Source organism: Nicotiana sylvestris, chromosome 1 (genome assembly GCF_000393655.2).
Source record: "Nicotiana sylvestris chromosome 1, ASM39365v2, whole genome shotgun sequence".
In the NCBI taxonomy this organism is placed as follows: Eukaryota; Viridiplantae; Streptophyta; class Magnoliopsida; order Solanales; family Solanaceae; genus Nicotiana; species Nicotiana sylvestris.
In genome coordinates this window covers 91,720,164-91,792,252 of record NC_091057.1, presented here as the reverse complement: position 1 = coordinate 91,792,252, position 72,089 = coordinate 91,720,164, and the positions used below count along the sequence as shown (strand labels likewise).

The 72,089-nt window shown below is 36.9% G+C and overlaps 2 protein-coding genes across 2 annotated transcripts; both read left to right on the top strand.

The window, feature by feature from the left end:
- Positions 1-50,835: 50,835 nt before the first annotated feature.
- Positions 50,836-52,211, top strand: LOC138872192 (uncharacterized). The gene is made up of 6 exons (XM_070150349.1): positions 50,836-51,088; positions 51,178-51,428; positions 51,532-51,726; positions 51,809-51,901; positions 51,984-52,085; positions 52,200-52,211. Exons 1-6 carry the CDS (start codon positions 50,836-50,838, stop codon positions 52,209-52,211), a joined length of 906 nt encoding a protein of 301 aa, XP_070006450.1.
- A 5,815-nt stretch (positions 52,212-58,026) lies between these two features.
- Positions 58,027-61,641, top strand: LOC104230850 (uncharacterized). The gene is made up of 8 exons (XM_070150345.1): positions 58,027-58,732; positions 58,882-59,500; positions 60,072-60,266; positions 60,354-60,559; positions 60,647-60,665; positions 60,760-60,862; positions 60,943-61,184; positions 61,320-61,641. The coding sequence occupies exons 1-8, from the start codon at positions 58,027-58,029 to the stop codon at positions 61,639-61,641; spliced, it is 2,412 nt and encodes an 803-aa protein (XP_070006446.1).
- Positions 61,642-72,089: the final 10,448 nt, after the last annotated feature.

Here is a 72,089-nt window from a genome sequence, read left to right as displayed (position 1 = left end):
CAGAATCTTGGTTCTTTTTCATTATTTGCTCGAACATGCTTTCAATTCTCCCCATATCACTTCCGGACGAACTCGGACCTTGAGAAGGAAAGGGGGTGGATTGTTCGATTGTTGGTGCATGGGGGGGGCCTTTGAAAGCCTTGCCCCCGGTTGTCTTGGTTCCCGCTATTGTTCCACCCTCCTTGATTGTTTTTGTTGCCCCAATTATTGTTATTACCATTCCAATTCCCTTGGTTGCTTTGATTACCCCAATTGTTGTTTTGGTTGTTGTTATTCCAATTACCTCCGCCTTGTTGTTGATTGCCCCAATTTCCTTGAGGACGCCATTGTTGATTCGAAGATTTGCCTCTATTCCCTTGGTAGTTATTGACATATTGGACCTCTTCGCTTTGATCATCATAGCACTCATTTGAATAACCACCACCATCATTGTTGTTTTCATATTGTTCACAATTACCTTGAAGTTGTTGTCCTCTTTGCCTCCTTTACAACATAGAAACACCTTCCATTGCATTGACTTGACACGGGTTTTGGACTTGTTGCAATTGAGCCTTTGCTAATTAATTCATAGTTGTTGTAAGCTCGGAGATGGCTTAGCCATGATCGTGCAATTCCTTGTGGAAATGGATGACCGTGGGGTCACCTTGGGGCACATTTGCTCGGCTTTGCCATACCGAAGAGGTGTCGTCCATTTCATCAAGTACATCGCATGCCTCTAGGTAAGAAAGTTTCATAAAGTTCCCTCCGGCCAATTGGTTCACAATGCATTGATTCATGGTGTTGATGCCCTGATAAAAGGTTTGTTGAATCATAGCCTTGGTCATATCTTTATTAGGGCACTCTTTCACCATTGTTCTATATCTTTCCCATATCTCGTGCAAATGTTCCGCCGGCTCTTGCTTGAAAGCTAGAATTTCATCTCGAAGAGCTGCCATATGACTTGGAGAAAAGAACTTGGCAATAAATTTGTCCGCCAATTCATCCCATGTTGTAATAGAATGATTGGGGAGACTTTCTAACCAATCCAATGCTTTACCCCGAAGAGAGAACGGGAAAAGCCTCAATCTCAACGCATCCTCGGACACGTTTGTCTGCTTGATACCCCAGCATGTATCCAGGAACCCCTTCAAGTGCTTGTAGGCATTTTGATCGGAGGCACCCGTGAAATACCCTCTTTGCTCTAGCAAGGTCAACATAACATTTGTGATTTGAAAGTTCCCCGCCCAGATTCGGGGAGGAACAATAGCACTGGCGTATCCTTGATTTGGTAAAACTCTAGGAGCCACTCTCGGCGGTGCCGGAGGAGGGTCTAGAATATTGTTGTTCTCATTTGCATTTACATTGGCATTTCGGCCTCTCCGTGGACTTGAGGTAAGACCTCATCTTGTTCTAGATCCTCTACCTCCTACCCCGCTATCACATTGCTGAGAGGGTCATTTGCATTAAGAGCCATTGTACCTGATTGATCAACACAAACAAAATTAGTAAACAAGAAGGAAAGGGAAACAAAACACAAAACTAACTAAACAGATAGTCAACACCGTAAGTCCCCGGCAACGGCGCCAAAAAGTGATTGCTGCCAACTCAACACTACGCTATGGTAGGAAGAGCAGGTCGCAATAGCTTTTACCCGAATAGAGGTCCGGGATCGAATTTCCACAGGGAGCTAGTAGTGGAGTTGTATTTTCTGTCTAACCTAGAGTTGCGGTTGTGCTTCTAATGTCACTTCAAACATTTTTCGAGTTTTTATATTTATAACTACTATTATAAAATTAAGGATTAAAGCTAAATTATGCTAAGAGGATATTGCTAAGTTATAATTAATGGGAAGAAGGGCACTAGGGTCGTAGCATCACCTAGGTGGCTAATTGACGGGTAGATGTTACTAAGGACAGATTGACATATTTGGGGATTATGCTATAACCGTTGCACAATTGCACCCACTCTCACACCTCTCGGTAGAGAGAGTGATTTTGCCTAATTGACTCTCTCGAGACTAATTGGGTAGGCCAATGAGACCATGCAACTAAGGTTCAAGTAGGGTGATTACTCTCTCGAGATTTAACCCATTAATTGGGACTACCATTTCTCATGGGTCCATCCCAATTCCTTGTTGGGTCAATTTTGGGATCATAGATTCTCTTTCTCAAGAAGAGTTAAACCCACTAAGCTTGAATCAGTGTTTGCAACCACCAATTCTTGAAGAAAAACATAAAATCAACCCAAATAGCAAACACCCAATATAAATCTAACCCTAGATGACAACACTCATCAATTACCCACACTAGGGTTGAGCCACAACCCTAGCTAATGGGTTTAGCTACTCATGCTAAATACAGAAATTGAAGAAATAGATGAAGAACTAAACATAATAATTGATTACTAGAAAAAACTACAATAATCTATGGTTAATGTAAAGCAAAATATGCCAAATATAGCTACAACACCGAGCGCGGCTATCATCTGAAGTTCACCGATAAAAGAGATCCCTAAAAAATAGTAAAATGTTCTATTTATACTAGGCTGGAAAAACTGGACAAAAATACCCCTACGGGGTCAGTGCGGGCCGCATAAAATGGACCGTGGCCGTACTGGCTCATGGACTTCAACTATTTGATAACTTGAACTGGGGGACGCGGATCGCGTGGAAGGGTACCGCTGTCGCGATGGCTACTGGCGCGGTCCGCGCAGGCGCGACCGTGGACAGTGTGACCAAAAGTGCATTTCTCTAAACCTCTGCTCTGCGGACCGTGTAAATGGTACCGCGGCCGCGAAGCCTGAACGCGGACCGCGTAAATGGTACCGCGGCCGCATAGCTCTTAGCCTAATTGTTCCCTTCTCTAAACTTCCTAGTGCGGTCGCGGTGCTTTTGCACGGTCCGCACTAGGCCCATTTTTCCTCCATTCACTTGGTCTTGATACTGGAGCAGGTTTCACTCCTTTTTGAGCCGATATTTGACATTTTGTCAATTTGTCGCTCAAACCTACAATCAAGCACAATTTTTTAGCATTTTGGGACTATTTTGTAGCAGTTTATAATCACAGCATAGGTAAGTAGGGGGATAAAACACGTTAAAATCCCGACTTATCATACGCCGCAATATGTTGTTACTGATTGATGACTGAGTGAGGCCAAGGGCCTGATTTGTAAGGATATTTATGGGATCCGGCTGCACGCCACAGCATGTTGTTACTAATTTATGACTGAGTGAGGCCGAGGGCCTGATCTGTGAGGATATTTATGGGATTGGGTTGTACGCCGCAACATGTTGTTTCTGATTTATGATTGAGTGAGGCCGAGGGCCTGAGTGATTTATGCTACGAGGTGGCTTGTTATAGCGCTTGGGCTGAAGGAGCCCCTCCGAAGTCTGTACATACCCCCAGTGAGCACATGTACCTACTGAGTGCGAGTGCTGAGTGCGAGTGCCGAGTGTTGAGCGACTGGGAGGAATGAGTGAACGTGAGGAATGAGTGATTGTAAGGTTGGAGTGAATGGGAGGACAGAGTGACTGTTATTCTGAGAAAATACATTTCATTATTGTTGCATCACAGATGTCATATCACTGTTTTGAAAATTATTGGAAGATATTATTTACTTCTCAGTCAAATTTGATATCTGGTTTATTGAGTACGTACTGATGTGACTTAAACTGTTAAATTGAAAGTATGACTATTCTTATTTGAAAGTTATTGAGATAACTGTATTTGCATAGCTCGTCACTACTTCTTAGTTCCTTATTTATTTCTGTTACTTACTGAGTTGGTGTACTCACGTTACCCTCTATACCTTGTGTACAGATCTAGGCACTTCTGGTCACGGCGGTTGCTAATTGAGGAGTCAGACTCAGGAGACTATTGAGGTAGCTGCATGGCATTCGCTGACCTTGACTATCCTTTCCTTTCATGTTGTACTGTTCAATATTTCCGGACAGTGTTTTATCAAATGGATGTTGTTATCATTTAGATTCTCATGACGGGAAGAGTTTGCTGAGGATGTAGCAAGAATTATTAGGTGTTTGACTTCTATCTTGAGTTGGCATATGGCCTCGAGCTGTGGGTGTGTTGAAGGACCTCTCATGTAGTTTAGTAGTGGAGCAGAGTAAATCTTCATGTTGTGTTATAAGTTCAGACTCAGAGTGGGGTTAAGTGATTGTGTAATATTTATGATTATGGAAGAGTATAGAGAGATACCAGTTAGAGGCTAAGCAAGTGGATTATCTCCTGTGGGACGTTCTGAAGTTTGTGTGATCCTTATGTTGTTGGTTGGCAGTCCTCTTTTACCAGTGAAATATACGTGTTGCAACTTGAGTTTGGATCTCTTATAAGAGTGGGCTTGACTGTTACGAGGGTGAATGCAAGATTTGCAAATGGTTTCAGGAGTTAGATGGGTTGTGTTGCATTAGCTTATGAAGGATTTAGCTTAATCTAATCCAGTTGGGGCAGTTCAACGAGTTATTGCAGCACGGGTCGATAACAGGCATGCCTTGTCTTTTGAGGCTTTGCTGAGATTGGACAAGTTTACCAAGTTATTTCCAGTCCATTTCAGTGGTACACCTTTTGAGGACCAACATGACTTTCTCGACCACTGCTACGAAGTATCGTAGAACACGGGAATAGTTGAAAGCAATGGGGGTTGACCTGAAATGGATGGAATGGTCATATGTTATATCAATCTTGACCTGAAATGTATATATATATGGTACTGAAAGGCTCCCCAATAATTTACACATATTTAAGGCCTGAGACATGCAGGGAATAAGGTTAGGACTTGTGGTATGTCTGCCTCCTTAATATTCCAATACTTCAGTTTCAAAGGAGTTAGAAAAAAAATAGCTTTACATTTACAGAAGGTTTGCTCAGTGTGGAAGTCAAGGTTGAAGATTTTGGGGTGCTTCAGAGAAAGTACAGTGGTTGGCGATCGTCTGGACTATTTAGTTCGTACCAAGATTTATCTTGATGGAGCTATACTTTTGTGATTATTGTGCATAATTAGGGGAAAGAGTTACCCCAAAGAAGAATCGAAGCGTATATGAATAAATAGGTTAGCTCAGCAGTGTTGAGTCAACATAGAAAAAGAAGAAATTAACCGCCGGTGTTTGTGGCAAGCCTATGAAGAGGGCAGACTAGCCAGTGCAACACCACCTACATGGCTTAGTTCTCAAAAATGTTTCTTTGAAGGAGGTTGTCTCCCGAATTCTCTGTAATATATGGTATATGGGGTCCGAACGGTTGTGTCACGTCACCATGACGGTGTCATAATAGGTCATCAGGTTCAATAAGTTAGCCGTCATACTCCTACCTTAGTTCCTATAGCCAGAGAGAGAGTCCACAGACTCATTAAATGACTCAATTATTATTTTGAAATTTTGTATAACTCGGGAAGCTACAAGTTGATGCTTCATCTCGGCTAGTGGTATAAAAATTTCCATAATGTTAGAATGTGTTCTGGATGAGGAAAAGAGGAAGCTAAGGAGACCAATAGGTCTCAAGGTTTTAAAGGATTCAGCAGATTCTACTCTACAACTACAAATCATTATGATAGGGGCTCGGGTAGCCGGCCAGCACAGTCAATATATTTGATTACTCAGGATGCTCCAGTAAGTTCTTTTAATGCACTACCCACACGAGCTTCGTATAATAGTTATTCCAGTTATCTAGCATAGACTCATTATGAGCAGCTGAACCCTCAAAGGGATTGTTATGAATGTGGTAGTACTACGCACATCATGGGAAAATTGTCCTAGACTTGGGAGAAACGTAATTTTTAAAAGCACTCAGGCTACGCGCCCCATTGCAGTTACTACTCCACTTAAATGACCAGACAGAGGTAGGGGTCAGGATGTTAGAGGTGAAGGTGAGACTCCTAGAGGTGGAGACCCAACCCGTTGATATATTTTCTATGGTATGGCTTAGGTCGCAACACCAGATGGTGTCATTACACGTACGGTCTTGAATTATTATAAAGCAACAATTATCTTAACTTGATTCGGTTCTAAGTATCGAGGCAAGTCCTCCTATTGTACTCCACTTATGAGTGAGCTTCGTAATTCTGAAACCTGCTTATGTGAATACTCCTGTTGGGAGATTTGATGGAGATGGCTATGTCTATCATTATGTGTTGTGATTTTGTTAAACGGAAAATTATTCAAAAGAAGAAAATGGAATGTTCCAATTTGGCACGATGTGCATATTACTTGTGGTACAGAGTTGAGGATGAGATCCTTGTATTTTATATTATGTGAAATATTTAAATCGGGCTACAAGATGCGGTAGATGTCATATAAGGACGAGGCCCTTGTGGTGAAAGAAAGAAAAAAATTATGTGTTTAAATGCTCCGTTTGTGAAATTAAAATTTGTACTACAGTACTTATATGGAGTCATGCCTATTAGACTTATTTGGAAACAAAAAATTTTTTGTATGAATATCTTTGTGCATAATTTGCCAGAATTGTATTGTAATTATTGAGTTTTAGACTACGAGGTGAGTGCCCGGGGGATGTAAATTGTTACTCGTTAATTTGGGTAAGTAATTATGAGATCTTCATGCCTCGTTGTTCGTAAGCTGGAGGTTTGAAACGAGATTTTGTTAACATGAGGTTAATTGGTGATGTTGTGATATTTTATGAACAACTATTAAGACCAGAGATATGGTATGGTCCTACATATGATGTGTTTCATGTTAAGATATTATTGTGATAATGTCGTGCTTGTAATGCGGAGATTAGTGTTATTAATATATACTTTGTGGTGCTTTGTTGGGTTGTGGACATGTTATTAGGAGTTATTTTGGTGTTACTCTAACATGTGGATAGTCTCAATTATAGAGGAGATTCTGCCGAAATTTCTGAAAAATTTGGGAGTTAGAAAAAAATTTGGGATATTGAGATGTGCAAAGAAACAGATAAGTTACATTATGTGTTTAAGGACATGCTCTACTTCTCATTTGAGGACGAATGACCCTAAGTGGGGGAGAATGTAATACCCCATATTTGATGGGTGCATAGGCACGAGTTGCTATAGCCAGGCGGGACTAATATCATGTGTTGACATGAAAATCGGACCTTTCTGGAAATGATTGGAGTGTAGGAAATTTGGTCTTCAAGTTTACAAATATGGATAAAGGAAATAATCTAAATTGAAATGGTGTTGTCGGACTTATGTTGAATGCGGTAATGTGGGATCAATTGTGAATATTTGTATAGAAGTAAAATCATCAATTTGGTAACCTGAAAATAATTCTTAGTACGTTCAAGAGGAATGTTTGTTTTAGAGGTGGAGAATGTGATGACCCAAAATGTCATCTTTAAATTAAATAATTATCTCAGTATTTTAAGACCTTGAAAAAATGGTATCAATAATTCCTCGATGTGCGTGCGCAGTCTGTATAATTGTCCGGAATATTTTTATGTGAAAAATGGATTAAATTGTGAACTAGAGCTTTAAAACTCAACTGAGTTGACTTCGGTCAACATTTTGAGCAAACAAACCCGAATAAAGTTTTGACCTTTCCGACAGTTCCGTATCGTAATTTGGGACTTGGTCATATGCCCGAAATCGAATTCGGAGGTCCCTAGATCAAATTATCGCCATTTAACAAAATCTAGAAATCTAAGGCTAAAGATTTCTTAAGTTTGACCGGAGATTTGACTTTTGAGAAAAAGACCCCGGAATGGAATTTTGATTATTCCAATAGTTTCGTATGGTTATTTTGGACTTAGGCACATGTTCGGATTTGGATTTGGAAGTCTGTAGGATAATTCAGCGCATTTTGGCGAAAGTTGAAAAATAGAATTTTTTTTGAAAGTTTGACCGAGGGTTGACTTTTTGATATCGGGGTCAGAATCCAGTTCTGAAAATTTTCATAGCTTCGTTATGTCATTTATGACTTGTGTGCAAAATTTGAAGTCAATCGAATTTGATTTGATATGTTTTTGCATCTAATATAGAAGTTGGACATTTCTAGTTTCATTAGGCTTGAATTGGGCTGTGATTCGCGGTTTTAGCGTTATTTGATGTGATATGAGGTTTCGACTAAGTTCGTATGATATTTTAGGACTGGTTGATGCATTTTGTCGAGGTCCCGAGGGCCTCGGGTGGATTTCGGAAGGTTAACATATATAAAAAAAAACTGTCGAAATTTTCTCTTTGGACAGTTGCTGATTTTTTCTACAACATGTGAACAGTACCCGTCAATAGTAAACATGAACAGTGTCTGTAAACAGTACCGCGAACAGTACCCCGCGCGTGAACAGTAACAACGGAAAATCTAGACTGAATGTTAAGTTCGATTTTCCATTTTTACCAAATTGGAGCTCGGGGAGAGGCGATTTTCGGGAGATTTTTAGAGAAAACAATGAGGTAAGTGTTCTTAACTTAATTTTGGTTAGATTACCCGAATCTATTACTAGTTTTGGCATTAAATCTGTTAATTTAGTTGGAAGAGTTTGAAAACCCTCTCAGATAGATTTGAGGATTTGAGAGTCGAAATCTTATCGAAATTTAGTAATTTTGGTATGGTTAGACTCGGTGTTAGATGAGATTTCATATTTCGCAACTTTCGTCGAATTCCGAGACGTGGGCCCCACGGGCGAATTTTTAGTGCAATTTCGGATTTTTAATGGAAAATGTAGAATTCCATGTGGAATTAATTCCTATAATTTTTATTGACTTAATCGAATTATTGTGGCTAGATTCAAGGCATTTGGAGGTCGATTTGAGAGGAAAAGGCATTGCGGAGTAGGATTTTGCGCGATTTGAGGTAAGTAACGGTTATAAATCTGGTCCTGAGGCTATGAAACCCCGAACATTGGGTCGTATGACTATTTTGGAGGTGACGCACATGCTAGGTGACGGGCGTGTGGGCGTGCACCGTAGGGATTGTGACTTGGTCCGTCCCGCGAGACTGTGGAATTAATTGGCCAACTGTTTAATACATATTCCCTCTGTTTTCATAGAAATTGACTGTACTTCATGTTAGAAATCGTGTTTAGGCCTTATGTGATCACTGTTGAGACCTACGAGGTCGTGTACTTACTGAATTACCTGTTAATTGTTGTTTTGTACTTCGTCATAGCTTTTCTTGCTTATTATGCCTCTGTCTCTTGCTGTTCATTATTGATACATGACATTACCTCTGTTTGGGCTGTTTATATGATTTTTGAGAGCCCGAGAGACTGTAGAGATTGATGACCGAGTGAGGCCGAGGGCCTGATCTGTGAGGATATTTATGGGATCGGGTTATACGCCGCAATATGTTGTTACTGATTGATGACTTAGTGAGGCCGAGGGCCTGATCTGTGAGGATATTTATGAGATCGGGCTGCACGCAACAGCATGTTGTTACTAATTTATGATTGAGTGAGGCCGAGAGCCTGATCTATAAGGATATTTATGGGATTGGGCTGCACGCCGTAGCATGTTGTTTCTGATTTATGATTGAGTGAGGCCGAGGGCCTGAGTGATTTATGTTACGAGGTAGAATGTTATAGTGCTTGGGCTGAAGGAGCCCCTCCGAAGTCTGTACACACCCCCAGTGAACGCAGGTACTTACTGAGTGCGAGTGCTGAGTGTGAGTGTCGAGTGCCGAGTGCTGAGCGACTGGGAGGAATGAGTGAACGTGAGGAATGAGTAATTGTGAGGTTGGAGTGAATGGGAGGACAGAGTGACTGTTATTCTAAGAAAATACATTTACTTCATTATTGATGCATAACAGATGTCATATCACTGTTTTGAAAATTATTGGAAGATATTATTTACTTCTCAGTCAAATTTGATATCTGGTTTATTGAGTACGTACTGATGTGACTTAAACTGTTAAATTGAAAGTATGACTACTCTTATTTGAAAGTTATTGAGATAACTGTATTTGCATAGCTCGTCACTACTTCTTAGTTCCTTATTTATTTCTGTTACTTACTGAGTTGGTGAACTCATGTTACCCACTATACCTCGAGTACAGATCTTGACACTTCTGGTTACGGAGGTTGCTGATTGAGGAGTCAGACTCAGGAGACTATTGAGGTAGCTACATGGCATTCGTTGACCTTGATTCTCCTTTCCTTTCATGTTGTACTATTCTATATTTCCAGATAGTGTTTTATCAGTCGGATGTTATTATCATTTAGATGCTCATGCACTCAGTGACACCGGGTTTTGAGGATGGATTGTTTAGTACTTTTGGAGTTATATCCTATTCTAAAAGATTTTATTTAATATTAACTGCTTCCGCCTTTATTTATAAGTTCTATTGTGTTGAGATGTTGAGTTGAGGCTTGCCTAGTACCACGATAGGTGCCATCACGACAGGTGAGATTTTGGGCCGTGACAAGTTGTTATCGGAGCATTAGGCTACATAGGTCTCACGAGTCATGAGCAAGTTTAGTAGAGTCTTGCGGATCGGAACGGAGACGTCTGTACTTATCTTCGAGAGCTGCAGAACCCTTTAATAAATTCCACATTCTTGAATTCTTATCGTGCGACATTGATTAAACTTGAAGCGTAATTCCTTGAATTCCTTCCACGCATTCGTGTGCGCGCATGAACGCTCGGTATTTGCTGTGCATCGAAAGCTTATGATTCCTTGGATGAGGTACGAGATGTGATTTCTTTGTGTGATGTTGGGCCGGTCTGGAGCGCTTGAGGCCATGTTTTGTCTATGGCTTGAGTACTAAGATTTCGATTTTGTGAGCACGTGCATTTGGGACTTATATGTCTGTTTCTGTCCTTGCTGGTTGGATCTGTGACTGGATGACTAGGGGTGAGTATGATTTGATTGCGAGATGTGTTTAAATTATTCAAATGTGGCGGGAAGAGTTTGCTGAGGACGTAGCAAGGATTATTAGGTGTTTGACTTCTGTCTTGAGTTGGCATATGGCCTCGAGCTATGGGTGTGTTGAAGGACCTCTCGTGCAGTTTAGTAGTGGAGTGGAGTAAATCTTTATGTTGTGTTATGAGTTCAGACTCAGAGTGGGGTTAAGTGATTGTGTAATACTTATGATTATGGAAGAGTATAAAGAGATACCGGTTTGAGGCTAAGCAAGTGGATTATCTCCCGCGGGACGTTCTGAAGTTTGTGTGATCCTCATGTTGTTGGTTGGCAGTCCTTTTTTACCAGTGAAATATACGTGTTGCAAGTTGAGTTTGAATCACTTATAAGAGTGGGCTTGATTGTTATGAGGGTAAATGCGAGATTTGCAAATGGTTTGAGGAATTACATGGGTTGTGTTGCATTAGCTTATGAGGATTTAGCTTAATCTCATCCAGTTGGGGCAGCTCAACCAGTTATTGCGGCACGGGCCGATGATAGGCATGCCTTGTCTTTTGATGCTTTGCTGAGATTGGACAAGTTTACCAAGTTATTTCCAGTCCATTTTAGTGGTACACCTTCTGAGGACCCACATAATTTTCTGAACCGTTGCTATGAAGTATCATAGAACATGGTAATAGTTGAAAGCAATAGGGGTTGATTTTACTATGTTTCAGATAACGGGTTTCGCCAAGAGGTGGTGGAAATATTACATATTTACTAGACCCGTTATGGTTCTGTCTGAAGATATAGATGCATCGAGAAGATTACCCAATGAATCATGTAGGGGTGCAACGGACCTTGGCGTCTAGTTGATTTATATAAGTTACAAAGGTCAACATTGTGGTTTATTGGACGTTGTGACCTATGACTTCGCGCCAAATGGGGATGTCTACTATCAATGAATGGATCCAATGGTCATATGTTATATCAGTCTTGACCTGAAATGTATATATATATGGTACTGAAAGGCTCCCCAATAATTTACACATATTTAAGGCCTGAGACATGTAGGGGATAAGGTTAGGACTTGTGGTATGTCTGCCTCCTTAATAATCCAATACTTCAGTTTCAAAGGAGTTAGAAAAAAAACAACTTTACATTTACAGAAGGTTTGCTCAGTGTGGAAGTCAAGGTTGAAGATTTTGGGGTGCTTCAGAGAAAGTACAGTGGTTGACGATCGTTTGGACTATGTAGTTTGTGCCAAGATTTATCTTGATGGCGCTATACTTTTGTGATTATTGTGCATAATTAGGAGAAAGAGTTACCCCAAAGAAGAATCGAAGAGTATATTAATAAATAGGTTAGCTTAGTAGTGTTGAGTCAACATAGCAAAAGAAGAAATTAGCCGCCGGTGTTTGTGGCAAGCCTATGAAGAGGGCAGACTAGCCAGTGCAACACCACCTACATGGCTTAGTTCTCAAAAATGTTTTTTTTGTAGGAGTTTGTCTCCCGAATTCTCTGTAATATGTGGTATATGGGGTCCAAACGGTTGTGTCACGTCACCATGACGGTATTATAATAGGTCATCAAGTTTAATAAGTTAGCCGTCATACTCCTACCTTAGTTTCTATAGCCAGAGAGCGAGTCCACAGACTCATTAAATGACTCAATTATTATCTTGAAATTTTGTACAACTCGGAAAGCTACAAGTTGATGCTTCATCTCGGCTAGTGGTAGAAATTGCCAAAATGTTAGAATGTGTTCTAGATGAGGAAAAGAGGAAGCTAAGGAGACCAATAGGTCTCGAGGTTTTAAAGGATTCAGTGGATTCTACTCTACAACTACAAATCATTATGACAGGGGCTCGGGCAGCCGGCCATCCCAGTCAATATATCTGATTACTCAGGGTGCTCCAGTAAGTTCTTTTAATGCACTACCGACACGAGCTTCGTATAATAGTTATTCTAGTTATCTAGCATAGACTCAATATGAGCAGCTGAAACCTCAAAGGGATTGTTATGAATGTGGTAGTACTACACATATCATGGAAAAATTGTCCTAGACTTAGGAGAAACATAATTTTTAAAAGCACTCAGGCTACGTGCCTCATTGCAGTTACTACTCTACTTAAATTACCAGCCAAAGGTAGGGGTCAGGATGTTAGAGGTGAAGGTGAGACTCCTAAAGGTGGAGACCCAACCCGTTGATATATTTTCTATGGTATGGTTGAGGTCGCAACACCAGATGGTGTCATTACACGTACGGTCTTGAATTATTATAAAGCAACAATTTTCTTAACTTGATTCGGTTCTGAGTATCAAGGCAAGTCCTCCTACTCCACTTATGAGTGAGCTTCGTAATTCTGAAATCTGCTTATGTGAATACTCCTGTTGGGAAATTCGATGGAGATGGCTATGTCTATCATTATGTGCTGTGATTTTGTTAAACGAAAAATTATTCAAAAGAAGAAAATGGAATGTTCCAATTTGGCACGATGTGAATATTACTTGTGGTACAGAGTTGAGGATGAGATCTTGTGTTTTATATTATGTGAAATATTTAAACCGAGCTACAAGCTGCGGTAGATGTCATATAAGGACGAGGTTCTTGTGGTGAAAGAAAGAAAAAAAATTATGTGTTTAAATGCTCCCTTTGAATAATTAAAAATTGTACTGTAGTACTTATAGGGAGTCAAGCCTATTAGACTTATTTGAAAAAAAAAATTCTTGTATGAATATCTTTGTGCATAATTTGCCAGATTTGTATTGTAATTATTGAGTTTTAGACTACGAGGTGAGTACCTTGGGGATGTAATTGTTACTCGTTAATTCGGGTAAGTAATTATGAGATCTTCATGCCTCGTTATTCGTAAACTGGAGGTTTGAGACGAGATTTTGTTAACATGAGGTTAATTGGTGATGTTGTAATATTTTATGAACAACTATTAAGACCAGAGATGTGGTTATGGTCATACATATGATGTGTTTCATGTCAAGATATCATTGTGATAATGTCGTGCTTGTAATGCGGAGATTAGTGTTATTAATATATACTTTGTGGTGCTTTGTTGGGTTGTAAACATGTTGTTAGAAGCTGTTTCGGTGTTACTCTGACAGGTGAATAGGCCCAATTAAAGGGGAGACTCTGCCGAAATTTCTGAAAAATTTGGGAGTTAGAAAAAAAATTGGGATATTGAGATGTGCAAAGAAAGAGATAAGTTACATTATATGTTTAACGACATGCGCTACTTCTCATTTGAGGATGAATGACCCTAAATGGGGGAGAATGTAATACCCCCTATTTGATGGATGCGTAGGCACGAGTTGCTATAGCCAGTCGGGACTAATACCGTGTATTATGCCTCCGTCTCTTGTTGTTCATTGTTGATACATGACATTACCTCTGTTTGGGCTGTTTATATGATTTTTGAGAGCCTGAGAGACTGGAGAGATTGATGACTGAGTGAGGCCGAGAGCCTGATCTGTGAGGATATTTATGGGATTGGGCTGCACGTCGCAGCATGTTGTTACTGATTGATGACTGAGTGAGGCCGAAGGCTTGATCTGTGAGGATATTTATGGGATCGGGCTGCACACCGCAGCATGTTGTTACTGATTTATAACTGAGTGAGGCCGAGGGCCTGATCTGTGAGGATATTTATGGGATCGGGCTGCATGTAGCAGCATGTTGTTACTGATTTATGATTGAGTGAGGCCGAGGGCCTGAGTGATTTATGCCACGAGGTGGCTTGTTATAGTGCTTGGGCTGAAGGAGCTCCTCCGGAGTCTATACACACCCCTAGTGAGCGCAGGTATCTATTGAGTGTGAGTGCTGAGTGAAAGTGTCGAGTGCTGAGTGCTGAGCGACTGGGAGGAATGAGTGAACGTGAGGAATGAGTGATTGTGAGGTTGGAGTAAATGGGAGGACAAAGTGACTGTTATTCTGAGAAAATACATTTACTTCATTATTGTTGCATCGCAGATATCATATCACTGGTTTGAAAATTATTGGAAGATATTATTTACTACTCAGTCAAATTTGATATCTGGTTTATTGAGTACGTACTGATGTGACTTAAACTGTTAAATTGAAAGTATGACTACTCTTATTTGAAAGTTATTGAGATAACTGTAATTGCATAGCTCGTCACTACTTCTCAGTTCCTTATTTATTTTTGTTACTTACTGAGTTGGTGTACTCACGTTACCCCCTATACCTTGTGTACAGATCTAGACACTTCTGGTCACGGCGGTTGCTGATTGAGGAGTCAGACTCAGGAGACTATTGAGGTAGCTGCATGGCGTTCGCTGACCTTGACTCTCCTTTCCTTTCATGTCGTAATGTTCTATATTTCCAAACAGTGTTTTATCAGTCGGATGTTGTTACCATTTAGATGCTTATGCACTCAGTGACACCGGATTTTGGGGATGGATTGTTTAGTACTTTTGGAGTTATATTCTATTCTAAAAGATTTTATTTAATATTAACTGCTTCCGCCTTTATTTAAAAGTTCTATTGTGTTGAGATGTTGAGTTGAGGCTTGCCTAGTACCATGATAGGTGCCATCACGACAGGTGAGATTTTGGGTCGTGACAGATAGGGAAAAAATATTTTTTAAACTTAACTTTCATAGAATTAATAGCATGTTGATAAATTACCCCACCCTCTGAAAATTAAGTAAATAAATCTGCAAGTATCGCAATATAAACTAAACAGTTAGAAATAGTAGGATAATATTGCCCAGATAATTTATTTGTAGCAACATGAAATTGTTCTAAAAAGTCTACAAGCATTTTAACATTAGTCTAATATTGATTTGTACGGTGCTCATCATCATCATCATCATCATCATCATCATCATCACCACCTACACGAGCATTATACGTTGCATTTATTAGGTTTCTATATTCATATGCAACAACTAAACTTTAATACATGTAATTCCATCTAGTCGGACAAGGTGTAGGAACCTTTCTTTCTCTAAGGCCAAAATCATCACATTTTTTAAAATATTCTCTAAGCCTACTTCTACGGTTTGAATAAAAAAGCCAATTAAGAGCCATTTTAACCTTTTCAATTTCTACATTTAAAACTTTTATACCATCACCGACGATTAAATGGTAAATATGACAAATACATCTAACATGAAAAATATTACTAAATGCAGGATTTAGTGTAGTTGTAAGCAAGCCTATAGCATTAGTGTTACTAGAAGCATTATCCATTGAAACCGACATTATTTTATCTTTAATACAAAAATATCTACAAATATCTGCAACTGTATTAGCACTAAACTTACCTGTGTGGCGTGAATTAATTATTCTATAAGCAATAATGCGCTTTTGCATTATCCACTCCTCATCTATCCAATGACTTGTAACAGTTAGATAATCACAGTCATTACCACTTCTACCAATATCAGTAGTAATAGCAATGCGACAATCTATATGAGTAAATAAATAGCGCAAATATTGTTCATATTCATGTTTATATTTATAAATATCGCTCTTTACGGTTGCGCGAGGCCATCCTTTATAAGTAGGATTAAAAACTCTTCTAATATAATGCACAAAATGAGGGTTAGAAGGAAAACTATAGGGTAAGCACATAACAGTAACTATTTTTGCCAATTCTTCACGATCTTTATTTGGATCATAATATAAAATATCACCGGTAACAGTGTTAATTCCCGGTTGAACTAGATTTGACCTTGTACTAGAGTTAACCTTAGTATCTACACTTGTCCCCTCTTGCGCAGCTTTCATTTGTAAATATCTAGCATTATCTCTAGGGTGTTTCTTTATGTGTCTAGTCAAAGTACTCGTACTGCTACGGTCTCCAGTATATTTATGAGCCATCAAAGACCCACAAGTTTTACACTTAGCTTTATTTTGTTCTCTTAGTTGAGTAAAAAAGTGCCAAACAAGAGATGTTTCGGTCCGTTTAGAAGGTTGTCGATTAAAAGTAGGGTTTACTACAGGAGGGTCAAGCGGGACATCAGGTGGGTTATTAACAGGACTAGTAGGTGTATCATCTAAATCCGGTTGGGTTTCATCTAAATCATCATTTTCCTCATCATTTTCAAAGATAGTTTGATTAGGATAAAGAGCATTCATAATTTCATCATTTAATTGTTGACGTGGTGCAACATCATGGCAAAATTGACTATCGAAAAATTAAAAACAAAGGTTATCACTATCAAAAGTAACATGTGGATAAGGACGGGTAGCAGGTCTGGGTCGGGAAACCGGGGGAAGAGTAGTAGTTTGACGACTAGATTCACCAATTTTAGATTTTCCCTTACCCTTACCACCAAATATTTTTTTCAAAGAAAAATCCATATTAATTATAATTATACTAACTAAAACAAACAAAACTATAATATTAAAACTTAAGAGTTGGAACGAGTTTACCGAATTGATGAATAACTTCTTGAAAATTGAATATCGTTGAAGACTTGAATACTTTAATTCACCAACTTCATAATTTTTCACGAAATTGCAATAATAAAGTAAGCAATTATAGAGAGATTGAGAGAGATTGATGAATTTGTGAGTAAAATGAAAGAATGAGGGGGTATTTATAGTTGAGAAATGAGAATAGGGAAAAAGTATAATTATAAAAAGTTTGGGGGCCAAATGGCTATTTTTGAAAGTGCCAAACGGCTAAAATTGCTGGCCAACAGCTACTTTTTAAATTTCAGACCGTTCGCCCTTTTTTTTAAAAAAAATTGAAATATAGTCGTTGGGCCCGTTTGGAGCAGTTGAACCGGCCCAGGCCCGCCTGCCGATCCCGGGCTAAACGGTCCCGGGCTCGCGGGCTATTTGGTGAGGACCGGCCCACTGTGGGCTTTTAGGACCGCTAGGGACCGGCCCGTTTGGCCCGTTTGCAAGCGGTTCCGGGCTGGGCCCGGCCCACAATGCACCCTTAAGCAGGAGTAGTAGCATCGACAATATTAGCAGCGTTATTCTCCATAATAACAACGTAAAATATCCTTAAGATTGTTGGAAAAAAATTGGATGATTATGGAGAATAAAAGGTTTAGCTTGAGGCGTGTCAAAGACACTGTCCTTAAGGATATTTCGCCCACATCGAGATAAATAATATTAGGCGTATCCCCCAGGATTCAACAAGCTCTTCTAGTATAACTAGGAGCAGAAACAACAAAGATTTATAAAAAGAAAATCTAGCACAAAAGAAAGAAGAAGAAAAGTTTTTACTATTTTCACACTACTCTTCTATGTAAAACCGAAGAAGTATATATAGTGCAAAGAAAATGCACACTCTGATATGAAACTGTCCAAGCCATAAAGGCTTTTTAAAAACTTCAGAAACGTAAGCTTCAAAAACCGTTAAAATCATGTCCAAGCCACAAAGGCTTTTTAACTTTTCAAAAATGTAAGCTTCAAAACGTTATAACTACGAAATCAGATTGTTGGCAACCGTTAGAAACTTAAGGCCATTAAGGCTCTTAAAGAATTGAAAGGAATACTCGATTGAATTTAAAGATCAGATTGAAACGTTTCACACAAATGAGTATTCATTGGTCAGATTATTTGTCCCAAACTTAATTTAATATTAAACTGATTTCTGTTACAAATATATTTAAAATAATTACTATTATAAAGACCCATTAATATAATAGCAAGAAAATAAATCCACACATAATTTTAAAATATTTCTTTTTGAGATATCAAAAGTATTTTTCTATCAAACAATACAATACCATACAATAGGTAACAACCCTTCAAACAAGCTGTAAGTAAATTTGCATAATAAGAGATTGGGGCTGCTAATCTGCTCTACTTACTTATGGATCAGGATAACTGACGTAGAAAAAAAAAAGGATCTTGATCGAGTTAGTTCTTTGTTAACTTAAGCATATCACATTCTCATTTACTGATAAATTTTGTCAGTTGCTTGAATGCAATTCCAAGGAGCAGTTCAATATATTTCTGCAATAGTCTATAAACAAATGTATCGTACAAACTTAGGAAATAATTACACACATAACACCATGCATGCTTTCTATTCAACCAATTATTTGGTAAATAGTCAATACTCTGACCATATTTTGGAGCTAACATAGTGAACCATGATTCTTAACTAGGGGTGCATATGGGTCGGGTTGGTTCGGATCTTACATTACCAAATCAAACCAATTGTGTCGGGTTATTAAATCTAAAGACCAAACCAAACCAATAAAACTCGAATTTTTCAATCTCGGGTTTTTTCGGGTTTTTTCCGGTAAAATCTTCCTAGAACAAAACATATAACTCGTGCTCAAAATATTTCTTTAACCCTAGTAAGATACAACTATATAAATTATTTTTCAAGAAAATAATACAAAATATGAGATGTGTCATGGCATTATCCTAAAATATTCAACAATAAAATTATGTAATATAAATATTGTAAATTAAATAATAATAATAATAATAAATATAATCTAAAAGTACTAAGTCATGCTAAAATAAGTAGACTAATAAGGAAGTATTAATTACATGACTAAATGCTAAAGAAAAAATAAAAATAGGTTATGCATTTTTATCTAAATTATTGCAAAACAAAAAATAGATATTCAATATATTCTCGTTTATAGTATTGAATTGAATGTCTTTTGTTAGCATTAATATTGATTTAATTTTGGTTTGGGCTTTTGTTAGCATTATCTAATTTACTAATATTAATGGCTATAAAATTTATTGGAACATTCAAAAGTTCTAAGTTCAACCATGAAATAATACCTTAAAAGATAAAATTATGAAATTTTTTAAGAAATATTTATTAAATTACATCACAATAAGTATATATATATTAAATATATCTAAAATTTATATATATGTAATGTCGGGTTAGTTTGGTTTCGGTTTGACTTTCTTTAGTTAAAACCAAACCAAACCAATGACGGACGGGTTTTTTTTTCCAAAACTAAACCAAATCAAACCCAACCATAATCGGATTTTTTTTCTCGGTTTGACTCGGATTATCGAGTTGGTACGGTTTATCGGTTTCTTTTGTAAACCCCTAATTCTAACATAAGTTTCCAATTGGAATCCATAATCTTGTCACACCATAGTCCACAGTATAAATAACGTCCATTTTATTTATTAGAAGACAACGCATGCATCAAATCAGGCAATAATCTCCTTACAATCCCAAACCCCTATAACTCCATAGTCCATACCATGTTTAGGTTAAATAGGATTCTGACACAAATCTGAATGATTCCAAAAGAAAGTTCAACCAAAATCGATGAGTTAACGTTTATCTCAATGCTTTAATGACTCACTTAATGATAATGGATCCAACTGTTTTCCCATACCGTGCAGATAGTGGTGGTAAATGGGCGGTTGGATCGGATTTGGGTGAGTTAAATAGGCGGGTTGAATATGGGTTAACCCATATTATATAAGTGTAATATTTTTTCAAATGCAATTTATAATTTTCCTTTTGCTCATATTATTTAGTGACATAAGCTTAACTGGAATAATATACGCTCTTCTTTGTTAAACTTATTCAAATTATTGTAAACTTAAATTACTCTTCCACAAAATATGATAATTTTCATTTTAGAAAGAAAATGTGATTAATGCACATCAAGCAATTGTTGAATAAATTAGAAAATTATATGGAGGAATTACTGGGATCCTCCTGTACTCCATGAATATTGGTGAATCCCTAAAATCATGTATATAACCGTTAGTGATTTCCTTCCTAAATTAGCTTGTTGCTCATGCTATAAAGAAACTCCTCTTTAACAACTTCAATAGTACAATTATAATAGCTTTACTTTTTACCATGGTATCAGCGGAAAAAAAAAAAAAAGATCCTAGAACCTTATCATATCTCTCTATAGAATAGCAGAAAGAAAAAGTATGGCGGATCAAACTCTTCAATTGAAATTTCCCAAACTGCAGACATCACATCTAGACTATCTCAATTGATCACCCAAACACCAGCAGCAACAATCACTTGTTGCATCGATCGACGTCAAGCTTAATGATACTAACTGTGGAGATGTATATCTCAGGCAAAGACCAATTGGGATACATAAATGGCGATTTACCACAACCACATGAGTCAGATCCGTCTTTCAAAAAATGAAGGACAGAAAACACAATAGTAAAGGATTGGCTAATCAACTCTATGGAACCAACACTCATAAGCAACTACATTCGATTTCCAATCGCAAAAGCAGTTTGGGATGCCATGGCTACACCCTATTTTGATGGAACTGATATATGACCTCAAGAGAAAGGTAACAAGCTAAGGCTGAGACAAGGAGGAGGATCCATCGAAGCATACTACAATCACCTTCAAGGCTTGTGGAGAGAGATTGATTTTCGTCGTCCTAACCCAATGAGGTGTGAATCTGATATAAAAAGATATAACTCTATTTTACAGGAAGATCGAGTTTATACTTTTTTAGATGGGCTTGATGATCGACTTGATAAAATTCGAGGAGATGTACTTCAACTTCAACCATTTCCTACGGTAGAACAAACATATGTTCACGTTCGCCGAGAGGATTTAAGGCAATCGGTTATGCTGACAAAAAGAGACACTGTGAATGGTGTAGCTATGATCTCAAGAGGACAAAAGTCATAACGGCAAACCTCACTTTGGCTAGTGCCTGATGGGAAACCAAATACATCAACGAAAAGATCACAGGTAGAAGAAGGGGGTTGCACACATTGTGGAAGTGCAAACCACATCAGGAATAGTAGCTTCAAGCTATATGGATATCCATATTAGTGGCCTGATCTCAAAGCAAAAAAGAAACAAGATGTTGGTCGAGCCGCTCTTATGAACAAAGCAGATCACTCCGTTGTTAGATCCACCAAGCAACAATTGTCACTAATACCACAGAAAACGTACCAGCTATCGCGAACAAAACAGAAACGTTTCATATCCCAGGTAATCAAAGTTGTATAATTTACTCCGGAGCTATTGACAATATGACATTTGATTCACAGGATTTTGTTGAAAAAAGCGAGCAAAGACGATCATATATATAGTAGATATGCCCTAGATCCAATATCATATTTGATGATTTGAACATATTTTTGTGAACGTTATTTGATATAAAATATATATGGCATTTGATATTCTATTATAATTATTATTAATTGTTTGATTAATTTGATAAGGTCCTTGATTAAATTTTGAGATTTGTCATCGTGATAGAGATCATGATAATGAGAGCAAAGTCTCTTACAATTTAATCTAAATTTGTTCTTGATCGTAGGATTATTAATTTGGACATTAGTAATCCGGTTAGATCAATATTTATGTGATCGTCTTTATGGGATAAAGATTAGTTGATCTCATTAACTAAATCACATAGATAGATGATACATATAGAGATATGATCATTGAACCGACTCATTGGATAATTCCTAATGGTTAGAATTACCATAAACTATCAATAGGATATATTCTCTTGAAGAATGTGATGTAATCATTTCCTTTGACCTGAGATCGTCATAGTAATTAACAAGTTATTTATTGTGCTTTGATACCAGACACTTATGGCCCTAGGGCGATAGTTGAAAGGATATTGGGTACGATTAAATACTTGTAGAATTAGTGACTGATCAAGATGGAATCTGCCAACTCTTGGTAATGAGTTTAAGCTTCATGTTGTCATGAATTATAAACGACCAAATTAAGACCTTGGCCAGGGCAATTGAATGAAAGAAGAAAAATGTTTCTTAGGTCATTCAATGGTCGATTATATTTGACATGAACACATAGTTGGTCGCCTATTAGGATTTGACAGTTGAACCATATCCTAGGGTGATCCAGAGCTATAAGGATAGAAGGAATTACTACATTATTCTTCTACTGGTTTTTGAGAGTAAATTGTATAGTTCATGCTATCCAGTCGTTAAGGAGTGTTGCTAGACGCCACCCTTGATTAGTATATTAATGTGATTAATTTACTACCAGTTTAGTATTGAACCTATGGAGTCGCACACTTACGAGTGTTCTGATCTTTGCTAAAGGATTAATTAATTTATTATTTGATGATTAAATTAAGGAATTTAATTAGTCAAATAAATTTAGCTATTAGTCTAAATGAAATACTATTATATTCATTGCTAGCACAGATGATATAGTTAATATTGTGAACAAATTGAAGTTTTCTATTTGGAATAGAAAATTAAATTTTATCTCTTGGTTGTAATATATATGGGATATATATAATATTAATTGATATTAATTATATAAAAGTTGTATATAATATCAATTTAATTTTGTAATTGGATTAACGTAAAAGTCCAAAAGGACTTGTCGGCTTATTCCAATCATGTACATCACATTAAGAATGAGATTTGTACTATTCAATTTGGATTGAATTAAAAGGTCCATAAAGGACGTGGCTTCTATTCCTGTATGGAGTGTGATTTAGTTTTCTAATAGAATTTTTTTTACAAAGTTCAATTTTGGAATGAACTTGTAAAAGAAGTAAATCACGTTTATATTTTTCCTTAACCTAATGAAAGGTATCGTTGGCTTAAGTGATATATAAATACATCACTAAGGGTTAAGAGGCCACGGTGAAAAATAATACTTTTAAGAAGCCACAAAATTAAGAGAAAAACGTACTTGAGAAGAAAACTCACTTTTTGAAAGTGAGAGTGCAATATAAAGCCAAGAGAAAAAATACAATTACAAGAAAAGTGTTACTTGTTCTTCTAATTTGAATTGAGATTTTTGAGAAAAATTTCAGCACAAGTTCTTTCGTTCAATTTGTTCACGGGTTTCATTGATCAAAGAGTTGATAGCAAGGATCGGTCTTGGTGTGGATACGCATAGAGTCTTCGCATTATCGAAGAATTGGAAACGAGACTTTCTTCACCGGGTACGTCTTAGATCCGATCTATTGACATGTAAATAAACTTCAAACACGAAAAGATCTGCCTAGGATTGTTATTGTCTTCCTCTGCGTGTTACGAACACTATACGCAATCCTTTAGTGGTATCAGAGCCGTGGTTTATTGTGTCTAAAATTTATTTACGAAATATTTTAATATTATATTTGAAGAGTTCGAACAATAATATTTGTGTATTGTGCATTATCCAAATTGTTTTAATGCATATTACATTGATATTATTTTATTGTGGATAAAATATGTATTTATACATGTTAAAATATTGAGATAGTTCGTAACTTGAATTTGAAGTTTTGTTTTAGATACGATGGGACTATATAATAGGTTACATGATTCTATTGTTATTTTTAATTGTTATTAGTTCATGAGATGTTAATTAATAATAGTTTTCTGGCATGAATTATTTTTATGTGATATATAAGATATACATGTTAGAAGATGTTGAATTTCATTTTTATGTCACGTGCTTGTTCATTACATAATTTTGAATTATTTATTATATGTGATGTAAATTAATTTAGGACTAAGCATGTAGATAATTTGAACTAAATTCAAATGCTATAAAAGATTTGATCTTCATGTTATTAAAAAACGTTTTAGTAACAATTCCCTCTTACTAAAATTTGAGTTCTTAAATAATAAAATATAAGGTATTTTATTATAGAGCTATCCATCAAGGTAAATAATTTTACTTATTTCTGGTTTATAAGGAGCGGCCTAACTACCAGGAGACTTATAGTTCGAAAATATGTTAAAATTATTTATTGCATTAGATGTATGGATTGAAAGAATTATTCAATTTTACACTAGACGCCTGGACTACCCGGGGGAGTATAAAATTTAATAAATTCTTTGCTATCATGATGGTTGAACTCAACTATGCCAATAGGATCGACTTGATTACCAGGGGACTATTTGACATAGAGCTATTTAAGGAAATTGTATGGGGATACAATTGGTAAGAGTGTCTACCTTTAAAATATATGTGAGAAACGACTTGACTTCCAAGGGGCTCATACATATTGTTAAAGGATTCCTTTATTCCACTAACAGAAATAAAGATTTCGTAAACTATAATGAGGGTAAATAGTTTAAAATAATTAGTGGAAATATCATTTAGATAAAAGTCCATGTCTTTATGATATATGCAAATATGTTCTTATATTATTGCCTTTTCTTTTCTATATTTTAGATTTCTCAATATGTCTGTTATATCACTGCGCGAAATACTTGAGACCAACAAGTTGGTAGGACCAAACTTTGATGACTGGTATAGAAATTTGAGAATTTTTCTCATGCATGAAAAGCTCATTGATGTGATCGATAAGCCTGCAAAGATAATCCCACCAGAGAATGATGTTCAAGGCACCAAGGTTTATCAGAAATACTTGGAAGAATGCCTTGCTATTAAACACATCATTCTCGCTTCTATGAGTTCTGAACTCCAGAGGAAACATCAGAATATGGATCCAATTGCAATAATTGAATATTTTAAGAAGATGGTTGATACACAATTGGACATTGAAAACTCTCCAGTTGGACCCCTTGTCAATTATATGATTGTTCTTACAGAAGAACATGAGAAGTTGAGGTACAAGCTTGGTAAAGAGCTTTCTGAAGATTTGATCTTGCAGTCAGTATATGATGCTGAATGTTTTCACTGTAAGAAGAAAGGGCATTGGAAGAGAAATTGCAAGGAGTATCTTGCAACTCTAAAGGACAAGAAACAAGGTGAGGCATTAATGAAAAATATTTTCAAGGTTTCTTTAGCTACTACTAATTCTTCACTGTGGGTATTAGATACTGGCAGTGGTTATAACATTTGTAATATGTAACAAGGGTTTAAGATAAGTAGGAGGCTAAAGAAAGGAGAAGTTAATCTACAAGTTGGAAATAGTGCAAAAGTTGCGGCCGTAGCTGTAGTATCAATTTCTTTAATAATGCCTACGGGCAAAGTACTTATGTTGGATAATTGTTATTACGTTCTTAAATTTGTTTCGAACATAATTTCAGCTTCTATATTAGACAAACGTGGTTTTCACATTAATATAGGCAATGGTATTTGCTCTATTTATTATAGTGATAATTTATATGTGAATGGCTATCTCCAACATGACGTTTATGTCTTACCTAATGTGAATGCTAATTCGATTATGCATGTTTCAAGTCTTAAGAGGAAAAGAGATGATCAAGTAAATCATGCATACCTTTGGCATTGTAGGCTTGGTCATATTGGAGAGAAAAGAATTAACAAGTTGTACAAGGAAGGGTACCTTGACAAATATGATTTTGAATCATATCCAACTTGTGAATCTTGTCTCAAAGGAAAAATGACCAAATCTCCATTTACTGGAAGTGGAGAAAGAGCTTCTGAATTATTGGGACTAATTCATATAGATGTTTGTGGGCCCATGAAAATTCAAGCTAGAGGTGGATATTCTTACTTCATCACCTTCACTGATGATATGTCAAGATATGGATTTGTGTATCTTATGAAACACAAATCTGAATCTTTTGAAATATTCAAAAGGTTCCGTAGTGAAGTTGAGAAGCAGACTAGTAAAAGTATCAAAGTACTAAGGTCTGATAGAGGTGGAGAATATCTTAGTGAAGATTTTACCAGATATCTCAAAGAGAATGGGATTCTCTCACAGTGGACACCTCCAGGAACACCATAACACAATGGTGTGTCTTAAAGGAGAAATCGAACCTTATTAGATATGGTGAGATCTATGATGGGATTCATTAATCTTCCAATAAATTTATGGGGATATGATTTGGAAGCAGCAACATACTTACTTAATAAAGTTCCCACTAAGTCAGTCTCTACAACACCATATGAGATATGGAAAGGATGTAAGCCTAACCTTAAACATATTAAAGTTTGGGGTTGTCCAGCTTATGTTAAGAGACTACAGTCTGATAAACTTGACTCAAGATCTGATAAGTGTAGGTTCATTGGGTATCCCAAGAAAACAATGGGATATTATTTCTATCACCCTTCTGACAATAAAGTGTTTGTGGCCAGAGAAGCAACCTTTTTGGAAAGGGAATTTCTTTTAGAAGGAAATTATAATGGAGAAATAGAACTTGATGAAGTTCAAAAAACTAATGAATCAACACAATATAAGGATCATGAGATCCAAGTTGAAGAACCTTTATTGGATGTTTTGAAGTTGCCAAGGAAGTTGTCATCTTCAACGGTTGAAGTTCAAGAACTAACTGAAGTTCAAGAACAGGTTAATGAACCAGTTCTAAACCAAATTGAACAACAACCAAATCCAGCACAAGGTGAAGAGGTTGTACAAGTACCTCTTAGAAGGTCTACACGAGAACGTCATGTACCAACTAGATTAAATTTATTGGTACAAGATGATGTATCAAATGAGGTTGATCATAATGATGATGACCCTAAGACCTATGAAGAGGCTATACAAAGTTCTGATTATGAGAAGTGGCAAAAGGCCATGGAATCCGAAATGGAATCTATGAAGGAAAATAAAGTATGGACTTTAGTTGAACCTTCAAAGGATATAAAACCTATAGGTTGTAAATGGGTTTTTAAGAAAAAGATTGGAGCAGACGGAAAGGTGGAGACCTACAAAGCTCGTCTTGTTGCCAAGGGATATTGTCAGAAAGAAGGAGTCGACTACGACGAAACTTTCTCTCACGTGGCAATGCTCAAATCTATTCGGATTTTGCTTGCTATAGCATCATACTATGATTATGAAATATGAAAAATGGATGTGAAAACAACTTTCCTTAATGGTGAGCTAGAAGATGATGTGTACATGACACAACCTGAAGGTTTCACATCTTCGTCTGATCATAATAAAATTTGTAAGCTACAAAGATCCATTTATGGACTACAGCAAGCTTCTCGAAGTTGGAATATTCACTTTAACAAGATAATTGAAAAGTTCAATTTTGTTAGATGCAAAGAAGAACCTTGCGTGTATAAAAAGGTTAGTGGGAGCACAATTATATTCTTAGTGTTGTATGTTGATGATATATTGCTCATAGGGAATGACATACCGGCATTGCAAAGTACCAAGATTTAGCTATCTGAACAGTTCTCCATGAAAGACTTGGGAGAAGCAGCTTATATATTAGGAATAAAGATCTATAGAGATAGATCTAGGAAGCTGCTTGGACTTTCCCAGTCTTTGTACATTGATACCACCTTAAAGAGGTATAATATGGATAATTCCAAAAGAGGCTATCTATCGATAGACACTGAAATTACTCTCAGTATGGAGGATTGTCCTAAAACACCCGAAGAGAGAGAACACATGAGTAGGATCCCATACGCTAGTGCAGTGAGCTATCATGTATACCATGATATGTACACGTCCTGATGTGGCTTATGCACTTGGAGTGACTAGCCGATATCAGGCAAATCCTGGTGAGGAACATTGGAGGGTGGTGAAGACCATTCTTAAGTACTTAAGAAGGACTAAAGACCAATTACTCATCTATGGAGATTCTGAGTTGAAACTTGAAGGATATAGTTATGCAAGTTTCTCTTCAGATATAGATGATAGCAAATCTATTTCTGGTTATGTATTCACCTTAAATGGTGGTGCGGTGAGTTGGAAAAGTTCCAAACAAGCTACAGTAACTGATTTAGTGACTGAAGCAGAATATATAGCAGCTAGTGAAGCTACTAAGGAAGCTGTATAGATGAAAAAGTTCTTAACTGAACTTGGTGTGGTTCCTTCAATAGAAGGTGCGGTTCCACTGTTGTGTGACAATACTGGAGCCATTGCTTAAGCAAAAGAACCAAGATCACACCAAAAATCCAAACACATTCTATGAAGGTATCACTTGATAAGAGAGATCATTGAACGTGGAGACGTTGAGATTCAAAAGGTTGATGGAAAGGAAAATGTTGCAGACCCATTCACTAAAGCTCTTGGCGCGAAGGAGTTTGACAAGCACAAGTGAAAATTGGGCATGAAGTACAAGAGCGATTGGCTCTAGTGCAAGTGGGAGATTGTTAGGGATATAGTAGATATGCCCTAGATCATATATCATATTTGATGATTTGAACATATTTTTGTGAACGTTATTTGATATAAAATACATATGGCATTTGATATTCTATTATAATTATTATTAATTGTTTGATTAATTTGATAAGGTCCTTGATTAAATTTTGAGATTTGTCATCGTGATAGAGATCATGATAATGAGAGCAAAGTCTCTTACAATTTAATCTAAATTTGTTCTTGATCGTAGGATTATTAATTTCGACATTAGTAATCCGGTTAGATTAATATTTATGTGTTCGTCTTTATGGGATAAAGATTAGTTGATCTCATTAACTAGATCACATAGATAGATGATGCATATAGAGATATGATCATTGAATCGACTCATTGGATAATTCCTAATGGTTAGAATTACCATAAACTGTCAATAGGATATTCTCTTGAAGAATGTGATGTAACCGTTTTCTTTGACCTGAGATCGTCATAGTAATTGACAAGTTATTTATTGTGCTTTGATACCAGACACTTATGGCCCTAGGGCGATAGTTGAAAGGATATTGGGTACGATTAAATACTTGTAGAATTAGTGACTGATCAAGATGGAATCTGTCAACTCTTGGTAATGAGTTTAAGCTTCATGTTGTCATGAATTATAAACGACCAAATTAAGACCTTGGCCAGGGCAATTGAATGAAAGAAGAAAAATGTTTCTTAGGTCATTCAATGGTCGATTATATTTGACATGAACACATAGTTGGTCGCCTATTAGGATTTGACAGTTGAACCATATCCTAGGGTGATCCAGAGCTATAAGGATAGAAGGAATTACTACATTATTCTTCTACTGGTTTTTGAGAGTAAATTGTATACTTCATGCTATCCGGTCGTTAAGGAGTGTTGCTAGACGCCACCCTTGATCAGTATATTAATGTGATTAATTTACTACCGGTTTAGTATTGAACCTATGGGGTCGCACACTTACGAGTGTTCTGATCTTTGCTAAAGGATTAATTAATTTATTATTTGTTAATTAAATTAAGGAATTTAATTAGTCAAATAAATTTAGCTATTAGTCTAAATGAAATATTATTATATTCATTGCTAGCACAGATGATATAGTTAATATTGTGAACAAATTGAAGTTTTCTATTTGGAATAGAAAATTAAATTGTATCTCTTGGTTGTAATATATATGGGATATATATAATATTAATTGATATTAATTATATAAAAGTTGTATATAATATCAATTTAATTTTGTAATTGGATTAACGTAAAAGTTCAAAAGGACTTGTCAGCTTATTTCAATCACGTACATCACATTAAGAATGGGATTTGTACTATTCAATTTGGATTGAATTAAAAGGTCCATAAAGGACGTGGCTTCTATTCCTGTATGGAGTGTGATTTAGTTTTCTAATAGAAAAAGTTTTACAAAGTTCAATTTTGGAATGAACTTGTAAAAGAAGTAAATCGCGTTTATATTTTTCCTTAACCTAATGAAAGGTATTGTTAGGCTTAAGTGATATATAAATACATCACTAAGGTTTAAGAGGCCACGGTGAAAAATAATACTTTTAAAAAGCCATAAAATTAAGAGAAAAACGTACTTGAGAAGAAAACCCACTTTGTGAAAGTGAGAGTGCAATACAAAGCCAAGAGAGAAAATACAATTACAAGAAAAATGTTTCTTGTTCTTCTAATTTGAATTGAGATTTTTGAGAAAAATTTCAGCACAGATTCTTTTGTTCAATTTGTTCACGGGTTTCATTGATCAAAGAGTTGTTAGCAAGGATCGGTCTCGGTGTGGATACGCATAGAGTCTTTGCATTATCGAAGAATTGGAAACGAGACTTTCTTCGCCAGGTACGTCTTAGATCCGATCTATTGACATTTAAATAAATTTCAAACACGAAAAGATCTGCTTAGGATTGTTATTGTCTTCCGTTGCGTGTTACGAACACTATACGCAATCCTTCAATAGGGGCTGGAAAAGTGGCACTTCTACCATCTTTTTCTCTTTCAAATACTTTACTAGTTCCGTCTCTTTCTAATAAGCTTTTATCTATTGGCCAAGTTACTGAAGAATTAAACTGTTGCGCACTAATATTTCCAAAGTTTTGCCTTTTCCAGGATCTTCTCACCAAGAAGATTATTGGTTGTGGTACTAAAAGTAAGGGATTATATTACATGGATGATCGTAGTGTTGCGGAAACAAACACTACACAAGGAACCAATGACAAGGAAAGACAAATTTGGTTATGGCACTATCAATTAGGACATCCATCTTTCTCATACTTGAAGCATCTTTTTTCAAGTTTGTTTTCACAATTACATGACTCTTCATTTTGTTGCGGAACTTGTATTACGGCTAAGAGTCACCGTGTTCCATATACTATTAGTTTTAAAAAATGCCAGAAAGCTTTCATGATTATCCACTCTAATGTATGGGGATTATCACCTATCACGGTCTATTCTGATATTAGATGGTTTGTGATATTTGTAGATGATTGCACACGCATGGCTTAGCTTTATTTGATTTAGAATAAAAGTGAAGTATTTGCTATTTTTCGCTCTTTTCATAACCTGATCAAAATTCAATATTCCCCTGATATTCAAATGCTTCGATCTGATAATGGCAGGGAATACAATAACAATGAAATGCGACTATTTTCAGGAATGTGGCTTACATCACGAAACTTCATGCTCGCAACACCTGCGAAACGTAAAAATAGACACATTCTTGAAACAACTCGTTTACTCTTGAAAGCAGCCCATGCACCACAAAAATATTGGACAGATGCAGTTGTGGCCTCTATATACCTACTCTACAGAATGCCATCTCGTGTCTTGAATTTTGAGACCCCATTACAAGTTCTTTCTCATCACGTGTCATTACCTTCAGTCTTGATGCTTCCTCCTCGGATATCTGGATGCGTAGCATTTGTACATATTAACAAAAGACATCGAACAAAACTTGATCCTTGTGTTGCCAGATGCATTTTTCTAGGGTATGGAGACCATAAGAAAGGCTATCGATGCTATGATCCTACGACTGAAAACCATTATGCCACCATGGATGTGACTTTTATAGAATCTGAAATGTTTTTTTCTAAATCAGATTACCATTCTTCTCTTCGGGGGGAGTTGTTATATGAACAGAAAAATAAATGGGAAAGCTGGTCAGGATTTGAAGATGTAACCCATCTACAAGACGATAAAATAATACAGAGTGGAAGATAAAATCTAATGAAACTGAACCATTATCACAAGAAACAACAAGGAATCCGCCATATGACAGTACTCAAGTGACAGAACCTAGGCTGATAACAATCAAAGCAAAAGAAAAAAATTGCAGTGACTCAATGTGTGATCAAGAACATTCAAGTGAAGATAAACAGAGTGAGGAGAAGCAACCTGCCGAAGAATAACAACTTCTCCTCCATCATGATTTAACACCAAACAACTCTGAGGTACAATCTCTAAATTCTCGTCTTGATTACACTACTAATAAATCTGTTGGTTTCCAATTACCTTTCAGGCACAATCGTGGCAAACCACCAAGTCGTTATTCTCCAGATTGTGAAAAAAAAGAAAAAAAAGGTATCCCATTGCCAACCACGTGGGTACTACGAAATTGCCACAGCCCCTAAAACCTTTTCTGCACAAGTTGTCTTCTGAACAGACTCCAACCACAATACATGAGGCATTAAATGACTCAAAGTGGATTCAAGCGATAAATGAAGAAATGATGGCACTGGAGAACATGAATACATGGAGAATAGTACCACTACCTGAAGGAAAAAGAGTGGTAGGATGCAAATGGTGTTTTTCATTAAATACAACGCAAATGGATCAATAGATCGATATAAAGCAAGACTTGTAGCAAAGGATACACTCAATCCTATGGCGTTGACTATAAGAAAACCTTCTCGCCGGTTGCAAAGCTAAATACAGTTAGGGTGCTATTGTCTCTTGCAGCAAATTTGAATTGGCCACTGCACCAGTTTGATGTGAAAAATGTTTTTCTACATGGAGACCTCAAAGAAGAAGTTTACATGGATATTCCACCAATATTTACTACTTCCCTACCTGGAACAATATGCATGCTACAAAAGGCACTATATGGTTTGAAACAATCACCAAGGGCATGGTTTGGCGCTTTAGCTGTCACGACCCGAATATTCCACCATCGGGACTGTGATGGCGCCTAACATTGTACCCGCTAGGCAAACCAATGTTTCAGAATATCCTACCTTTTTCCTTTATCTTTCAACCATTTAAGACTTAACAAAATAAACCAGTGAAATAAATGCGAAAGAAAATAATTTAAAAGCTTAACTTTACACAATAACGAAAACCAAAGTAATATTCACCCAGAACTAGTGTCACAACTCACGAACCGTCTAAGATTACTACAAATAAAGGTCTGAATGAAAAGTTTACATCTATCTTGAAAAAAGATAAAACAGAAAAGTAAAATAGGATAGAAGGGGACGTCAGGGCCTGCGGACGTCTGCATGACTACATTGGGTCTCCAGTACGCAGTGATAGCAACCAACCTCATGATCAGCCACTAGCTCCAAAATCTGCGTAGTAAGTGCAAAGTGTAGTATCAGTACAACCGAACCCATGTACTGGTAAGTGGTGAGCCTAACCTCGACGAAGAAGTGACGAGGCTACGGCAAGGCATACAACATATACAACCTGCAACAGTTTATAGTAAACAAAAAGGAAATACGAAATGTAATAAAGTAATAACTGGCATTAAGTAAAATTCGGTACTCAATTGTCCTACTAGTATTCAGCTATAACCAATCCTTAAGGGTGTTTCAACATCACAATAATGAACCTCAGCGGATATGGACACATAACAACAATTGATGCAGCGCGCATCTCGATCCCTTCATATAATCAACAACAGTATCAATATTCGCCTTTATTCCTCCTTGTTGTGGCGTGCAACCCGATCCCAACTGTCCACACTTATTACTCCTCAACACATATCACCCTTACTCCTCATGTTGCGGCGCGCAACCCGATCCCACTTATCCACCCTTATTACTCCTTGTTGCTGCGTGCAACCCGATCCCACCAGACAGTCACATTCTCCCTTATTCCTCCTGTTGCAGCGTGTAACCCGATCCCAATGTATAAATCAACATCAATCATAAAAATGAAGATAAGTGTTTCCCAGATTAATTCAAATACTCTAATGTACTTATACCTCTATTCACACAACGGACTATCACTACGATTATGAGACTTTACCAGTGTAAACTCCTCAGCCAGACCAACCAAGGTACACCATAAGGCACCAACAAACCGATATAAGCCAACAGTGTAATAAATCGAAACCATAAAACAATTAGATACTTCAATAAAGAGAGCAACAGTTAATATGAAGCAATTAGGCATGGAAACATTTATGAGCAAATAGCAATTACGGCATGGAAACAATTATAAGCATGTAGCAATTAAGACAAGGAATAGTATAATAGGAAACGGGGAAGGGAACAATCTAAAGATGGCAATTGGATGGCGCATAGGTACTCGTCACCACACCTATACGCCACACACATGAAATTTCATATAGCACACATGTCGGGGATTCCTATTCCCTCAAGCAAGGTTAGATCAAACACTTACCTCAAGTCAACGGGTAATTCAACACTCAATCACCGCTTTACATCTTGATTCCACCACCAATTCACTTGTATCTAGCCATTATTAGCTTAATAACATCAATAAATACTAAATAATTCAACTCCAATGCATAATTAAAGGTTTTCCACCATTTTCCCAAAAAGTCAAAAATCCACCCTAGGCCCGCTTGGTCAAAACTCGAAGTTCGAACCAAAACCCGATTACTCATTCACCCACGAACTCAAATATGCAATTGGTTTTGAAATCCGACTTCAAATTGAGGTCCAAATCCTGAAAATTTGAAAATCCTAATTCCTACCCAAAAACACCCAATTTCCTATGAAAACCTCTAGATTTTGAAATGAAATCATGTAAAAAGATGAATTAGATTAAAGAAGATGAGTTAGAAATTACTTACCTATGATTTGGAGAAGTTTGGGTCTTTGAAAAATCGCCTAGGGATGTTTAGGGTTTGAGAGAATTGAAAAATGATGAAAATTCCCGTCTGAAATCTCACTTAACAGGCCGCAGTTATCACAATTGCGATCAGAAAATTTCTGTTGCCTTCACATTTGCGACAAATTCGTCGCATTTGCGACAACTATGACCTTCACATTTCCGGCCAGAGTGTCGCATTTGCGAGGATGGCCTGCCCAGGTCTGGTTCATATTTGCGACATTATTGTCGCATTTCCCAGGCCTGCTCGCTTCGCAATTGCGAAGCTTGATCTCGCAATTGCGAGATCAGAGGCCTGTGCAAAACACCAGATGCATCAGCTGACTTTTCCTAAGTCCTATCACCCCGTGGCCTATCCAAAACTCACCTGAGCCGTCGGGGCTCCAAACCAAACATACATACAAGTCTAAAAACATCATACGGACTTGCTCGTCTGATCAAATCGTCAAAATAACATCAACAACTACGAATTTAGCACCAAAAATCATGAAATTCTTAAGAACATTGAAATTTCCATTTTCTCAACTATGGGTCCGATTTATACCAAATCAACTCCAATTCTAACCAAATTTCACAGATTCGACTTAATTATTATTTTAAATCTGTACCGGGCTCCGGAACCAAAATACTAGCCCGATACTATCATGATCACACACTATTTCATTTCCAAAAGTCCTTATATTTTCCAACAAATTATTTTCTTTAAAAGTTCTTTTCTCGGGCTAGGGACCTCAGAATTCGATTCCGGGCATACGCCCAAGTCCCATATTTTACTGCGGATCCTACGGGACCATCAAATCACTGGTCCGAGTCCATTTACCAAAAACATTGGCCGAAGTCAATTTTAATCAATTTTAAAGTCCAAATTTAATTTTTTTCTTAAATTTCACATAAAAGCTTTTTGGAAACATGCCCGGACTGCGCACGCAAATCGAGGTAAGATAAAAGGAGGTTTTTGAGGCCTCGAATCACAGATTTGACTTCTAAAATAAGAGATGAACATTTAGATCATCACATCCTCCACCTCTAAAACAATTGTTTGTCCTCAAACGGACATAGAAAAGTACCTGAGTCGGTAAAAAGATGGAGATATCGGCTCCGTATATCGGACTCAGATTCCCAGGTCGTTGCCTCAATAGGCTGACCTCTCCATTACACAAGAATTGAAAGAAAATTCTTCGATCTCAACTGACAAACCTGCCGGTCTAGAATAGCTATCAGCTCCTCCTCATAGGTCAAGTCCTTGTCCAACTGGACAGTGCTAAAGTCTAACACGTGGGATGGATCACTGTGATACTTCCAAAGCATGGACACATGAAACACTGGATGTATAGCTGATAAACTCGGCAGCAATGCAAGTCTGTAAGCCACCTCTCCCACTCGATCAAGAATCTCAAAAGGACCGATGAACCTAGGGCTTAGCTTGCCCTTCTTCCCAAATATCATCACACCCTTCATGGGTGACACCCGAAGCAACACTCGCTCTCCGACCATGAATGCCACATCACGAACCTTACGGTCAGCATAACTCTTTTGCATGGACTGAGCTGCACGAAGCCTATCCTGAATGGTCTTAACCTTGTCCAAGTTATCCTGAACTAAATCTGTACCCAACAACCGAGCCTCTCCCGGCTCAAACCACCCAACCGGTGACCAACACCATCTACCATATAGTGCCTCATAAGGAGCCATCTAGATGCTCGACTGGTAGTTGTTGTTGTAGGCGAACTCCGCTAACGGCAAGAACTGATCCCAAGAACCTCCAAAGTCAATAACACTTGATCGGAGCATATCCTCCAAAATCTGAGGATGAAATATTGTACTCAACTCAACCCCCGGACCCAACTCACGATGTACTGCCCTCCAAAAGTGCGAGGTATACTGCGTATCTCAATCAGAAATGATAGACACTGGCACACCATGAAGACGAACGATCTCACGGATATAGATCTCTGCCAACCGCTCCGAAGAATAGGAAACTGCCACTAGAATGAAATACATTGACTTAGTCAGCCTATCAACAATAATCCATACCGCATTGAACTTCCTCTAAGTCTGTGGGAGTCCAACAACGAAGTCCATAGTGATATGCTCCTACTTCCACTCAGGAATCTCAATCTTCTGAAGCAAACCACCAGGTCTCTGATGCTCGTACTTTACCTGCTGACAATTCAAACACCGAGCTACATATGCAACAATAGCCTTCTTCATCCTCCTCCACCAATAATGCTGCCGCAAATCCTAATACATCTTAGCAATGCCCGGATGAATAGAATACCGGGAACTATGGGCCTCCTCTAGAATCAACTCACAAAGTCCATCCACATTAGGCACACAAACTCGACCATGCATCCTCAAAACTCTATCATCTCCAACTGTAACCTGCTTGGTACCACCGTGTCGCACTGTGTCCCTAAGGACAAGCAAATGAGAGTCATCATACTGTCAATCTCTAATACGCTTAAATAATGAAGACCAAGCGATTGTGCAAGCTAAAACACGACTGGGCTCAGAAACATCCAACCTCACGAACTGATTGGTTAAAGCATGAACATCCAAAGCAAGCGGTCTCTCGCCGACCGGAATATATGCAAGGTTGCATATACTGGCTGACTTCCTACTCAAAGCATCGGCCACTACATTGGCTTTTCCCGGATGATACAAGATGGTGATATCATAGTCTTTCAATAGCTCTAACCACCTTCTCTGCCTCAAATTTAGCTCCTTCTGCTTGAACAAATACTGTAAACTCTTATGATTCGTGAACACCTCACGTGACACGCCATATAAATAGTGCCTCCAAATCTTTAGTGTGTGAACAATGGCTGCTAGCTCCAAATCATGAACTGGATAATTCTTCTCGTGAATCTTCAACTGTCGCTAAGCATATGCAATAACCTTGTCATTCTGCATCAACACCGCACCAAGTCCAATACGAGATGCGTCACAATAAACTGTGTATGTCTCTAAACCTGTGGGCAACACCAACACTGGCGTCGTAGTCAAAGCTGTCTTGAGCTTCTGAAAGCTCACCTCACACTCGCCCGACCACCTGAACTGGGCACCCTTCTAGGTCAACCTGGTCATCGGAGATGCAACAAATGAAAACCCCTCCACAAACCGATGGTAATAACCCACCAAACCCAAAAAAACTCCGGATCTCTGTAGTTGATGTGGGTCTAGGCCAGTCCATGACTGCCTCAATCTTCTTAGGATCCACCTGAATACCTTCTACTGATACGACGTGACCCATGAATGCAACTAAACTCAACCAAAACTCACATTTCGAAAACTTTGCATACGACTGGCTATCTCTCAAAGTTTGAAGAACGACTCAAATATGCTGCTCATGTTCCTCTTGGCTGCGGGAGTAGATCAAAATATCATCAATGAAGACAATCACGAAGGAATCCAAATAAGGCTTGAACACTCGGTTAATCAAACTAATGAATGTTGCTAGGGAATTTGTCAACCCAAATGACATCACTAAGAATTCATAATGCCTAGATCGAGTCCAAAAAGCTGTCTTAGGGACATCAGATGCCTTAATCCTCAACCGATGGTAGCCAGATCTCAAATCAATCTTCGAAAATACCTTGGCACCCTGAAACTGAATAAACAAATCATCAATCCTCGGCAATGGATACTTGTTCTTGATGGTGACTTTGTTCAACTATCGATAATTTATACACATCCTCATCGACCCATCCTTCTTCTTAACAAACAACATCGGCGCACCCCAAGGCGAGACACTAGTTTAATAAAGCCCTTATCAAGCAAATCTTGCAGCTGATCCTTCAATTCTTTCAACTCTGGCGAGGCCATACGATATGGCGGAATAGAAATGGGTTGGGTGACCGAAGCCAAATAAATGCAAATGTCAATATCCCTGTCGGGTGGCATCCCCGGCAGGTCTGCAGGAAATACCTCTGGAAACTCCCGAACAACTGGCACAGAATATATAGAAGGAACTTCAGCACTAGAATCACGGACATAAGCCAAATAAGCCAAACACCCCTTCTCGACCATACGTCGATCCTTCATATAAGAGATAACTATATTGGTAGAATGACCAAGAGTCCCTCTCCACTCCAATCGAGGCAACCCCGGTAAAGTTAAGGCCACGGTCTTAGAATGACAGTCCAATATAACATAATAAGGTGACAGCCAATCCATCCCCAATATGACATCAAAATCAACCATATCCAGAAGTAAGAGATCTACAAGGGTCTCAAGACCCCCAATAATAAATACACACGAGCGATAGACACGATCTACAATAATAGAATCACCCACCGGTGTGGACACATATACCGGAGCACTCAAAGAATCACGAGGCATAACCAAATACGAAGCAAAATAAGATGACACATAGGAGTATGTAGACCCTGGATCAAACATAATTGAAGCATCTCTACTACAAACCGAAATAGTACCTGTGATAACATCATCGGAGGACTTAGCCTCAGGCCTGGCTGGGAAAGCATAACATTGTGGTTGGGCCCCACCGCCTTGAACTTTATCTCTAGGATGGCCTCCTGCTGGCTGGCCTCCACCTATAACGACCTGACCTCCACCTCTAGAGGGTTGACCCCTACCTCTGGCTCCCTGACCCCTACCTCTAGCTGGTTGGGCGGGCGGTGTCGAAATCATGGTAGGAGAACTCTGCTGCTGTGACTGAACACCCACTAATCTCGGACAAGCCCTCTGGATATAACCATACTTACCGCACTCAAAACATCCACCTGAATACTGCGGCTGAAAAAACCGAGACTGACCCTGACGGGCCGGCTGACCACGATAATAGCTCTGAAGAGGAGGTGCTCTAATAGGAGCTGGCGGTGCACTATGAGCTGGCTATCCTAAAGGAGGTACATAAGGACCACAACCCCCTGAAGCTCCATGGGATACCTAAAGTACTGAATAAAACGGCCTGGGATGTTGGCCCCTACCAAAAGAATCCCTGCCTCCAGAAGAGGCACCACTAAACCTACCCAAATGACGAGAGCTCTTGTCAGACCCCTGACCACTCCCCTGAGATAGAACTGCCTCAACTCGCCGGGCCACATTGGCCACATCCTGGAAAGAAATTTCGCTCCTTGTCTCCTTAGCCATCTGCAATCTGATGGGTTGAGCGAGTCCCTCAATAAACCTCTTCACCCTCTCTTTCTTAGTGGGAAGTATAAGAAGAGCATGACGGTCCAAGTCAATAAATCTGGTCTCGTATTGAGTGACGGTCATAGAATCCTACTGAAGGCGCTCAAACTGCCTTCGATAGTCCTCTCTTTGAGTAATAGGGAGAAACTTCTCTAGAAATAGCTAAGAAAACTGATCCCAAGTCAAAACAGGTGACCCAGCTGGCCTAGCCAAACAAAAATCCCTCCACTATTTCTTGGTAGAACCTAGTAAACGAAAAGCAGCAAAGTCGACCCCATTGGTCTCAACTATCCCCATGTTCTGTAGAACCTCATGGCAACTGTCCAAGTAGTCTTGGGGATCCTCTGAAGATGTATCGCTATAGGTAGTAGTGAAAAGCTTGGTGAACTTGTCCAACCTCCACAAAGTATCTGTAGACATAGTTGCTCCATCGCTGGTCTGTGCTATAATACCCGGCGGGACTACCCCAACTGGTTGAGCTGCTGGAGTCTGGAACTAGGGAGTCATCTGTTCCGGAGTGTGAGTAGCGGGAGTCTGTGCTCCTTTCCCAGCCCGAGAGACGGTTAGTGCTACAGGAAGTATACCTGCCTGAGTAACACTCTCCATAAGCCCACTAGACGGACCAAAGCATCTTGAAGTATCAGGGTGGCAATGAACCCCTCTGGGACCTGAGTTGGCCCTGCTGGAATTGTCTGGGCCGGAACCTCATCCTCAAACTCTACCTGAGGCTCCGCCGCTGGTGCTGCTGCTCGAGCTCTGGGTTGAGCCCTGCCTCTACCTCAACCTCTAGCACGACCTTGGCCTCTGCCCCTCGTAGGAGCTTCTATTGGGGGCTCGGGCTGCTGATCGGCAGGTGAAGCGGTATGTGTTCTCACCATCTACAAAAGAACAGAGTAGAGAGTTCAATTAGCATTGAGAGATCAAACCGCACGACAGAGATGAATAGAAGTAAAACTGTTCATAACTGTGTAGCCTCTGGGATAAGCACAGATGTCTCTGTACCGATCCCTCAGACTCTACCAAGTTTGTCCGTGAATTGTGAGACCTAAGCAACCTAGAGCTCTGATACCAACTTGTCACGACTCAATTTTTGACCGTCGGGACCGTTATGAAGCCTAACATTGTACCCGCTAGGCAAGCCAACGTTTCAGAAAATCCTACCTTTTTCCTTTATCTTTCAACCATTTAAGACTTAACAAAATAAACCAATGAAATAAATGCGGAGGAAAATTTTAAAAGCTTAACTTTACACAATAACGAAAACCAAAGTAACATCCACCCAGAACTGGTGTCACAGCTCATGAACCGTCTAAGATTACTACAAATAAAGGTCTGAACAAAAAGTAACATTTGTCTTGAAAGTAGATAAAACAGAAAAATAAAATGGAATAGAAGGGGACGCAAGGGCTTGCGGACGCTTGCAGGACTACCTTGGGTCTCTAGTACGCAGTGATAGCAACCAACCTCACGATCAGCCACTAGCTCTAATATTTGCACAGAAAGTATAGAGTGTAGTATCAGTACAACCGACCCCATGTATTGGTAAGTGCTGAGCCTAACCTCGACGAAGTAGTGACGAGGCTACGACGGGGCATACAACATATACAACCTGCAACAGTTTATACTAAATAGAAAGGTAATACGAAATATAATAAAGCAATAACTGGCATTAAGTAAAATCCGGTACTCAACTATCCTACTAGTATTCAACTATAACCAATCCTTAAGGGTGTTTCAAAATCACAATAATGAACCTCAGCGGATATGGACACATAACAACTACTGATGCGGTGCGCATCCTGATCCCTTCATATAATCAACAGTAGTATCATTATTCGCCCTTATTCCTCCTTGTTGCGGCGTGCAACCCGATCTCGTATGTCCACCCTTATTACTCTTCAACACATATCACCCTTACTCCTCCTATTGCGACGCACAATCCGATCCCACTTGTCCACCCTTATTACTCCTTGTTGCGACGTGCAACTCGATCCCACCAGATAGTCACATTCTCCCTTATTCCTCCTGTTGCGGCATGCAACCCGATCCCAATACATAAATCAACTCCAATCACAAAAATGAAGACAAGTGTTCCCAGATTAATTCAAATACTCTAATGTACTTATACCTCCAATCACACAACGGAATATCACTATGATTATGAGACTTCACAAATGAAAACTACTTAGCTAGACCAACCAAGGTGCACCATAAGGCACCAACAAACCAATATAAGCCAACAGTGTAATAATGCAAAACCATGAAACAATTAGATACTTCAATAAAGAGAGCAACGGTTAATATGAAGCAATTAGGCATGGAAACATTTATGAGCAAATAGCAATTAAGGTATGGAAATAGTTATAAGCAGGTAGCAATTAAGGCAATGAAAATTATAATAGGAAACGGGGAAGGGAACAATCTAAAGATGGCAATTTGGTGGTGCATAGGTACTCGTCACCACACCTATACTCCACACACATGAAATTTCACATAGCACACATGTCAGGGATTCCTATTCCCTCAAGGCAAGGTTAGACCAAACACTTACCTCAAGCTAACGGGTAATTCAACACTCAATCACCGCTTTACCTCTTCATTCCACCACCAATTAACTCGTATCTAGCCATTATTAGATTAATCACATCAATAAATACTAAATAATTCAACTCCAATACATAATTAATGTTTTTCTACCATTTTTTCCAAAAAGTTAAAAATCGACCCCGGTCCCGCTTGGTCAAAACTCAAAGTTCGAACCAAAACTCGATTACCTATTCACCCATGAACTCAAAGATGCAATTGATTTTGAAATCCGACCTCATATTGAGGTCCAAATCCCCAAAAATTAAAAACCCTAATTTCTACATAAAAACACTCAATTTCCTATGAAAAAAACCTAGATTTTGAAGTGAAATCATGTAAAAAGATGAATTATATTGAAGAAGATGAGTTAGAAATCACTTACCTATGATTTAGAGAAGTTTGGGTCTTTAAAAAATCGCCTAGGGATGTTTAGGGTTTGAGAGAATTGAAAAATGATGAAAATTCCTGTCTGAAATCCCACTTAACAGGCCGCAGTTATCGCAATTGCGATCAAGGGTTCGCAATTGCGAACCCTATAAATTTCTGCTGCCTTCGCATTTGCGACAAATTCGTCGCATTTGCGACAACTATGTCCTTTGCATTTCCGGACAGAGTGTTGCATTTGCGAGGATGGTCTGCCCAGGCCTGGTTCACATTTGCGACATTATTGTCGCATTTCCTAGGCCTACTCACTTTGCAATTGCGAGATCAGAGGCCTGTGCAAAACACCAGATGCATCAGCTGAGTTTTCCTAAGTCATAATCACCCTGTGTCCTATCCAAAACTCACTCGAGCTCTCGTGGCTCCAAACCAAATATGTACACACAAGTCTAACAACATCATACAGACTTGCTCTTCTGATCAAATCATCAAAATAACATCAACAACTACGAATTTAGCACCAAAATTCATGAAATTCTTAAGAACATTGAAATTTCTATTTTCTCAACTATGGGTCTGATTTATACCATATCAACTCCGATTCTTACCAAATTTTACAAAATCGACTTAATTATTATTTTAAACCTATACCGGGCTCCGAAACCAAGAAAGGGCCCGATACCATCAAGATCACACACCATTTCTTTTCAAAAAGTTCTTATATTTTTCAGCAAATAATTTCCTTTAAAAATTCTTTTCTCAAGCTAGAGACCACGAAATTCGATTCCGGGCATACGCCCAAGTCCCATATTTTATTATGGACCCTACGGGATCGTCAAATTATGGGTTCGGGTCCGTTTACCAAAAATATTGACCGAAGTCAATTTTAATTAATTTTAAAGGCCAAATTCAATATTTTTCTTAAATTTCACATAAAAGCTTTCCGGAAATATGCCGGACTGTACACGCAAATCGAGGTGGGATAAAAGGAGGGTTTTAATGCCTCAAAACACATATTCGATTTCTAAAACAAAAGATGACCTTTTGGGTCATCACATTAGCTTAGCCGTCAAGAATCGTGGATTTAAACAAAGCAATATCTACCATACCTTGTTCTTAATAAACTACGTAGATAATATGATAATCACAGGGAATGATAAAGGGGGAATCTCAAACCTGCATCAGAGTTTGAAATGAAGAATCTTGGAGGGTTAAAATATTTTCTTGGAATAGAAGTAATCTGATCTAGCCAAGGAATCTTTTTTTCACAACTGAAATATATTCTTGACTTGTTAGCTGAAACAGGAAAGCTTGAATGTAAGCTAGCCGACACCCCTATAATCCAAAACCACGGACTAAAAGAACATCCTAATTAGACCCCAACAAACAAAGGGAGGTACCAACGACTTGTAGGAAAACTAATTTGCTTATCGCATACAAGACCAGATATTGCCTGTGTTGTGAATCTAGTCAGTCAATTCATGCATAATCTGAGTGAAGATCACATGAACGCGGTGATCCGAATACTACAATAATTTAAGGCATCACTTGGAAAATGAATCATATTTAAAAAAACCACTCACTTAGATATTGTTGGTTATACAGATGCAGAATGGGCTAGGAGTATCACAGACAGGAAGTCTACAACAGGATACTTTACTTTTGTAAGAGGAAATTTAATTACTTGGATAAGCAAGAAGCAGAAGGTAGTTGCTCTATCTAGTGTAGAGGTCGAGTTTAGAAGTATGGCTAGAGGTCTCTGTGAATTACTATGGCTAAAGGAACTATGGACAGAGATTGGTTACTCATCTAATTCAGCATTGAACTTATTTTGTGATAACAAATCAGCTATAGCGATTGCTCAAAATTCAGTTCAACATGATCGACAAAATATGTTGAAGCAGACAGGCATTTTATCAAGGAAAACTCGAAGCAGAAATAATACGATTATCATTTGTAAGGTCAGAAGGGCAGTTAGCAGACATTCTCACAAAAGGAGTTCCGATCAAATTCCAAGCAAAGTGTTCCATAACTCACTTGACAAATTGGGCATTGGAGACATCTATGCACCAATTTGACGGGAGTGTTGAATAAATTAGAAGATTATATGGAGAAATTATTGGGATCACGTACTCCATGAATATTGGAGAATCCCTAAAATTATGTATATAGTTGTTAGTGATTTCCTTCCTAAATTAGCTTGCTGCTCATGCTATAAAGCAACTGCTTTGTAATAACTTCAATAGTACAATTGTAATAGCTTTACTTTTTATCAGCAATATCACTAATAATATATGACATTGTGCATTTTCCACTTTGTTCATATATTGTCTGCAATCCAATACAAAATTAAACAAATTCAAAAAAAATATACTATAAATGGAAAGATACTATTTATATTCAAAAAATACACTAATAATATATATGACTATGTACAAATTCAACTTTGAAATGTGTGCTCCATAACTAAAAAAAAATATAATTTTTTTGGTTGAAAAAGAAAGTACTCTTTCTACAATATGAAAAAAAAAGTACTTGATAAAGAGGGTGGGGTAGGGTGGTTTGGGGTGGGAGTGAGTGGGGTAGGGATGGGTTGGTGGGGATGGGGAATAGGGTGGGGAATATTGACAAAGAGTTTTGGAAAATATTTTTCCTTCTCTCGATAAGAAAATATTTTTCCTCCAATTGGAGGAAAATGAGCTAATGAGAAAAATATTTTTCAAAATATTTAAACCAACCAAACATGAAAATATTGAAAAATATTTTCTTTCGTACCAAACACACATATAATGTACTCTTGAGTACCACTTTAGCGAAAGTGATGTATTACAAGTGGGAAAACGCATTCTTTTTCTTAACATGTACTCTTCAAGAACAAATGAAAAACTATACAAATTTGCTTCTACTTCTTAAACTATTTTTGGTATTTAAATATGCATCTGAAAAAAAATAAAGACGCTAAACAATAGTAAACAATACAGAAGGATTAAAAAGAAAAGAAAAAAAATATTCACATAGTCAACTATAGTGAGAAGAAGCATACAGAGGAAGAGGAGTTGGAATACCTTTATAGTATTTTCAGTTTTAAAAATGATGTCACGTATTTTGAGTGAGCAAAAGTTGGAAGATAATCCACTATGTTAACCTATATTTTACTCATATTTTACCTATGAATACCCATATTTCTACGGTTGAATATGGGTTGAAGCTCAAATTTATCCAACTTAGATATCACTCATCCAACCCACTAAAATATAGGCGAATTAGGCGGGGTGACAAAATATGGACTCATTTTTCCAGCACTATTTGTTGGTATGCAAATTAAACTTACCTCACTTGGTTTTAAGTATCGTATAAACATCACTTAGTTTTTTATTTTTAATACTTAAACGTTTGTTTCCTCCCAAATACACCCTAAGAAAGATCACTCTAACTCTCCCAAATAAAGTCATTTATTTATTGATCACTTGATTGCGAATCCAGGAGTACGTCGGGGGCAATAAGGATATGATGGCCCAGTTTTAAAGTTGTCAAAATTACCACAGATGACTCATTAACTAGAAGTCATTCAATTGTCATTTTCTAGTACAAATACGTGTTTAGGAATCTTCATTTCTTGAAAGATGTCTCAGCCTCTTATGAATATGGCCGGTATCTTTGACTTGTTGTTCCAATCAAACTCTTCCGAGTTGTTAGCATTTTTCTTTGACCTCAAGAGTGGTTTTATCCAACTTTTGCTTCAATCTAGATTTTAGAGATATTATCATAATTTGGTGGGATAGATGGGATTATTCTATTCTTCATCAGGGAGTCACTACAAAAAATTTGTCAAATTGTGACGGTTTATTTATGGGGATCATAAAAAACTCCCACTATACATTTATTTTGTGGCGTTTGAGCCAACCCCCACAAAATAGTTCTTATTGTGGCGGTTTAAATGTGGGGGTTATAAAAAACCCCTACTATATGTTTAATCCGTGGCGTTTGTTCCAACCTCCTCAAATTTTTTCTTATTATGGTAGTTTTTGTGAAGGTTTTTGATAACCTCCACAAATATATCAATTTCAACTGTTTGAGAAATTGTTGCAATTCAATACAAATTAATGCTTTGACGCATGCAAATTTTTACTTATTTTTTCCACCTTATTTCTTTAAAATTTAATCAAATTACGTATTTTAGTTAAAATAACTGTGAATTAATGAAATTTACATCAATATCTATTCCTTCTAGTTTGTAATCTTTTTCTCCTCACTTTCTTCAACTGCAAAAAGAAGATACGAGGTCTTCCATGATCTCTCTATGTCTTACTCGCTAGTTTTTCATTTACTGTCTTTGTACATTTCTATAATTTGTCTCTTTATCTTTAGCAAAAAATAAATAGACATCTATTTCATTTCTTCCTTATAGGTTTTTTATTTATAGATTATACGAAATGTCGACCCATAAATACTAAATATACTTTCTAACCACGTGAGTATCGTGAACCTTTGGGTGCAAAAAAAGAATGTGACCGACGTTGGACCACGACATTGGGTAACAAAAGAATAATGCAGAATGAGCCATCACAAAAGTTGAGGTGTGGCTCAACAAAACAAGGAACGAACGGTGATTCAAGCTAGTCTCACTTTCACAAGTGATACTTGTCTCCAAAGAAGAAGACAAATATATAAAGAATTGAATACATCATGTACTTACCGAGTTTCACTGAACAAAATTAAGGTCAACGAGGCCTAATATAAATGAAAAAATATGCTTTAGGTTAAGCATAAATAATATTTGCATTCATAGGTAACGACTACACATCAGATGAACAACAGTTGCAGGAGAGACATCCAAGTATTTTAATTATCTACATAAACATTTAATTTTTATTTTGTTTGAGATAATTTAAATTTTAAAGGGGTATAGATAACTGCAATATTTAGCATGCGAATTTTCATCATAGTAGGCATTCTACGTTCAAATAGTATTTTCAAAGGCGTGTGTGAGGTGAGCCACTTTACTATGGGACAATGTGTAAGCCCCATATATCTTTAATTTTTTTTAATTTAAAAATTACGCATAAATAGAAAGTCTATTAAAGTTTAAGAAATTTAAAAAGAAAATAAAGAACTCATAAAAAAAATATCTAGTATGTTTTACAAATATAAATAATATAATAGTGTTAAAGTTGCTGTGAGATACAACTATAATGTCTTAATTTTCAAATAATTAGAAAATTATAATTTCTTTAAAAATATATGAAGATATATTATACCTCCCTAAAAGTAATTAATCAAGAAAGTTCATCAATACTATAATTTAAAAGATTACTCCTTCATGTATATATAAAACTACTTTCAAAGAGCAAAACAATAAAAGCCTCATAGTTTAAGACATGAAGACCAATAACAATAAGATATAAATTTTGTTTATCTAATTTAGAAGAAATAATCTAATGATATTCACACTCACAATGTTCTCAATTAGTAAATATGCAATTACATGACTCGATATTTAATTTATTCTTGAATAAAACTTTAATCATTACGTTGTTAAAGAATTTTAAGCATCAATAGTCTTAATTAGAGAATTTGACACATGATTTAAGTAGGATTTATTGGACTAGTCCTGACCATTAAGCATTATGCGTATTTTGGGCGCATAGTCGGACACTTTGGGGCATAAGCCCACAAAACTAAGCTCCACACGTGAGCTTCAGGGCCTTTTGAAAAGTGCCCTGTCCAGGGACGGAGAACCCCGAACGAGTCCCAAAAGAGCATTTTAAACACTATATATATTAAATAAATAATTTAATAATTAGAACTTTGTTACTTTTATCTAATTAAGAGTTGTAATAATTTTGAATTTTAGATGAACTTGTAATGGTTTTTGTAAAATTTTTTAATTTTAGTTTGTCGTTGTTTTAGATTTTTTGTTTTGTCCTTACTTTCTTTACTATTTCTTGTTTAGTAGATAAATGAACCGTGTTTAAATAAGTTTTACCAAACATATTATTTCTATTTTCCAAACATGCTTCTATTTAAATCTATATCTATAATAATAATAATAATAATAATAATAATAATAATAATAATAATAATAATAATATATTAAAAGAAGAAAATCCTTAGCAAAATGTCGTTCGACTGTTTTACCCTTAAAACATACATTGGATATGTGACGACCCGGCCAGTCGTCTCATGAGTTACCGCTCCATTTCCCCCATTTCAGCTTCTTTACGCTTCGTTATCCGTATTTTATGTGATCGAGTTTATTAGTTCGAGTTCGGAGAGGATTTGGTAAGAACTGAGACACTTAGTCTCTTTTAAGAAGGTTTAAGTTGGAAAAGTCAACCGGATGTTGACTTATGTGTTAGAAGGCTCGGAAGTGAGTTTCGATGGTTCGGTTAGCTTCGGGAAGTGATTTGTGACTTAGGAGCGCGATCGAAATGGGTTTTGGAGTTGTAGAGAAGATTTAGGCTTGAATTGGCGAAATTGATATTTTGGCAAATTCCGGTTGATAGGCGAGATTTTGATATAGGGGTCGGAATGGAATTCCGAGAGTTGCAGTAGCTTCATTGTGTCATTTGGGATGTGTGTGCAAAATTTCAGGTCATTCGGACGAATTGCTTTGTGCCTTTACGTGTTTTCATACTTTCAGCCATTATTTGTAATTATTACTCACTGAGTCGGAGTACTCACATTACTCCCTGCACCGTGTGTGCAGATTCAGGTATAGCAGAGTCCGCACTTTAGCGCCGATTCCTTCCAGGCTAGGCAGTGATTTGGAGTTACGAGGTAGTTGTTGACGTCTGCAGCCCCTTGTCTCTCTTATCCTCTATCATTTATGTTTTCTTCAGACTGTTGTATCGGATTCCGTACTTTGTAGACCTATAGCAGATTCTGTAGTAGCTCATGACTTGTGACACCCCGGTTTGGACTGTGTCGGGATGGTTCCTGCTGTTATTATCGTTAAATTCCGCAATTTATGAATATTATATTATATGTTACTACTGTTTATGATGATTAACTGTTTAAAAGAGGTGTTCCGTTTTGGTCTGGCTGGCCTTGTCTCCGCGAGAGGCGCCATCACGACCGGGTTCGGGGATTGAGTCGTGACAGGATAAAACTGTAAACTCAAAAAACATTCCTACTATTTAGGAGTTCGATCAAATAAATTTTGTCCAAATATAATTCTATGATTCAATTGAAGATAACTTCAAATCGGAATCGTATTATGCTATGATTAGAAGTCTGATTTAGTTCATATACTAGCTATATTTGAAGTCAAAGTCACAACATATGGCTTAATTAAGTATCTTTACCGATACTTGCTGGGAAAAACAGTTTTGTAGCTCAAAATGTGAAATTACAGCAAATTGATCTCTTGTAAATGTAATAATGAAAACTAAACCGAGGAAAAAGTAAAGAAACCACTTCACTATTTTCCTTTTCATTTCCCTCGGTTTTTCCCTCGTTTTTTAACTCAACTACTCAGGTAACTTCTCTTTATTCCCGCCATTGTTCCCTCCATATTCCCACCTTCCCCTCGACCCCCGATCTCCCATTTCTGCGTAAGAAACTTCCACTTTCAGAGCTATATATTCAGCATATAGTGCCTCTTGGAGAGATGAAATTCCTGGTGAGCATTAGGTGAGTTCTCTCTTTTCTTTTTGTATTTTAATTCTTTTAAGTTTGTTCATTTTAATTTCACTGCTTAGCTTTACCAAAATCGTGACATTCTGTAGTTTATTGATTCTCTGTGATCCTCTTTGCCAATTATTTGAGTTTGACTGTTTGTAGAGTATATTTTACTTAGTTTATTTATTTTGTTTTGTTCGGAGTAAAAAAACCAGATCTTTGAGGCTCTAGATTGGGTTTGTTGGGTAGTTTCGGGACAATTTTTTTATCATCTTCTGTCTGATGTTTAGCTCCTCTTCATATTTGATTCACCTCTCTCTATTTTTCTTATGAATACGCAGCCATGCTGAAGATTAGGCATTTTCGGAATCCACTAAAGTCAGCTCGTGAACCACATGATGCTCATGGACATTCTTCATCATCATCAACTCCAGTCCAATCACATGCTATCGAGCCCTCAACAACAGTACAAGCCCTCCCACATGCTCATGAAGTCCCGCAACAAGAACAAGCTCCAATTCTGCCTTCTAATTCAAGTGCAACATCTCGTCGTGCAGGACGTGAATCTACAAAGTATTGGACAGTAGAGGCAAAAGGTATATGCCTTACATATATTTTTACTTCAATTTATGAGAATCTTATTATTTCTTCCTTTTTGGTTAAGTAACTTGTTTTCTTGTTAAAGACTCGAAAAATGCTACCAAGAAAATTAGGGTCAAGGTCAATGAAGTTAACAATCTAACTGTTGGGGAGCGCATCATTGTGAATTTTGATGACTACAATACAGCATATGGTGAAGCACAAGGATTACTTGCTAGATATTGTGGATCGCTGGCAATTGATTGTAATTTGTTTCCGATTAGTTTTGAGAAGTGGTCAGGGCCATCGGGCATGCCTAAGAAGTACATGGAAGACTGCTTTGAAACAATATTAAAGGTACAAGTGTTATTACATACATATGTACTTACTGCACCTAGATTTTTATACCATGAAAAAACTAACTTCAATTTTTTGTTTGAAGCCTCGATTTGATTTTCAGGTAAGTGAGTCCATTGTATATAGATACTGCAATGCTAGTCTTTCGAAGAAGTGGGCTACACATAGGCAGAAGTTGTGGAATGAATATTTTGACCCAGCCAAAAGCAAAAATGAAATTATAAGTAATGTGCCAGCAGGTATAAATAAAGATCAATGGGCTATTTTTGTTGTTTATCGTCAAAAATCATCAACAATGGTAAGATTCAGATTATTTTAACAAGTTTCATCATAATTAAATGAAGATGATGTTTTAAATTTGTATTTGTTTTTGTTGATAGGAGCTTTGTAGAAGAAATAAAGAAATTCGAAAGAAACAAAAAATGCCACACACTGGTGGTTCAAAAGCTAACTCGAGAAGACGATATGATCTTGTATGCACATTACCTTATTAAGTTTACTTTTTCTCTAATTAAAATGTTTTATGATAACTTTTCTAATACATTTCTTTTTTAGTTTTTGGAAACTGGAAAAACTCCTAGTCATGGAAAAATATTTATTGAAACTCATAAGAAAGCTAATGGATCATTTGTAAATGATGCGGCAAGGACTATAGGGGTAAGTCTAGCTTTGATGCATTTTTCTAACATCATTTTCATTATTTTGTATAACATTCTGCAACTCAAGTCTTGTTATCTTGTACTTACTAATTGATATTTTATCTGCTTGTAGGAACAAATTTAATTGAGTATGACTCAATGTGATACTAATGAATGTGAAGTTTCCCCAAATGATGTTATTGGCAAGATGTTAGGGGCAGAGCACTCTGGGAGAGTACGATGTATGGGTATGGGAGCATCTCCTTCGAACACATTCAGGAATACGAAAGGACGACTTAGTGATCCGAGTGTTTCTTCATCTAGCTACGGTACATCATCTGCAACATATACCCATTTGCAACAAAAGCTTATGCGTGTGGAATCCTAACTAGAAGGCACCTTAAATGCGCTGAAGGTCTACGTGATGTCAAAGGAAGGTGTGGTTCCTGAAGAATTTGATGGTCTGTTTGCGCTTCAACCACAGGTAAGAAGTAATATAATCTGTCTTCTTCTGTTACAACAACTTCTGGTCAGTTTAATTGCATTGTACTTCTATTTGATAACAAAATAAAGTTGGTGCAATATACAGTTCATATCATCTAATTCTAGTAAAACTTGTTGCTAACTTTGCTAAAGATGGAGGTGGTGGCAAGGAATTCCCATCTCCTAGCAGAAGTTAAAGGCTTTGATTTGGTTAGGATAAGGGCTACATTTGATACAATCTTGTTTCCTGATCTTGTTTGGAATTAATCTATATAACTTTCTCACTGAATATCATTTTTATTGTTTCACCCTGATGATGCAGAGAATGAACCTACTTCACCAGTTGATGTAAGAGGCTCATTGGCGGATAACAACGCAAATCACCAATCAAATGCTTAATGTTTTCGTTGTGGACTACTTTTGCTTTCTAGGAATTTAATTTTTAGTGGTTGTCTAGACTTGTGTTTATATCGCTTTAGTTAGTGCTTAATGTTTTCATTGTGACTACTTTTGCTTTCTAGGAATTTAAATTTGTAATGGTTGTCTAGACTTGTAATCATTTTACTTCAGCTAATGTTTAATGTTTTTGTTGCTATCTAGACTTGTGTTTATATTGCTTTAGGAATTTATATTGCTTTGTTGCTCTCTTGAGTATAGGGAATAAAATCACCAAGAGTTCCCTCGCCAGGTAATAATGGTATCATATCTAAAAGAACAATATCACTAACATATCTAACAATTGCACCAGTTGATACTGCAGCCCCACGACAAAATGCATGTAGAAGTTCTCTTTGACCATGAATGGAATAATTCCTAGCACCAACTTTTAATACCATATGGTTCAGCAGCCTCTGCAAGAACTTGTTGTAGTAAGGCATTCTCATCTTCCCTTAGATCAGTTTTCTTGTTTTCATGTTCAATAGTTGTATCATTCACATTTTCAATCACTGCTATATCCTCATAAGTTAACTGCTTTTCCCCATTTTCTTGCTTTAGTCCTTCCCATTTTCCTCACATTTTCAGTACTTCAATTTCTGACTTTTGTTGTGGAGGGATCGAACCCCCTTCATCGAAAAATAACACAATATAAAAGAGTGAAACCGGTCTTCTTTTTGTTATATGTGCACTATTATGAAAAAAAATCAAAATGTAGTTGTTAAGGAGGTTCAAAATTCTTAGGTTCAAATTCCAACTATGACGTTGTAGATTTTTTTGTATCCCGTTGTATAAATTTATGGTTCTGCCATTGTTCACAAGCTTGAACTATAGTGAAATTCTAATAATGAAATAGTTATGGAGATATTCAAAGAAGAACAGTAGCGTTGGATAAAGCTGGTACAAGTGAAGTATAGGGAGTTGGCATTCTGGTGCACAATCAGTAAGTTCCATGTATGGTCTAGGATCTGCAACTGCATAAGGAATCATTAGCCTGATTTCTCAGAAATAGTACAAATAAAAAGTGGTAAATTAGGAAAAGATTAAAATTTGGAATGACTTGGTCTGCGAACACCCCTCTAACTCTAAGAAGCAGAATCCTGAGATCTTTGCTCTTACTGCAAATCACTATTCTACAATGTAAATCTGGTTACAAATGGAGTTTAAGCCTCAAACAAAGTTGTTCTGATTGAGATATCAACAGTGTTGCAAAACTGTTGAAAGGAGTTTATTGTTTGGGAGCCTGCTGGGAAAGGAGGCTTTTTTTCCGGCAGGTCATGCTATAAGAAATTGTTAGTGGGAAATTTAGTATTCCAGAAATGGCCGTTGAAGCTCATACATGGCCCAAAAGCTCCATACAATGTGTTTGACTTTTGCTGGATTATAGTTTTGCTACTACGACCTTAGTTTTATTCTCTTGAGGTCAATAAGTCCTGAATATGAAGCATTCCTTATTCCTTTTCTTGTGTATATCTTGATGGTGCTTGCTCAATGGTACTTGGAGTTTCATAGTTATATGTACACATATTTGCAAAGAACTATGATTTTTTGTATTAGCTTATACCTGATATTGGATACTGATTCTTTTACCTCTTGTGCGTACTCTATTTTTGGAAGAATGGTCTTTGGTTTCACATACCATCTTTTTATGATTCCTGAGTTGTATCCTTGAGTAACATTGAGTTTTAATGTGTTGATTGATGAGAATGTATAAAAACAAAGTAGTTATTGCTAGTTTTCCTGGAAGTTGACCATTTTTACTCAAATGCATATCTAATTAGGACTTCCAGACTCTGAAATGTTTGTCCCTTTGGTGTCACATTGAATTGGCAAAAGCAGTTTGCTAAAAATTTTGTGCATAGTTTCTTCACGTTAGATATTCAGTTCTATATAAAACTTTCTGCAGGGTCCTCCTGGTACTGGCAAAACCACTAGTATATTGGCTCTTGCTCATGAGCTTTTGGGACCAAACTATAAAGAGGCCGTTTTGGAGCTAAATGCATCAGATGATAGGAATATTGAGCGTTTGATTCAAAGTATATGTGCCATGGTCCAATTTGCAAGACTATCTGACCAAGAGATCCTTGGACGCCTTATGGTTGTGGTTGCAGCAAAAAAGGTACTGGAAATCTTAATCCTCGACACACATGCTATTTTCTTCTAGTGTTCCCCTGCTGCCCCGAAATGGTTTCTTTTGATCCTTGTGTTACATCAACTTTTTTGTCTGTACAGTGAGTCAGGTAGTATGTTATTATACCTTAATCTGTTGCCGCATAATGAACCTCCCAGTTGATCTTTAAATTCCATGCCTTTCTTTGCTAGTTAATTTGGTTATGAGCTAACCTAGATTATGAGCTAAAGGGTAGGAACTTTAATTTTCTGTATCTTTCAGCCTCACAAGGCGTAGTGAAAGTTTCATCTAATCACTTCAATATGCAGTCTATTTTGTTTTTACCAAATGTTACATGAGCTTTCAATCTGCTCTCACTGTTGTTTTCTCCATGTTGTGTTACATAAGAAATTATCACTAATGCTTGTGTTCAAACTGTGTACCTAACATGCGTGTAACGATCCGACTTGTCGTTTTAAGAATTTAACGTCCCGTTTAGGGACTTAAGGTCTCGAGCAGCTTCATAATATGTATTTTGACTCACGTGTATGGTCGATTTTAGTTTTTGGAAGATTCGGAATTTAATTTAAAGAAAAATTCTCATTTTGAAGCTTAAATAGAAAGAGTTGACCTGACAGTTGACTTTTGAGCAAACGACCCCAGAATGGAGATTTGATGATGTCAATAGCTTTGTATAGTGATTTCGGACTTAGGCGTATGTTCGGATTTGGATTTGGAAGTCCGTAGGACAATTCAACGCATTTTGGCGAAAGTTGGAAAATAGGAGATTTTGGAAAAAATTCGACCGAAGGTTGAAATTTTGATAACGAGGTCGGATTTTGATTCTGGAAATTGGAACAGCTCCATTACGTCATTTATGATTCGCGAGGAAAATTTGAAGTCATTTCGGTTTGATTCGATATGTTTCGACGCAAAATATAGAAGTTGGAAGATTTGAAAACTCATAATTCGATTCATGGCGTGATTCGAAATTTTAGTGTTGTTTAACGTGGTTTAAGGCCTCAACTAAGTTCGTATGGTATTTTGGGACATATTGGTATATTTGGTTAAAGTCCCGAGGGTCTCGGGTGAATTTCGGAAGGCTAACGGATTTGATTTTTGACATTTGGAGATGCTGGAAATTTTGGGCAGCTGATGCAATGGCTTCTGCGATGTTGTGGGCGCAGCAGCGACAATGCGTGTGTTATCTAAACTTTCTAGGTTAACCACGGTGTTAAATCTCCAGCAGATATATCCATGGATATCACCAGATTGATTCAGACACTCAATATGTCAACAACTGCATTTAGGGATGGTGTTAAATTGACACTTGAAGCTTAACTTCCTTCAACATCATAGTTGCTTGTCACTTGCTCTTTACCAGAATGTCATCTTTGGGTTGTATACTGAGGTTCATTGGATCTCCTGAAGGGATAGTTGCTGCAAACCTAGAGTTATGCATCTTTTCTGGAAAACAACAAATATCTCTTGCATTAAATAACTTACAAACAACACACAGTGAATTTGGTTTTGTCAACCAAGAGTGTTTTCAAGGTTGTAAGGCTCACATATCTCTTTCATGTAATTATTCATCTTTAGAACCCCCACCCCCTCCTCCAATGAGGCCATTCTCTTTTGCTAAATGCTAGTATTAGTATGATCTAATTTATTTAAGCACGTGTTTTAACAAAATTATAATTATCATCGTATCTGTGTATGGCGAAAATCATATCTTATTTAGTACGGCATTACATCTTCACTTTATTATTTGCATATGACTTATATATTGTTAACTTATCAATTAAAGTTACTATGAGAGAAAATTCAACTATAACGTCTTATCTTTCAAACGATTAAAAGAATATTATCAAATTGCACGGTTTATCTCTCTAAAAATTAATAATCAATAAACTCCATCAATAATGTAATTCGAAATATTACTCCTCGTGAGTAAATATAAAATTGCTTTCAAATAGCAAAATAATAAATGTTTGATAATTTTGAGAGACATAGAACTAAAATATGAAAATAAATGTTAGATGTTCCTAAAAGATGTAAATTTTGGCTATTCCAATGATACTCATTTTTTGATGTTCCCAATTAGTAAATATGTGATACTTTGACATATTATTTTGAGTTATTCTCAATCTTCATATAGATGAATAAAACTTTAATCATTCATTTGTTAGAGAAATTTGACAAGATTCTTCCTATGATCTTGCTAAATATATCAATATTAATTATTTTCAAGAGCTTATATATATATTTTTAATTTTTATTTTTATAATTTAAATATATTATTAATATTATTATTTAATTTAATTTTATTATTATTTATATAGACTCCTAAAATTAGTAATAAGAATTAAAATAAATGAATAGAGGAAAAGCTATATATTGCCCCAAAGTTATTCTTTCTTAACCCTAAACGTTATTTTTCCATTTCTAAAAGTTTACATGAAAGAAAAATCCTTGCACTTTTTGGTTTTCAAAAATTTTAAAAACTTTTTAGCTTCTTTAAAGCTCTTTATCATGAGAGTAGAAAATTTCCTATATCCGTATAATACTAATTGTCATAAATTTTGTTAAAGCTTTTAAATAGTTGGAAGCGATGAGGGTTTATTTTAAGCAAGGAAAGCGGCAACCGTGGGAAATATCGAAATTCTTAGGTTTTCTTCATTTATAATTCTGACCCTCTTTTTTCTACTGCTTGTTATCCTTCGCTATATGAACAATGAGTCCTTTGTGGGAATTCTTCATTGGTTCTTTCTGTACTCTATCAATTTCTGGAATTAACTTTGTTTGAAAGAGCATTTAAAATTCTTGGAGTAGATTGGAAGGATAGTCAAATCTGAAGGTACCCGTGGACTGGAGGATTGCTTTTGGAGGTATATTCTAAAAGGGTTCATGTTAATTTATTTATCATTTTTCAATGGATAAATCATGGATTGGAAAGCCACGGAACACAAACGAATACTGGCTTGGTTTGGATAAATTTCTTGATTTTACGTTTAAGAATGCGGCTGTGGAAGATACAATTAGATGCCCATGTCCTAAATGTAGCTTTGTCAAGTGGAAAACTAGAGAGATAGTGCAGGATCATTTGATTTGCAAGCCATTCCCTCAAAATTATGTTATTTGGAATCTTCACGGTGAGAAACAGGTAGTAGAGCCTTCTGGAGATAGAGATGTTATGCAAGAGATGGTTCACCCAGAAAATCCAATAGAAACAATGATTAATGATGCATTTGGGCACTATAGGCACCAAGCGGCTGATGTAGGGATATCTCAACCATTGGACTCAAATGAAATATCAAATGAGGGGCATAGGGAGGATTCTGGTGACTTTCATGATTTTCTCAAAGATGGAAGTGAAACACTGTATGAAAGCAGCAAGTTCACAAAGCTAGAGTTTTTAATAAAATTGTATCATATAAAGGTCTATTGTGGATTAAGTGACAAGGCAATGACTATGATACTAGATTTGTTGAGAGATGCATTTGAAGATGCAAAGTTACCTCCTTCCTTTTATGAGGCCAAAAAAACCATTAGCAAACTTGGCCTTGACTATACCAAGATATCTGCATGTCCAAATAATTGTATGCTATACTGGGAAGGTGATTCAGAATTGGAAGAATGTAAGCATTGTGGTACATCTAAATGGAATCCTAACAAGAAAAAAAAAAGCAAACTGCAAAGGTTTTGCGTTATTTTCCATTGAAACCAAGATTGCAACGATTATTTATGTGTTGTAAGACTGCTGAACATATGAGATGGCATGCTTCAGGCAATAATACTGATGGGTTGATGAGGCATTCAAGGGATGGTGAGGCATGGAAGACATTTGATCGGACTCATTCTGGATTTGCTTCAGATCCTCGAAACGTTCGCTTAGGCCTTGCTAGTGATGGTTTCAGTCCTTTTGGAACAATGACTACTACATATAGTATTTGGCCAGTCTTCTTGATTCCATACAATCTACCTCCTTGGATGTGTATGAAGCACACCTCCTTCATCTTATCAATGATCATTCCAGAGAAGCACATGCCTGGAAATAATATAGATGTGTACTTACAACCCCTTGTGAAGGAATTACACGAGTTATGGAATGATGGTGTAGAAACGTTTGACTCATCGTTGAATGAAAATTTTAGAATGCATGCAGCTCTTATGTGGACAATCAGTGACTTTCCTGGATTAGGTATCTTATCTGGCTGGAACACACATACTGGTTTTGCCTGCCCAACTTGTAACTTTGACACAGAACCTTATCGTCTTCGTCATAGTAAAAAGTGGTGCTTTATGGGCCATCGACGTTTTCTGAGAAGAAATCACAGGTTTAGGTTGAATCGAGTACGCTTTAATGGAAGTACAGAGGAGCGAAATCCACCATTAAAATTGTCAGGGTCTGCCATTTTGAGACAAATCAAAAAAGGAAGAGGAGCAGAGTTGAATTGTAGAGGGAAAAGATCTAGACGAGCAACTAAGCAATGGAACAAGAGAAATATATTCTTTGAACTTCCTTATTGGAAATCTAATTTGTTGCGTCATAATCTAGACTTTATGCATATTGAAAAAAAATATGTGACAATATCATATATACACTGCTCCATGATAAATCGAAATCAAAAGATAATATTAACGCCCGAAAGGATCTAAAAGAAATGGGCATAAGGCGTGATCTTTGGCCGGATGATAGTGGAAAATATCACCTTGCTGTGTTTTCACTTATGACTGATAAAAAAAAAAGAAGTTGGACACTAAAATGTTGTTCCTTACAACTTTGAAGAATATTAAAGTACCAGATGGCTACTCAAGTAACATTTTTAGCTGTGTTGATTTGGTACAGAAAAAAAAATTTGGGTTGAAAAGTCATGATTGCGATATTATTTTAGAGCAATTGCTACCATTGGCAATCCGCAATGTGTTGCCCGACCATGTAGTTGCAGTTTTGGTGGACTTCTGCTCATTTTTCAGAGCCCTTTCTAGCAAAACTTTGAATGTTTCAGAGCTTGATAAGCTCCAAGAGCGCATTGAAAGCACACTTTTCCACCTAGAGATACTATTTCCTCCAACATTCTTTACAGTAATGGTTCATTTGTCTGTCCATCTAGCAGAGGAAGCAAAACTCGGAGGTCCAGTGCATCATCGAAACATGTATCCCGTCGAGAGGTAAAACATTAACATTTCTAATTTGAAGATACTTGCATTCTGGTCACTTGAATTAGTTTGTACACTTATGGCCTATTATTTTTATAGGGAGTTAGGACATTTTAAGTCCTTTGTACGGAATAAAGCACAACCAGAGGGTTCTATAGCTGAGGGTTACTTAGCTGAAGAGTCTCTTACATTTTGTTCTCGGTATATTGAGGATATTGAGACAAGATTCAATAGACCTAGGCGTGTTCGTGATGACCCAAATGTCACTGAGCCTTCTGGAACGTCCTCTATATTTCCTCAATTAGGTAAACCTGCATCGGCTTCGATTACACTCCCTTTAAATGATATGCAGAAACTATAAGCTCATCGGTATGTGCTTCTGAATTGTGCAGTAGTCACGCCATTTGTGGAGTGAGTAACTCATACAAATTTTATATTCTTTATCATTGTAATGTTTGAGTAGGCTAATCTTGTTCTTTAACATTAATGTAATTATTTCATATAGTGAGTTTAGACAGTACATAAGGAGGAGTTCAAGAAGAAGACCTTCACCTACAGAGATAGAGAGGAGAGTTAATAAAGAGTTTGTTGATTGGTTCCAAAAGCGGGTGAGTAAGTAATCATTAGTTATTGTTTACATTTGGTTTGAACGAGCAAACTTCACTAATACAATCTCGTTTTGATTTAGATTATGAATCCAGACACAATAGATACAATGTCTATTGATCTAAAGTTTCTTGCACGAGGTCCATCGGTAGTTGCAAGACGTTTTACTGCATATAACATCAATGGGTCCAAATTTCGAACTTTGGCTCGAGAAGAAGGTCTAAGAACACAGAATAGTGGAGTTTTCTTAACTTCTAAAACATCATGTGTTGCAAGTAGTATTGACGGAAATTTAAGGCGAGCAGACTTACCATATTATGGAAAGTTAGAAGATATTCTTGAGAATAATTATTATGGTCGATTCAAGGTTGTTCTTTTCAAATGTAGATAGGCTGATACTGCTCGAGATAGAGGGTATAAAAAGGATCGTTGGAACTTAAATTGTGTTAATTTTGATAGATTGATTCATACTGGTGAACGTGAAGAACATGAGCCTTACATCGAAGCATCTCAAGCACAAATGGTGTACTATGTGGATGATGTTGTCAATAAAGGGTGGAGTGTTGCTATGCATCTAAAGCCAAGAAATCTATATGATATGGGAGAAGAAGCACTGGAAGATGAAGTATATGAGAATGAACCATACCAAGAGCAAGAACTTGAACAGTTTTTTGGTGATGGTGATGAGTATGTACAACTAGCTACGGACCATATAATTGATGATGTAGTAGAGACAAATGTTGCTACTAACGTAGCAGCTGATACATACATGTTTGAATAGAAAATTTATTTAATATGTTGCTTTACCTGAAGGCAATAGTATTGCATAACTAGTGTTTATTTTATTTATTTGATGTATAAGTTTATTTAGAATGGTATTCATAATTGGTTTGAAGGCATATTTAGAAATGATAAGGTTAATTCAATCTGTTGTTCCTCACATGGCATCCAGCAAGAAAGGGAAAATAGTAAATGTTGGAAGTTGCATTGCTTTGGATCTGGGACCATGGTCAGGTGCTTATAGTGCATCCAAAGCTGTTGTACACTCATTTACTGATACCTTGAGGTATGCTTGTATGCTATAGCTAACTTTGTTTTGGATGGTTTTTCAACTTCAAATTGCAGTCAAGCATACACCAATTAAATTTATTACAGACTCTTAAGCTTAATTATCTTACTTTATCTTTAGTTTTTGGGAGCTTTATTTTTATTAGATTGTCATTATGTATTAGATGTACTGATTTCTTTTCCTTGAACCACATTAATGTTTTTTACTTTGTTTTCATCTCATAATTAACGACTCAAACTCCATACTTAAGATTCACTGGAAACCAGATGCAGAAAAAGCTGCAAACAAAGGCTTTGAGATTGATAGTGAAGATGTCTGGACACATCATGCTGTGAGTTACTCTTTCCTTTCTAGCTGATATCTCCTAGTGAAAAATGCTAATATTAGTTGGAATGGCTAAAGAAGTCGTCAAAATACATGCAAATATGTTGGTGACTGGAGGAAATTCATTTATTCATCCAGTGCTATTCTTGTATAATATTTTTTGCTTATCTCATGACAATCTGCATGTAGCTTTGTCATGTGTATCACTACAAGTGTTGTTTTAAAGAAGTTTTACAATTTATGGAGAAGTGCTCAAGAACCTGGAGTTCTTTGTCATCTTTTATGTATCCGCAGAATCCGATACTAGTTCAGCTTTGAATTTTGTAATTTTTAAAAGCTAACCACTAGGATATTTGCAGGTATACACACAATTGGTGGCATGTCATGCTTTGTTATTTTGAAGGTCATTCTCCGATGGAAAAAGTAAGAGACGTGTATGACTAGAACATCTGGAAAGAGTTGGAAAAAAGCGATGCCTCTCCAGCCGAAGTAAGTTAGTGGTTTGTAGTCAAACAACTTCTTTCAATAATACTTGATGAGAGTTAACAGTGTTCTTGAAAACATGCAGGTGTACTTGAATGTTGTTGGTTTGTTACTCAGGGTATATGTACGAGGTGGGATTAATGTCTTTGGGGATCGTTTGAAGATCCTAGCTAGCTGATTGTCTGACAAATATGTATGACAGCATCACTAGTTTCTATGCAGCTGCAATTCATAATTGGTTTGAAGGCATATTTAGAAATGATAAGGTTAATTCAATCTGTTGTTCCTCACATGGCATCCAAGAAGAAATGGAAAATCGTAAATGTTGGAAGTTGCATTGCTTTGGATCTGGGACCATGGTTAGGTGCTTATAGTGCATCCAAAGTTGTACACTCATTTACTGATACCTTGAGGTATGCTTGTATGCTATAGCTAACTTTGTTTTGGATGATTTTTCAACTTCAAATTGCAGCCAAGCATACAACGATTAAATGTTATTACAGGCCCTTAAGCTTAGTTATCTTACTTTTTTTTTAATAAAAGAAAAAAAATACAACAATTGGAAAAAGTACAAATAAGGGGGACAATAGCACCGGTCTTGTTACCCATATGTCTTGGCTATATAGTCACTCCTCTGCGCCTCACATTGCCTTATGATGGCAGCCTCATGTAGAGGATTCATGGTGTAGCTGCCGGCAAAGTCTCACGAGGGCATATAATCTCATAGCTGTGTGGATATTTTTCCAGAGGCATCGGACCAAGGCAACATAAACCGGGCTAAACTTTACCTTACTAATTCTATTAAGGCTTTAAAGAGCCTCGCGTACTAGCAAGCATGTAAAAAATAGGAACTTGAAAGTACCAAGTATTCTATGATCGCCATAGAGTTTATAACACACTCTATGACGCTATTACAAGTGATGATGCTTTGAAAATGATAAACTAAAATAATGTAGAAATTAGAGTCTTGCCCCTCATTTATCAAACTTGTGAGTTCTTTAATTTGAACTTTCTTAAAATCCTCTTTAACTGTCTTCAAATAATCTTCAAAATTCTTCATTTCTTCTCGGATCTATTAGACCTCGTAGATATGGAAGTTGCAACCCCTTTTTGCTTTGCAGCTCTCATTGGGAGTTGCCTGAGTGTTATTTCTTGAGTCACCTTCTTTTTTTCACTATGGTTAGGAGAGATATCTCCAATTGTAGCCGCCTCTTCCGGACAAGGTTCAATCAATTCATCTTCATTTGCTTCGTCGGAAATGGCAACACGTAAGTTGGCCTCAAGTTTTTAATTAGCTTATTCTTGTATAACCATCCACAATGGTTCATGCCTCTTCAATCTCTTTGCACTACATGGTTCATGTCTCTTTGCCACTGAAACTTTCAGCTTTTGTGAAGTTGTTTTTGAGCCAGCTGAGTATGCACATCTATGAGGTTTAGGACTGTCCAAAACATCTAATAGTGCCCGGTCATGGTTTGAAATCTCCAAGTCTACTGTTGCATCGCTTGAATTGACTGCATTGTGATGTTGTTTAAGTTGTCCTGCATTTGGATGCAACAGTGCATCACCTTGTGTGCCTGTAGGCAGGTGTTGCTGCGCAGGAGATTGACCAACAGCAGAAGCATCTTCTTGACGATACTGCTGCTGCCCAGATTTACATGTACTGACTTTTTGTACGTTGGTAGTAACAATTGCCCGATAACTGTCTGTTGAATCGGCGTGATTATCTTTCTCCATTTCAAACTGATCTGCCCAGCTTTTGGATACTACAGAAGATTTCATGGAAACATCCTGTAGAAAATGTGCTAGGTGCACTGAGTCTTCTGAAAGAGTAACTGTATCGTTGGAGGGAATGTGTTTGCCTGCCTGCTGCAGCTTACTCTTTTTTGGAGTTAGTTTTTTTTCTGCTTGCTGCAGCTTCCTATCTTCAGTGTCAATGTTTGTTTTTTTCAGTTGTACTTCCTTGTTGGCAGTAGTAGCTTTAAAAGCTACTTGAACCTGTTCCTTTGCCTGTTCAAATACAGAATCAGTTATCCGAATATTCCCCTGCCCCTCTGAGTGTGCAAATTCTGTAGTTGTGTGCAATGGAACAGTAGCTGCACTTGTATCCTTGGAAGCTTCAGAAGGTGAGTTCAACTGAGTTGTAGCAGCTTTGCCATCGAAATCACGTGCAGTTTTTCCTGTGGGAAGTATCTGCCCAGCTTGCACAGCATTAGCTACAAGGGCTGCTGGTTTTTCAACGAAATCAACAAGTGCAGCAGTATTTTTTTCAACTCCAACACCCTGACTTTCCCCCTCTTTAGCCACAACAACTTTAGCCATAACACCTTCCTGACCATGTCCAAAATTAGGTTGATCTCCTTCTGCCATAACATCATTTGCATTGGAGATATGTGCAGTAGCCCCAGAGTTTTGGACAACACATGTTATTGCCATTTTCTCCAATGGTTCAACATGTGTAATAGCTCGATCACCTGTTGCTTGCAATGCAGCATTAGTCTCCAACTTTGCTTCTTGACAATCACCATCTGGACATGCTATTTTTTTTACCATACTTGTATCATGTTCCTTCGAGGCCTTATCAATTGCATCAGTAATAGGTCGACAACCTCCTGCAACTGTCACCAAAGGATCAAAAGCTGCTTGATCAACAGTAGGAGTCAATGCAACAGTAGTTTTCCAAGCTCCAGGATTGGATTGCAAAACTCTAGCTGAATTTTCCATTTTCTCAAACCTAGATGCTGTAGCATTTTCCTTCTCTAAATCCTCAACACTTTCATGTTCATGTCCCTCTCCATTCACAGTAACAACTTCATAACCTACTGCATTATGAGGTTGTTTAGTTGTAGCAATACGAGGTCGATCACCTTCTGCTGTAGTCACAATAACACTGCCATTACCTCGTTTATTCAACACCTTATTTCCTGCTTCTATAACCATAACTTGAGACATCCTAGCTAAGGCACGATCTACAGGGACAATATTAACAGTATTGTTGTAAATCTGTGTACCAGTAGGAATGTTAGCATCAATTAATATTGCTTTTGGTCCAGTTGTTGTTGCTGCCTCGACTTCACCTTGTAAAGTTAATAGCTGTTGCTGCCCACTATCATTCAAATTACTATTATTCCCTCTATCATTCACACCCTATTTCTTGCATCTACAGCCATAGCTTGAGACATCCTAGCTAAAGCACGATTGACAGGAACAGTAGCAGCATTCTTTGATATAACTGAGTTGTTGAAAATCTATTGCTGCCCACAATTTCTGGTATCTTCTGTATTTAACTCCATTATTTGGCCAGCTCTTTTTGCATTGAGATAGTCTCTAGCATCACCTCGAAGTTTTTCAATAACTGGACCAGCTGCCTCGACCAAAACAAGACCACCTTGAGACGCAACCTATGTTGCTTCGTCTGTCATCACCTCTGTTCCAGCTTGTCTTTCATAATTCGACACACCTTGTCGTCATGTCCTTGATGCTTGTAATAAGTGCAATACTTTGGAAGGTTGTCATACACTACCTCCTGGTAATGCACGATTATTTTACCCAAAATTTTGTCCATAATCTGAAGCTTAACCTTCTTAGGATGTTTGTCGAGCAAATCAAGAATCACCTTGACCCTAGCAGCACTAGGTCGTGTTCTTTCTTGTGTCGCCTTACCCACAACAAGAGACTTACCAACAGCTGAAGCAATAGATAGTAACGACCTCTTAGCGAAGAAGTTAGGCGGCAAACTTGGAAAAGAGATCCACACGACTGCCATGGACGTTTCCTCCTTCGGATTGAATCCTAGGGTCCATGGGAATGTTCTGAAAAAGAATTCATCACCTTTTGCATTGACATAACCAGTTGATCTTGATAAAAATAGAACATAATTACTGTAAAGATCAAATCTGATCAATAAGTGACGAAAATCCAGCAGCCCAATATTGCAGCGACCTTGAACATCGAATTGCGACGAAAATATTTTTCGAAATTCCTGTAGCTCAGGTTTTCCATATGAGAACTTCATTACAACCGCTTGATGCAGTCCTTCTTCTCTTGTAAACTCATTAACTTCATTAATGGTGAATTCTATTGTAGGTTCTCCATGATCGAGTTTAACAGGGAACAACTCTATTTTTGACGAAACTGTGGCAGCTTGTTTTGGATGAAGTTGCTCAGCATAAGTTTGTTTTGGATTAGGATTTGAATTCATCTCTCCCACAGCCAAAGGCTGGGGAGAGGACGATGCATCCATGGTTCCAATGTAAGTGTATGAAATTTCGCATGGTTGCTGATTGAAGTTGAGTAATGTTCTTTATGCTCTTAATCCTTTTTTGTTTCTCTGAAGGTATTGCAAATGCGAGATGCCATATAATCCGGATGAGTTTATAGTAAACAATATTGATGAGAATAGTCAAGTAAATTGGATCACTTGGTCTTTCTGTTTTATTCTCAATCTCTGTATTTGGGCTACGGAAAGACTAATTTTTATGGCAGGGATATAACTTAGAGTCTCAGACAATCAAATTAAAAGAAAAGGCCATTTTGGTAAGTTGATAGTGCATCTAGAATCTAGATAGGCTTGGCTTTACTAAAACTCATTTAGTTGTTCTCCTATGCAATGTAGATAAATATATTTTTGTGCTTTTAACCCCTTAGAAAATTAAAATTGGTTTCACAATGACTTATGTTGATATGGTCGTCTTGTATAGTGCAAGATAGACCGCCCAAATTGTAGATATTTAATTGCTTGAAAACGTGAAATGGTAAAATGGAGGACTCCGATCTGCTATTACCAGTGATGTTGCTTGCTTTTCCCAATCAATTTCTTGACACAGTTCCTCCTCCTCCTTATGTACGTTATCTTGACTTGACCATATTCTTATCTTGCTTTTTGACATCTTCCTGTTTATATTGTTCAGAGTGCGACTCCTGCAGTACTTCTCAGGTTTCTGCGCGAGCATCGATCAGAATGGATAGACAACGATATTGATGCCTACGCAGCTACAACTGTTAAAGTTGATCCTTGCAGCCTACCTGGGGCCCGAGTCTATAATTTTGGGGGTCAAGTGATATTTCCACTGGCACACACCGCTGAACATGAAGAGGCAAGTGTTCTAGATCCTATTTAAATCAATGCAGGCATGCCTAAAACTGTTCCTTTCTATCTTCTTTGGATAATATGGGATGGATTCCTCATCATTAATGTTGATCACAATCTCTTTTATGCTCAGTAGTTGTTGGAGGTCATCAAGTTGGAAGGAGTTTGCCATTCTCCAGAAGATGTTAATGCCAAGAGATATGTTCCTACTGCAAGTAAGTTTTATTTCTGCACATGGATTTTGTTCTTTTGTAGAGAATCTTAACTGGATCTAACAAAGCTCGTACCTCTATATAAGAGATAGACTTGTACAAGATTGAGAAGCTTAACTTAATGGTTTGAGAAACTTCAGTTGTTACTCTGGCTCCGGACAACCATCCAGTACCAAAAGTTAGAGACGATGTTGAGACTTTAGTTGATTATACTTTGGTTGTTAAAGTTTATTTTATTACACAATTGCCTCCTACAGTATAATTACCTATGAGTTGCAACCGTGCCTTAAGTTTATTGAGAAGAAGAGATGGTTGAAGTTCTCTGTTAGTTCTCATCACATGACATATGGTTAGCAACACCAGCAAAAGTGGTTCATCAATTGTTCCCTTTCTCTATAAGGATCTTATGGTAGCTGTATTTGTTTCTTGAGATTGTTGAAGTTAAGTTGCGACAAATGATAGTGATTCAGGGAATTGCTTTAGAAACTAATGTTGAGTGTTTTTCCTGATCATTGCTTATGTTACTTGTGTAATGCATAGTGTGCTAGTACGACTAATAATTGTAGAGGTATCCTAATTCTTATATTACATTCTTGACAGCACATTGATTACCATATACCATTTCCACAAGATCAATGTAGGAGCAACAGAAGGAGCTGCACTTTCTACCTAATCATCCAGCACGATAATTTCAGAGGCCTATCTAAAGGTTCTGTGCATACATAAAAAACTTCCATATCTCAAATGGTCTAGCCATATTGTATATAATCTGTTAAGAGTCACTGTTCTGAAGACACAACTGTACCTTCGAGGCTGATCTGATTGGTTAAACCAGAACACATCTGTGTCCATTGTACATTGCATGCTTTTATTTCTTATAATTCATTCCTTTGGTTGTCATCTGCGATAAAGGTAAACGAGTTTCATCAGTAAGCAGCAGCAGAAAATTGACTGAAAAGAAAGGATGGTGGCAGAAATAAACTGCCATTATTTTTTATTTAGAATACTAATATTATATTTTAGCAGTTATAAACCCCCACATAACTTCTTTTTTTTTAAATATTTAAATTATATGTTGGGGGTTTATAAACCCCACAGTATCTTTTTTGAACTATTATGATCATATTAATGGGGTTTTGTTAACCCTCGCAATATTTTTTTTACACATCGAAATCATATTGTGGGGGTTTTAAACTAGCACTAATTGTCTTTCAAAACCCACACATAACTTTATTTCTTTTTTAAAAAAATATTTAAATTATATTTTGGGGTTTTTTAAACCCCCGCAATATTTTTTATAACCATTATGATCATATTGAGGGGGTTTATAAAACCTTGCAATATTTTTTTTTGACACATCAAAATCATATTGTGGGGACTTTAAACTAGCACTAATTATCTTTCAAAACCCTCACAAACTAAAAATTTATTTTGTGGCGGTTGTCATGGAGGTTTTAGAAAGCCGCCGCAATAATGCTCGTGGCAAAGGTAAATGTGGCACTTCTAAAAACCGCCACAATTCTTTTTGTGGGGGTCAAAAACTGTCACAATTTGACCAAACCCCCCCCCCCCACAAATTAAGTATTTTCTTGTAGTGAATCTCACTTTTTAGTTTTTGAGAATGGAAAAACACCTGGCAGTTAGCAACAAAATTTGATTATTATTATTATACTACTAGTTAAATAGTACTATGAATTTTCCTCTGAAGTTTCCACCAAGTATTTCACATCAAGTAGTACAACCAAAGAGCTTAAGACGCTTTTTTCGTTTTGTATTCAAGAAAAATGGAACAAATTACATTCTCTTCTCAACACTAGCTCTTCTCAATCACTTTTGTACAACACTAACATGCTATTCTCCCACAAAGGCACTACATAAACCTTGGCAAGTATCTAACTTTCTGTGCATGGAAAATTCAAGAAGCCCATTTCAAGAGTTCTAACATTCCTTTTTAAAAAAATAACAATAAAAAAGAGCTCCTAGCCTCCAGATTGGGGGGTCACTTGGCACTTTTTAAAAAGTTGTGAGCACCCACAAGACCTCTTGGATAATTGGATTACGTCTAAGCTTGTTGTGAACTTGTGGTGGAGACCTTTGCCTTTCAAGTTTCAACTATACAATCTTCAACCAACTTGTTATTTTCTGTCTATTCAATTCCGTTGCACATACCCACGTCATTGATGATTTGTGGTGACTACGTAAGGAGGCTTGGTGGGAGTCCTCACTAAAATACAATTTAAAAAGCAAAAAGAAAGAAGCTAATCCATACGTAGTAATTTGTTTCTGGGACATATGTTAACTTGTTGGTCCGTGAATAATGGAACAAGGCAAGCGTAACAGCTCGCAAACGATTGACAAATGATTTCGAAAAGCGATTTGATGTAAATTTTGTCTCTGGCAAATTCATATTAGAATAGAAGAGGGTAATTATGAGCCATGCATATAATTAAGAACGACTTCCAAATTCAAATATTGAGGCGTTTTTTCAGTTAAAGCTCATGGGATATAACCGTGTAGTAAAGTTTTGAGGTTACTCACATCTCCAACCTTTACCTCATTTTTGGTCCCCCCATTTTGGGGACAACTCACTCCAACCATTTCTCCATTTTTTTCTCCAAACTTTTTTATATTCTTCTCTCTCTTCTATATTATATTATTATCTTTCATTTCAATTTCATTTTTTAATTTTCATTAAACAAATTCCATCTTTTATTTTTATTAATTTGTAATTTCCGTTAAAACAATTCCATAAAATTTTAAATATTATAATTTGTAAGCAATTATTATAGATTAACTAATAATTCAAATAAAAGTGAAATCATTGCGATACATAGCTCCCTACTAAGTTATTATGCTATTTACCGTAGTTTCAATTTTTATGTATTTTAATTTAATGTATTTCCAATTTTAATGTATTTTCAATCTTCACTTTTCAGTTTTAGCAACATCTAATATTTTATATCCACACCCTTCAATTTTTGCAACATCTAATATTTTATATTTGCACCATTCATTTTTTGAGATAATTATATATTTTTTGTACAATTATAACTCATAATAAAATTAACTTACAATTTTACATAAAAACAATAAATGCACGAAAATTAATTTATCAAAATTATACACCAAAGTTAAGATGTAAAATTAATATTATAAAGACATTACATAAACATAATTAAGTATATATAAAGAGATAAATTAAAAAATTAAATAATAATAATAATAATAATAAATGATGAATAGTAATGGGGGAGATGAATAATGTACTTCCATATTTGAGGAAACACTATTCATCCTCTATTTTAGGGACAAAAATGGAGAAGAGTTAGAGCTAAATTACCCCAAAAATTATGACGGAACGGGGTAAGATTGGAGATGGCCTCAAGTGGTTAGACACTTAGACCAAAGCGAATAATATATTGGTCGTTGAGCTTGATCCGTGATATAGTAGAGTGGTATCAGAATTGGACTCTTGCAGTACTATGGTGGGGCACAGAGAAAGATTAGTAGGCTTTCAGGGTGACACGTTAGGCAATCCCACGTAACACGCGTTCATTACATGAGCTTGAATTGTCACAATAAGAAAAGGCATTTTACTAACAGTGTGAAAGTAGCAGCTAATTGCAGAAAGCTACTACTTTTACCAGTTTATCTCATTAAGATTTTCCTTTTTCAATAACATTAAAGGTTTTTTATCAATAAAATGCTTAATAAAGGCTTTTACTGAAATTCTTGCTTCATCTCAATGAGTTCAAAAATCTCATGTTTGTCTGAATTATCATAATATAATAAAATTCTTTAGCTGTTTCAATATTTTGCATGTTACTTATTATTTTAAATAATTATTGAATTTCCGACAATATTAGTTGATTTTATGAAGAACGTTGGAGGACTTTAAATGTTGATTACTAGCTAAAGTCCGTTGACTATCTTATTTAGCCAGAGTATTTGTATAGTAGGTATAGATATCTCCTATTGACAACTCGAAAAACTTTTAAGTGTCAATAACTCGCTTCCTTATTTTTCACTAGAGATTTGAATTTGTAAATTGT

What these genes read in the sequence shown, in the direction of transcription:
- LOC138872192 (XM_070150349.1), top strand. Translation starts at nt 50,836, where the DNA reads ATGCTGAAGATTAGGCATTTTCGGAATCCACTAAAGTCAGCTCGTGAA. An exon ending in TTGGACAGTAGAGGCAAAAG is followed by an intron (nt 51,089 to 51,177) that starts GTATATGCCTTA and finishes TTCTTGTTAAAG; the next exon opens with ACTCGAAAAATGCTACCAAG. An exon ending in CGAGAAGACGATATGATCTT is followed by an intron (nt 51,902 to 51,983) that starts GTATGCACATTA and finishes TTTCTTTTTTAG; the next exon opens with TTTTTGGAAACTGGAAAAAC.
- LOC104230850 (XM_070150345.1), top strand. Translation starts at nt 58,027, where the DNA reads ATGGATAAATCATGGATTGGAAAGCCACGGAACACAAACGAATACTGG. An exon ending in AACATGTATCCCGTCGAGAG is followed by an intron (nt 60,267 to 60,353) that starts GTAAAACATTAA and finishes TTATTTTTATAG; the next exon opens with GGAGTTAGGACATTTTAAGT. An exon ending in GACTTACCATATTATGGAAA is followed by an intron (nt 61,185 to 61,319) that starts GTTAGAAGATAT and finishes TAATTTTGATAG; the next exon opens with ATTGATTCATACTGGTGAAC.